The sequence below is a fragment of the Equus quagga genome, chromosome 2 (assembly GCF_021613505.1).
Source record: "Equus quagga isolate Etosha38 chromosome 2, UCLA_HA_Equagga_1.0, whole genome shotgun sequence".
Lineage (NCBI taxonomy): Eukaryota > Metazoa > Chordata > Mammalia > Perissodactyla > Equidae > Equus > Equus quagga.
Genome location: NC_060268.1, coordinates 10,522,561 through 10,593,790, shown reverse-complemented (window position 1 = coordinate 10,593,790; position 71,230 = coordinate 10,522,561). Strand labels below are relative to the sequence as shown.

General features: G+C 38.7%; 1 protein-coding gene across 1 annotated transcript; it reads right to left on the bottom strand.

Moving 5' to 3' along the window:
* Window positions 1–12,574: 12,574 nt before the first annotated feature.
* Window positions 12,575–57,057, bottom strand: FBXO33 (F-box protein 33). Its single transcript, XM_046654734.1, has 4 exons — window positions 55,243–57,057; window positions 17,307–17,417; window positions 16,057–16,742; window positions 12,575–14,613 (listed from the first exon to the last, which is right to left on the bottom strand). Exons 1-4 carry the CDS (start codon window positions 56,655–56,657, stop codon window positions 14,342–14,344), a joined length of 2,484 nt encoding a protein of 827 aa, XP_046510690.1. The 5' UTR covers window positions 56,658–57,057; the 3' UTR covers window positions 12,575–14,341.
* Window positions 57,058–71,230: the final 14,173 nt, after the last annotated feature.

Below are 71,230 nucleotides of genomic sequence, written 5' to 3'. Positions count from 1 at the left end.
TTTGAAGAATTATATATGATCGTGTAATATCTTGGTGTGTAGACTTTTCCCCCTCCTGGATTTAGGATAATTTTTTAGGGATATAGTCATAAAATGTATTCTGGAGCTAGAATTTGGGGCAGGGGAGAGAAGGCTAAGAGAAAGTTAAGATAAAAAATAGGTCACATTTTTTGAACCAGGTTGGTTGAAAAAAGTTTTGTTATTTTTTGAAGCCAGAAGACTTGTAGACATGGTTAGGTACTATAAAATTACTTTGTGAGTATAGTTGGCGATTTTTAGTCTGCTTTTGCAGGTGTGGTTCAGGGTTCACCACGAGTCTGTTTAGATTCTAGCCTTATAACCTTTGCAGACTAAACCTCCTATTTCTTTCAAAGTAGCGGCTACTTTGACAGAATTGGATATGAGTGCTACAAAAGAGATGGGGTGTTTTTTGGTGGAATGTAAGAGCTCTCTGATAGCTGTCTGTAAAGAGCAGTTAAGCTTCCTACATTGTATTTGGTTTCTTGCTTGCAAGACGGAAATGTAGCTCAAAGCAGTTTGAGAAAAATAAATGGAATAATATTGGTTTGTGTAACTGAGAATTTCAACTGTTTCACAGTTATATCCAATGGCTTCAATTGTATCATCCAAACAAGGTCTTTCTCCTAATTTCTCAGCTCTGCTTTTCTCCAGTAGTTCCATTCTCAGGAATGTTCTCTCTCCAAGTAGTTGCAGCATCTCTGGACGCACATGGCATTTGCTGTTTATAATCTCAGGACGGGGGAGAGCCTTTATTTTGCAAGTCCCAGCAAACTTCCTGGGGATGGCTCTTACTCTTTTGGCTTGGGGTAAAGGTGATTTCCAAACCACTCCCCTGTGGCCGGGGCGTGGGATCAGGAGCTCCTCACTGTGCATGGGAACTGTAGTCCCCATCTGAATTACATGAATACATTTCTCATAAGAAGAAGAGCTCTGTTAGAAGAATGGATTGCTGGGCAGCCAGAAACAGTAGGGTCCATCACAAGCAGGGACTACCTTATCTCTCCCTTCCTTTTGTTTTTTTTTTAGGGTTTCCAACTTGCTGTGTGGTACTGACAGGTTTGTGTGAAAAATGTAAAACTTCATGCAGGATAAATATAAAGTATCATTTTTAGATTTTAAAAAATTATTTGTTGTTCCTGTGTCAAAGCTCTATGAGTTTTAAGTGAGTAGAGCATAGTGTGTATGCAGCAGAATAATCTGATGTAGTTGCTAGAAGAGGTTAAGGATTTACATAATAGAACTTCGATATCCAAATGAGAATAAGCAGCAGTTGTTGGATAACTTTGTTCTATTCTGGATGTCATCTGTTAAATGTGTCTGCAGCTTGTGTCAGCTTAGTAAATATTAAATGATTTGAGGGTATGTTGAGATGAGAGAGCTAAGAGTGTAGAGAGGGGAAATATCCCTGGTACCAGAACCAACTGGGGGTCTTCAGACCTGATGGAGACTTGCACTCCTGCAGTGGACCAGTGATGCTTTCGTATCTGAATGGGTATAGAGACTCCAACACAAACCTGGGACTCTTAAAAGAGCACTCAAGGGCTGGCCCGGTGGCACAGCGGTTAAGTTCACATGTTCCACTTCTTGGTGGCCCGGGGTTCGCTGGTTCAGATCCTGGGTGTGGACATGGTACCACTTGGCAAGCCATGCTGTGGTAGGCGTCCCACATATAAAGTAGAGGAAGATGGGCACGGATGTTAGCTCAGGGCCAGTCTTCCTCAGCAAGAAGAGGAGGACTGGCAGTAGTTAGCTCAGGGCTAATCTTCCTCAAAAAAAAGAGCACTCAAAGCTGAATATGAAATCTCTAGAAGACTTGGCAGAAGCTGCACTGTAGTAATCCTTTTACTGCCGTGAATGTGCGTGCCCATCCTTCCTACCAAAATCGAGTTCAAAAAAATATGTGCCACTCAGGGAAACCAGTAGACATTAACAGACGGGAACATTAACAACCCAAGTAATTGCGTTGGAAGAGTAATCTGAATGAGATTATACCATATATTTTAAAAATAATTTGAGAGACAAAAGAAAGAAGAAAGCCACAAAGAAAGAGCAGGACAGTATGAAAAAGGCCAAGGCAGAGTTGTAAAAAATCAAACAATGTTTAGAAATGAAAAAACATTCATTAGAAGAACTCAAGGGATGAGTTAAGCAGCAAACTGGACCCAGCTATGTGAGAACTAAAATACAGATCTGAGGAAATGACCAGGATGTGGTGCAGAGATAAGAGGGTGAAATTATGAAGGAGAGGTGAAAGGACGTGGAGGACAGAATGGAGAGTCCAAGAGGAGCTTTGTGTGAGTTCCAGAGGGAGAGCCTGGAAGAGAGGTAACTTTCAAAGAAATCGCTGAGAATTTCCTTGAGTTGATAAAAGACATAGTTCTTCAGACTGGAGAAGCACCCTGAGTCCAAAGCAGGTTAATGAAAGGATACCCACGTGTAGACGTGCCCTTGGGAACACGTAGAATACTAAGGACATAAAATTCTAAAAGCAACAGTGAGAAGGACAAATAATCTGTCAGACTGAGAATAGCCTTCTTGTCAACAATAGTGTATCTATGGCGTTTATATCTTTTTTTACCTTGTTGAGTTATAACTGACAAAATTGTAATATTTTTAAAGTGTACAGCATGATGATTTGATATACGTATACATTGTGAAAGGATTCCCACTGAGTTAATTAAGACGTCCATTACTTCACCTATTTACCTTCTTTTTTGGGGGGAGAACACAAGTTCTATACTCTCAGCAAATTTCAATGATAAAATACAGTATTATGACCTCTACTCACCATATTGTACATTAGATCCTCAGACCTTATTCATCTTATAACTGAAAGTTTATACCCTTTTAGCAGTCCCTTCCCATTTTCCCCATCCTCTATCCCCTGGCAATGACCATACTACTCTCTATGTTTTCAACTTATTTCACTTAGGATAATGCCTTCTAGATTCATCCATGTTGTTGCAAATGGGAAGATTTCCTTCTTTTTTAAGGCTGAAAAATATTCTGTGTGTGTGTGTATATATATGTATATAAATATGTGCACCATATTTTCTTTATCCATTGACAGATGGGCACTGAGGTTGTTTCCGTGTCTAAGCTATTGTAAATAATGCTGCTATGAACATTGGGGTGCAGATTTCTCTTCAAGTTACTGGTTTCGTTTCCTTTGGGTAAATGCCCTGAAGTGGGATTGCTAGATCATACAGTAGTTCTACTTCTAATTTTTTGAAGAACCTCCACACTGCTTTTCCATAGTGGCTGCACCAGTTTACATTCCCAACAACAGTGCCTAACGTTCCCTTTTCTCCACCGTTTTCACCAGCGTTTGTTCTCTCTTGTCTTTTTGATAATAGATACCCTAACAGGAGTGAAGTAATATTTCACTGTGATTTTAATTTGCATTTCTCTGGTGATTAGTAATGTTGAGCACCTTTTTTTGTACCTCTTGGCCATTTGTATGTCTTCTTTGGAAAAACGTCTGTTCGTATCCTCTGCTTATTTTTTAATTGAGTTATTTGTTGTTTTGCTGTTGAGTTATATGAATTCCTTGTCTATTTTGGATATTAACCCCTTAGCGGATATGTGGTTCACAAATATTTTCTCCCATTCCATAGGTTCCCTTTTCATTTGGTTGATGGTTTCCTTTGCTGTGCAGAAGCATTTTAGTTTGATGTAGTCTCACTTGTTTTTGATTTTTTTTGTCTTTTCTTTTGGTGTCAAATCCAACAAGTCATTGCCAGGACCAAGGTCAAGGAGCTTACCCTCTGTGTTTTCTTCTAGGAGTTTTATGGTTTCACGTCTACGTGAAAGTCTTTAATCCATTTTGAGTTGATTTTTGTGAACGGTGTGAGAGAGGGGTCAAGTTTCATTTGTTTGTATGTGAATAGTTTGACCATTTATTGAAGAGACTGTCCTTTCCTCTTTGTATATTGTTGGCTCCTTTGTTGAAAATTAGTTGACATATATGCATGAGTTTATTTCTGAGCTCTCTATTCTGTTCCGCTGGATGATGTATCTGTTTTTATGCCAATACCATATTGATTTGGTTACTATAGATTTGGTTAATATAGTTTGAAATCTGGAAGTGTGATGCTTCTAGCTTTATTCTTCATTCTCAAGATTGTTTTGGGCATGTGGAGTTTTTTGTGGTTCCATAGAAATTTTAGGATTTCTTTTTCTATTTCTGTGGAAAATGCCATTGGAATTTTGAATAGAACTTGCATCGAATCTGTAGATCATTTTGGGTATTATGGACATTTTAAAAATGTTAATTCTTTCAGTCCATAAACATGGAATATCTTCCCATTTATTTGTGTCTTCAATTTCTTTCATCAATGTCTTACAGTTTTCAGTGTACAGATCTTTCACTTCCTTGTTTAAATTTATTTGTAAGCATTTTATTCTTTTTGATGCCATTGTAAATGGGATTGCTTTCTTAATTTCCTTTTTGGATAGGTTGTTGTTAGTGTTTAGCAATGCAACTGATTTTTGTATATTAATACTGTGTCCTGCAACTTTACTGAATTCATTTAGTTCTAATAGGTTTTTGGTGCAGCCTTTAGGGTTTACTGTGTATAATATCATGTCACATGCAAATAGAATGGTATTCTTCTTCCTTTCTGATTTCAGGATGCCTTTTATTTCTTTTTCTTGGCTAAATGCTCTGGCTCGGACTCCCAATACAATGTTGAATAGGAGTGGTGAGAGTGGGCACCATTGTCATTCCTGATCTTTGGGGAGAAGCTTCCAGTTTTTCACTGTTGGGTTTGATGTTAGCTATGGATTTTCATATATAGCCTTTATAAATATTGAGGTACATTCCCTCTATTTCCACTTTGTTATTTCTAATTTTGGGGACATGTTATTTTATTAAAACCATAATTATATTGACTCTCCTTTATTTAGAAATGATACAAAGTGCTTTAAAATTTTTATTACCATTTCTTTGTTGGAACTTATTTTGAATTATGTTTATTTCAACCAAAGATAATTCATTTTCTCTGAACTTATGTTTAAGTCGTTTTTGACTTTTTTCAAATTCCTAAATATTTATGTTAACTTTATATTTTGAAATAGTTTGCTCTCAGAGTATCTTTTATTTTAGTCTTTAAGTCTATATAAGGAAATCTTAAATTCTCACTTAACTAGTTGATATTTTAATAAATTTATACTTATTAGTGTAATAGGAAGTACTATCAAAGAATCCACTCCTATCAAAAGAGAATTTAATTTCCTTATTTTGGTGAAAGGAGTCAGGTAATTAACTACCTAGGTCTGAAAATTTTGGATCTGTTAATTTAATGACCCCTTGGGATTACAAGGTGCGAAAATACTCTCGATTTTATTAATTTAGTGAAAAACATGATCAAATTAGTCAGCTAATATTATGTTAACAAAACTGTAATTTGATCAGCTAGTTTTTAAAAATTTTCTCCATTTGTTGGGTCTACAAACATAGCTGAAATAATGTTTATAAAGGACCAAGATTATATATATTCCAATCACTTGAAAATCTCTAACAATGTGTCATCCCAGGTAAGTAGAGTTCTTAGCTTCCAGAAACAGTTATGGTTACAAGGTAGTAACTGTTCTGAGTTTACAGTTACCTTGACTGTCTCTCGCCAGTAGGTAGGCTAACCATATACCATACGCCAACTGGATAATTTTTCTCATTAAAAATTAGAATAAAATAAAATTACACACATACAGTAGATTATGTAGTACATTTACATTTTCACCGTGTGTCTCCACACATACACATACACTTTGTGTGTTAGACGCAAATTCATACACCTACGTGATCTTTCTGTGGCTCTAAGATTCAATAGAATTGGTGATATGGGGACACACACACACACACACACACACACACTCTAAAATATGCCAGACAGTTAACACAATTCAAGAAACACAGCAAGAATACTGGTACATGGAGAGTATGGAAATTTAAAGTTTAATATCTGTATATTTGAAAAACTTAGTTGAAAAACGGTATTACTGCCTAGTAATAGTCTAGTTGTAGTATTTAAGAGTGGCAGGCTGCAGGTTGTATAATGTAGGAGTTCTACCATCTTGGTCCAAATCTTGCTCAACCTCTTACTGGTTTTATGACCTTGGACAAGAGTCTCAACTTTTCTGTACATCAGTTTCCTCACATATGAAATGGGGGTGATATGTACCGCAGGGTTGCTGTGAGAATTAAATACTTTCTTGTGAAGTGGTTAAAGTAATGCTTGGCACACAGTAAATATTCAATACATGCCAGTCATATTTCTTAGCTAATTTATCCAGTATTTTCTCAGAAAATTTCACTTAAGTGAATATTTCTTGATTGACTAAAGTCCATTCTTTTACACACAAACTCTTAACTATCTTGTGTGAAAATATTTCTAAAATGTATTAAATGTTCCATTAAGGGGCTGGCCCCGTGGCCGAGTGGTGAAGTTCGTGCTCTCCGCTTTGGTGGCTCAGGGTTTCACTGGTTAAGTTCCTGGGCAGGGACATGGCACCGCTCATCAGGCCATGCTGAGGCAGCGTCCCACATGCCACAACTAGAAGGACCTGCAACTAGAATATACAACTATGTACTGTGGGGCTTTGGGGAGAAGAATGAGGGAAAAAAAAAGAAGATTGGGAACAGTTAGCTCAGGTGCCAAACTTAAAAAAAAAAATTCTATTAACATATTACACAGATATTCTGAAGATAATATACTTTCCTGTTGATTCAGGGTCATTACAGATATTTATCATTGCCATGTATTTCAAGCACGTTACCGGGGCGTGTAAGTCTGACTGAAGTTCGCCCACAAATGGCTTAAGATTAGTCATGCTGTCTTCTCAGGTGTGTAAACATCCATGCCCTCCAGTCATGCCTCCCCTCCACTTCTAATCTACTGTAGATGGAGAAACCAGACGAACAGGCTTCTTAGAATTATGCTGAAAGTAAGAAAAAGTGAGCTAAAGGAAGTGAAAGTGACTCTTCTGAATGCGACACCTTTGAGCGTTACTGCAGGGGATGATGATAAAGTGCAGGCCCCCCGAGTCTTAGATACTTACTTCTGGACCCTTGCCAACACTCCAAATAACCGGGGCTGTTTTATATAACGTCCATATTGAATGAGTATCCCTCTAGTGACAATAGTACTTTAAACTGAGATACAACTGAGTCAGCTACAGTGACATATTAGAAAAAAGTCCATTTGGAACTTTTGTACCTACAACTAAATAGTCTTTAAACTCTCGGTAGCTCTTGGAGCCTCTTTCAGCTGAATGTGACGCACTCGTGCGTGCGTGAGCGGAAGGCAATGCTCCATCCTCCTGTCTTGGCCACATTTTAGACTCAGCCAGGATCATGAAACCAGTCAATCCATAGTCATGCATTTATTGGTAACTCGGATCATACTGACATTTTAAATTACAAATATTTAAAAAGTATGGGAAAGAACAAAATAATATAATGAATACTCCTTTACTTACTAGATAGAACAAATTTAACATTTTGCCATTTTTTTTTTCCAAGAAAAAAATTTATGGAATGCCCTCATGTCCCAGAGGTAAGCACTCTTGTGAAGAGTATGTGAATTTTTTTATTTTTCTAATTAAATGTGTTTATGTACAATATGTAAGTCTATTTTTCCTGCCTTTTAAAAATGTACATCAATAGGAGCCGGCCCAGTGGAACAGCAGTTAAGTGCACACGTTCTGCTTTGGCAGCCTGGGGTTTGCTGTTTCAGATCCCGGGTGCGGACATGGCACCGCTCATCAAGCCATGCTGTGGCAGATGTCCCACATATAAAGTAGAGGAAGATGGGCATGGATGTTAGCTCAGGGCCAGTCTTCCTCAGAAAAAAGAAGAGGATTGGCAGCAGTTAGCTCAGGGCTAATCTTCTGCAAAAAAAAAAAAATGTACATCAATAGTATTATATATATATTTTAGAAGTTGGCTTTTTTCACTTAATGCTGTTTGAGACTCATCCATGTTAATAAACGTAGGTTTAGTTATTTTTGACTGCTGTATAGTATTCCACTGAGGATATGCCACAGTAAATGCATTCTGTTATTGATGGATAGTAAGTTGCTGCTAATTTTTCATTACAAATAATGTGGAAATAAGCATCCTAGTGTTTCTTTGCCACATAAACAGTAGTTCTCTAGAGCTTTCACATTGGGGTATATGCCCTTGGAGTATGCCAAGAATTTCCGAGCAGTATCAGGTATGCTTTTAGGAAAATCCACAGAATTTCACTGTCCATGTGTATTCTTTCCCAAAGCTGTTCTGCCCTAGGATGAACTTATGAGGAAGGTGCAGCTTCTCCTTTCCTACCCTCCCTTTTGCAATTTCCTTTCTCCCATGTTATAAAAGGATGCATACCTTTCACCCGGTCCTAATCTTACCTGGATGCATCATATTAAAGTGTACAAACCTCTGGAGCTCCAAAGAGAAATTTGAAATACTGGTGTTAGTGCTGAGAAAGTGAATAGATTGCTTTCAACCAATTCACTTATCTAAAATAATTTCTGATGAGAGACCAGTGTGTGCTTTTGGTCCTATAAGCTCAGGAGTTCAAAGAACGAGCGACATTGCTATAGTAAAACTCTTTCTCTTCCCATCTACTTATTTACGTGAAAAGTATTTTTTAGCACTTGTGTTTATAAAAATGAAAACTAGGAATAGAATTGATGCTGGATCTGACTCATTCCAGGAATAAGTACTAGTCACCCATGGAGTAGGAACTAATTGGGAAAAAAAGACCCAGTCTCATCCATTGCATTAAGAAATACAGCTCTAATAAGTTTATTCTTTATACTCATTTAAATCAGTATGTGTATATATATAAATTTATATATATGAATAATAATATTTACATTTTTGACCAATTAAGTATTTAAGTGTATAAAAACTAAATCTAGGAGAAAAGATTTTAACATAGTCTTATAAGAAAAAAATTACACTTTTTAAATTATATATATTTTTGTTGCAGAAAATATATAAGTAATCAATGAAAGCCTAACAAACGTATGTTACATTTGGATAAAAAGCTGTGGGATATTTGGGAAAGGGTATTTGCAGCAGCCTGGGGCCTTTGGGAAAGGGTATTTGCAGCATCCTGGGGCAATCAGGAGACAAAGCACACAGTCGTTTAAAGAGGGAGAGTTTAATGTAAAGAATGATTAGCTATGATAAGAGCAATCATGAGGTCAGACAGCTCTCTCTGGCCCCCTTGGGCTGAGGGAGGGCACTCACCGGAGGCCAGGCTGGGAAGGGGGGGTTCTGCGCTCCTTGCAAAGGTGCAGGTCAGCCCCCGGGAGAGCAGGGATGTTTGCTGGCTCCAGAGGCCTGAGCTGGTCTGCAGATGCTGATGCACCATCCAGAGTGCAGGTGGGAGCGGGCGAACAGCAATGAGGGACGTGGGTGTGCAGGGGGAGGCCCGGGGGCTGGAGAAGGGCATGGTCTTGCGGCCAGCGGGTGGGCTGGACAGCGGCAGCCCCACGAGTGACCCTCCGCATCACAGGGCAGCACGCAGGCTGCTCACAGCAGGGCAGGCAGGGGGAGTCCGGGTGCCAGTGCAGGCAGGAGGCCTTCAAAGCTTGTGGGTGGGTTTGTGTGTCAAGAGAGCTGACGGCAGGTCAGGCTGAGGCTGCAAGCTGACAGAGGGACCAGGTCAGGGCCCCGGCTGGGGCAGGCTCCACCGCTGTCTTCACAGCAGGCTGCCAGCCCCGGCTTGCCCGGGAACCACAGGAGGGCCTTTTCCTTCTACCCTGTCCCCGGGGCCCTCGCTGAGAAAATTGAAGCTCATCTGAGTTTAAAGGTGGGCTACTTAAAGGAGTTCCCTGATCAGAGAGCAGACACTGACGGGCGCATTCGGAGCTGGGGCAGTACCTTGATAACTGACACACTATGTGAGCTTAAGGAGGAAACTGAAGGATGTAAAATTTCCAAATGACCAAGAGCTTAATGCATTTTTTAAATGGATGGATGGTATTAGGTACTGAATTACTATGGCATTTAGATCCTGTTAGATACATTTTTAAAAATGATGTTTACAGTTCTCTTTAAATTTTTAATGTTTATATCTGCTAAGATTATGACCAATTTATATGTCTAACTTAAAAATGTGCAAAGGAGTACATGGTTTTTCAAAATTCCTTCAGGATTTTTAGGGACTATGAGCACAAAAAGGACCAAAGATACAGTGTTAGAGAATACGCCTGGAAGGGAAATTGCTGGGTCACAGGGCACAGGCAACTTTACAAGATATTGCAAATTTGCTCTGGAAAGTGGCTATACCTAGTCCAGTTCCAACTGTCATGTTTCCTTCTTCCCTGCCAACACCTGGTATTATCTTGCCCTCATTTAATTTATCTTTCAGAAAAGGATGACAAGTGAAAATTTATTTGCAATAAACTTCCATTTTTTCCCACAGCCAGCACCCCAAGTCAGTCGGTAGACTGTGCTGGAGCGGCACCCTTCCTGGCTACTTGAGTTCTGGGGTGGCTGGGAGCCCCGGCGGGTCGCCTCCTGATGCTGTCACTTTCTCCTCGGAGAGCAGCTAGTGGAGCTAGGCCTGACAGTGTGCCCTGGAGAGCGAGCACACTCAGGCACTCACGACTCCCCTGCCAGGGGCAGAGTGCTCCACCGTCCATCATGGACAAGGGGGCATGTATGAGGCTGTGAGAGAAGTCTGTTCCCAGTGTCCAAAGAACAGGTGGGAAGCCCAGGTGCGAAGCCCAGATGCAGCGGGTTGGGTGTGAGCTGGCTGGGCACGGGAGATGGGGGGGCTCCCTCAGGCTTCCTACTGCCTTCATATAAGTCAGACACTTCTGTGTGTTGGTGGCTGATGTGTGTGCTCAGTGCTGGCTAAACTAGCAAGGGGGCTATGCACGGGAGACCACAAATGAGAGCTTCGGCATTATTTTGAAATACTTGTAATGAATAAAATCACTTGAATTTAAAATTAATTCACATTACAAGAAATCTCAACATCACATTTACCATTACAGCTGTTAGATATTTTAAATATCGTTTCAGCTGCATAAATTTTTGAATGGTTGTGGAAAAGAAAGAGTTTAAAAATTATCACCTATTTGTGGGGTGTTCCTCATTGGTGACAATATAAAAACTTTTAAGAGGTTATCAGTTAAAACATTTGACAAGCTTTTATTTGAAAGTTCTGTATAAATTCAATATTTATTTTCCCAAATCCTTTGCATTTTATTTTTCTCATCAATTATAGAATAAAGAACACAATGATTTTCTTTTCGCTGCTCCAATTCCTTTCAGTCTGCTGTACAATCTTTTCTCTATGTGTGAGGACATGAAAAAGGCTGGGAAGCATCGGTAGAGACAATGTGGTGCGCTCGCTGGGCATGACTCACACCTGCGTGTTACTCTGTTAGCTCCATTTTGCGTTACTGGCTTCATAAAGATCCAGTCTGATTCATCTAAAAGCCCAAAGCAAATTAGTTTCTGAAACTACGTGTTCAACCATAAGCACAATGCCCTTCCCAAGCCTCACCTTACTGACTCCCTAATTTCTCTATTCCTACGGTGGACGGGGAAATGGGGAAGTAATTTTAGATATGTAAATTTCACAGTTTAGTAAGCTATGGTTTGAAAACATTTAATACATTTGTTCAAAGATGATCTTGTATATCTCTATAGGCTGTTAGGCTAACCACAGCTGAAGCTTTCAAAGAAGAGTCAGAATTTTCGATAACCACGCCCAAACCCTCATTTCACAGATGAGGGAATGGGAGCTCCAGGGAGAGTCTGTGCTCCTGCAGCCCTGGAGTCAGAGCTCAGAGCAGCAAACAGCTGTCGGGGCGCCCGGGTTCGTGCTTTACTACGCCACCCTTCACTTGCGTGCTAGTCGTATATATTAATAAGACTTCCTTTTTTCACACTTTTTGGGGGCTATTTTGGTATTTTAAACACATAAGCACATTCTTCATTCAAAGGAGTTAGATGTGTCCAGGAAATAAGGAAGCAGAAGGTGTAATGAGAGGGCTTTGTGACCATCAGACTATTCCAAGATGAGGCATGTCTGGAATGATTACGGAAGGCAAGATGGAAGACAGGAAAGAAGCCATTTTCTTTCTCATAAATGACAGCTGTTTGTCTCGACAACCAAGAATGGATCTTACAAAGCCAAACTAAAGCAATGTAGGGGTTTAAGAACTATTTAATACTGGCATGTTGAAGTATTTTTGCATCCAGTATAGGAATTTTTAAAAATAAGAAGTTCCTATAGTCTCTAACTTAAGTTTCACCGTATCAACAATGTATTCTAAATGCACAATACACCTGGATTTTGTGCTAATCAGTCTATTGCTTGCTTTTAAGCTTGTATTTTGCCAGTGAGTTTCAAAAAAAAAATTTAATACCCTCCAAACTATTCAGCCTAAGACTTTTTATGATATATTCCCAAATTTAAGCTTTGCTGCACCAGACTACAACAGGAGCTAACATGATTCTACACAATAAAAGCACTATTGCAGTTTAACACTAAAAGTTTGCATGCTTCATATACAATCAAATAGATTACAATGATCACTTTTTAATGCTTTATTCATTGATTAAAAGAATACACATTTAACATAAACCATACAACATCAGTCATCAGGTCAAACATTCAGCTGGTTTCCTTACAGTTTCTGTCAGGAGTTATTTTATCTGATCACATTTATAAGATAAAATCTCACCACATCTGGCATTTACACACACTGTGCCAGTGGATTCACACTACTGATGTACATATAAAATCCGCATGGTATGTGCTCACTGGAGACAAAACAGTGCACACCTGTCAAAAGGTCATTTTAATATAAGATGGTAAAACCATTTGTAAAATACGTATAAACTTTTCCATAAATAGAATCATATCTGGACATCTGTTGCATAAATTGTGTTTCCAAAGCTTACAATAGAGCAGCCAGGTCTCAGCACTGCTGGGCACCCACGTTGGCTACTTACTTTATTATTGCAGACTGTCCTTTAACATTAAATGCACAACATTCGTACCACTTAAAACTAGGGTCAGGTGGAAGTCTCACAGAGACCACGTCTGTACCGCGGTTGCCCTGAACAGTTAAATCGGCTTTTAAAGCCTCTCAGATATAACAAGGTTTTAAAACATACTTCATGGAATGTTCTTCATGTATCATAGCAGCTCATACCTGTGATAGAACAAGCTTTCAGTTTCTCCTTTCTTTCCTTTACATTCACTATTCACAGTGAAACAGGTGCATGGTTTTTTTTTCTTTTTTTGTTTTGTTTTTTCAGAGTTCTGAGGTTGCTGACTGAGCCACAGCACAGCTGTGTACCACAGGTCGAAATTCGACCTTAAATATTACAATCTAGCAGTATCTGGCTGGCCAGAGCGGGCCGGCCCCTGCCAGCATGTGGGCACTTCTTCAGTTAAGTCTATTCTTTGGCAGCTGACACGCGCGCTGACAGAGAAAAATCCAGTGACTTGTTGCTAGGGATTTCACGACTAATGTTTGCAAGCATGTGTGTTTACAACTCTGTTTTTTGATTTTCTTTTATAAAGGAGGTTTTACCCTGGAATATAGTTTCTTGCTTCCTCCACTATTTGAAATCTGGGCTAAAAAGCTAACTTGAATGTATAATGTAATTGATGAATAAAATTATGTCAGATATAGTTTAAAAAAATCCAACAATTTGAGTATTCATGTTTATGTAAATGCATTTGGAAAAAAGGATTAAGCAATGCTCTAACGTAGTACTATACAAAATTCAGAATGGTAATTGGTGATATGGACTATTATATATGTAATGATTAAAGTCTTGGCTTTTCTGTTAAAGGTAATTCATTTGGGATCATATTATCCTCCCTTCTTCCATTTCAAATAAAGTTTATTGAAATGCTATCAGAATGCATGAATGCAGTGCATTGCATACAAATTCACCAGGCTACGGATATATATCTATATATGTATAAAAATATTTTGGCTCCTGAGCTCTGAACTCTGACACACAAAGAATAAAAACATCAAAAAGGCAGGGTAACTCAGTGAAAAATAAAGTTAGCCAGCAACCTCAGACAACCTTCGGTTGTATATCCTTAAGGTTTGGTAACAAGTCCATTAACCGTGAAAGCCCTATACATTGTCACTTTGAACTTCTAAACCAATACCCGACTACGTTCTTTGATCAAGAAGTAGAATATACATATATAATCCTATAAAGCTAATACTGATTAAACACAGCACAAAGGGATTAATTCACACTACTGAAAAAAACATAATAGGACCCTACTTGCATATGTAACCACAGGAATTGTACATTTAAAAAAACCTAAATGTCTTCGCTGAAGCTTTGCATCTCTCTGTAAAAATGACGATTTGGTTCAGTGAAGACACTGAGTGATTCGATGTCCATGACCGCATGCCAAGGCTGACCCAGGCCCAGGGATACCTGCTCAATAAGGTTATGCACTGGATCCACGTCCTGGTCGGCCAGTTCACCTTGGTCAAAATCGATGCTTTCTTCGGTGACTTCAAGTACTTTTAGATCAGAGCCACGAAGACGAGCAATGGCAATGAGGTTGTGCGCCCACACTGTGTAACCTTAAAAACAAGCACAAGACAAGCACTGTCATTTCCCTGCATTTTATTTTGTCTATTTGATAAGTTAGTCTTTTCGACAAATTTGCATCTTACTTACCACTTTGGTCCTTTAACTTAAAAAAATATATTGAGATTGGAAAAGGAAGGATGATTGTTAAGCCAAGGGGAAAAAAAGATTAGAAGTTTGATATTGACTCTAAGAACATCACTGTGGGTGGTGAATTGATAGGCGCTGTAATCCTATTCTGATATCACTGCATTTGGTAAAATTGAAGACATTTAAAATTAAAAGTATAATTATATAGTTTTGGGTAGTGATGTATCAAAGAACAAATTTTTATTTCACATATATGTAATCCATTAACAATACACAGTAAACTGGTAATTTTCATTAGTAAAAAATCATCTCCTGGGCCCAGTCTGGTGGCGTAGAGGTTAAGTTGGTTAAGTGCTACTACCTCTGATGTCTGGCCAAATTACAAAGCAAACTTGAAAAGCACACATACTTTCTCACACTCAAATGCAGGCTAAAAGATTAATTTCAAAAATAATGAAACAGAGCTAATAAAGAGAGTTTAAGATGTTCATATAGACTTTCTATTTTGTATTCTGTAAATATAAGTTCCAGAAAAGGAAGTAAAACATTCCTCTAATTTGTCAGAATAGCAACGTTCTCTCAAAATGTGGGTAGTTCGCATTAAGACAAAAGATGCCAATAAGAAAAAAGCATATACTCAATCAATGGAACCATCATTTAAAAAAGGTCATACAAATTAATATGTTGATACCTAGAATCTAGAAGATGAGGCAGCAAGCATGAAAGAAATCATACTTTCTCTTCCTTCTGCATTAGGTTTTTAAGAGATCTTGTGATTGGAAGAAGAAATCTATCTACTGCAGGGGGATATGCATGTTTCTTGGACAGATAAATTATTTTCAAATGCCATGTTTGTGAAATACCATCAATCACATGGTGGAATAAAAAAGTGACACAAAAGCCAGAGCAGAACACTTAGGGTAAAAATAAAACTTTCCACTTGTAAGTGATATATCTTATAAATGTAAAAAGTATAAAAATCTGGGGGCCGGCCCGGTGGTGCAGCAGTTAAGTGTGCACGTTCCACTTTGGCGGCTGGGCGTTCACCGGTTTGGATCCTGGCTGCGGACATGGCACCGCTTGTCAAGCCATGCTGTGGCAGGCATCCCACATATAAAGGAGAGGAAGATGGGCATGGATGTTAGCTCACGGCCAGTCTTCCTCAGCAGAAAGAGGAGGATTGGCAGCAGATGTTAGCTCAGGGCTAATCTTCCTCAAAAAAAAATCTGCACGTCAACTTGTTATAAGATTTCTTGATACTATAAATGTCAGTGCTATCTTTTTTTGGTATAAAATGTTTTAGGTGTAATATCAATATCAAATTGTAGTGGACGAAAATCACCTACCGTGAACTGCCAGAAGAGAGAGCTTTGTGCACCTCCATGCTAACAAAACCAACGGGTCTTCATTTCGGTTGTCACTAAGATCTGGAAAACCAGACATGTCAATCACATCATTCATTAATATAAAATGAGTGAGAAACTTGTCATACTGCCTAGATATAAGATCAACAATAGCCCCTGAAACGCAAGTGATGTAGCTGTCGAAATGAATCCTCTCTAGTGGTATGCTGGGTTTCAGAATCTTTAACATGTCTTCACTCTTGACATCAAAGGCCATTACGTAGACCCGAAGGCTGGTGCTCTTTCGTGACAAGGCTTTCCAGTGCTCGTCATTTGGCATGTTGTCCAGAGACTTGTGCATCACGGAAACATTGTGGACTAGGAGAGACAGTCGCTGCAAAGGCACATGGTTGCTATCGGTTAAGACTCTTGCCATCTCAGCCGTAAAGTCACAGAAATCCAGGGCAAGTGAGCGCAGGTTCACAAATCGCTCCAGTTCGACTGCAGTGATAAGGGTGCTGTTACCAGGAATATTGTTGTCCAGTAAACTCAGGTGCTCCATGGTGTTGGCAATAGAGTTTGAGAGAGATGACAGTGATGTTGGGGTTACTATTTCCAGCATAAACCCACAGGACAGCCATTTCAGTTGCCTACTATTACTCAGTATTTCTTCAAACAGCTGCTGAATTCTGTAAGGAAAACACATACCACAACAATCCTGTTACCAGTTAGCTCTAATCTTAATACTGACTTTTGAAAAAAGGCAATGAAATGCCATGTAATGTTGAGATCCATTTTCTCTCATTAGTTAATTTCTATTTGACCCACAAGTATTATTATCACAAATACCTCTAAAATTCACGTTAAAATAGAATAAGATGTATTAAATATATAGATATATTTAATATACAGATGTATTAAACATATAGCAATATGTTCTTTATCCAAAGAAAGCAGCATTTTACACCAGTAGGGTAGAAAAGATTAATGATATACAATTTATGTTATAACAAAGGAAAGTAGAGAAATAACAGTCTTAGATAGTATAAGCTAGCAAATTCTTTGATTTGCCTTAAAAATTTATGAGATAGAATGGCATATACTGCTACTGTATTTTACAGTTAAGACATTTCCAGGACATACATTCTTTATAGAAAAAATGTCATTACTCTTCTGATCCTATCTTAGAATTTCTCAGACAAAATGAGAATTATTATTAACACAAGCCCCGTTCCATTGACTGTGTAACTCACTGTTTAATTGTTTTGCCGTCAGGGTCCGCCTTGCTGAGGTATGTGTTTGACAAACTTCCTTGCTGTTGTAGAATACTTATGTCTCCAAAAAGGCTAAACTTCTGGAGGTTCCTATAAGAAAAGTAAAATGACTAAGTAATTAATATACAAAAATATAAGTATTAAACATTAAAATATGCAGAAGGGATATTCTAGAAAAGCTTCTACCTTATAACTCAGAATCCAACTAAGTGCTTTCCGATTGCTTTTACACACAGTGTGATACAGGAGGAACAGCACAAGCTTTAAAGCGTGAGCACTGGGATATGATGATTAGTTCAAGAACTCAAAATCTTAACAACCACGGAAAAGTCTTCTTAATGTCCCTGGAACTCAATTCTTTATCAGTGATAATAATACTTACATTAAAAGGCTTAAGGATGAATAATATGACTAATGAAAATATATGAAAGAGGTATATAAGCTCTAAGTTTTATATAGACATTAATTATAATATAAAAATTTCCCAAACCAGTTAACTCAGTCAATGTGTTAAATGCTTGAGGGTGGAGCAATGCCCTAAAGATATCCTCTCAGGAAGAAATATCCTTTGACTAAAATCTAGAGAACTTTCCCCAATTTTATGATCAAATGTATAGTTTAAGACAATTTTATGATCAAATGTATAGTTTAAGACTAAGAGAGTTATGTAAAAAACTATATAAAAATCTTTCAATTCTAGATAATTTTAGCTACAAAACATACTTTTCTAATAGTAAAATTCTAAATAAAGTAGGAGAAAACGAGTAACTGGATAAAGATAAAAACTCGTAAATGCCAGTAATAACCAACTAGAGATTCCATTTATAATACAAAACTTAGGGACAACTTTATCAGTAATAATACTTTAGTAAGAAACTTTAAGAAATGTATAATCCACAAGAGTAATAAAAGAAGATTTAGGTAAATGAAAAATAACATTCCTTGATAGTATGTCACATTTTCCCAAATTAATAACCTTAGTTTCACTAAAAAGTCTGATGATTCTAAAATTTAGCTTGAAGAATAATCATTAACTGTTTTATTTATTCAACACAATATTCCCTGAGGGTCTACCAAGTGCAAGGCACTGTGCGCTCTACTGAAGACGGACAGTGAAGGACGAGCACATGTGCCACATATCACGGCAGTATCTGACACCGTGTGAGTCAGAGAAGGCTGTGCTACATCAATCAATTAAGCCGGGACCTTAAGGATACGTGGGAGTTAACCAGGAGAAGGAGGATGCGCTGAGGGTATCACAGGGAAGAGGAACAGCATGTGCCGAAGCCTAAAGCTGAAGGGAGCAAAGTGAGCTTGAGACCCTGGAAAGAATCCAGAGTACACAGAGAGTGAATATAAAACAAAATGAGGCTGCAGAGGCAGATGGTGTTCTACGTTAAATAAAAACTTATGGTTTTTGCCTTGAAAACAATAAGACGTCAAAAGCTGGTTTTAAGTAGGGAATGACACAGCTAAATTTGTGTCTGGAAAATATTGCTGTAGCATTAGAACAGCCTGGAAGGAGGCAAAATGGGGAGACTAGTTAAGAGAGTATTTTGGTAATAGAGATGAGAGATAATGATAGCGTGAACTGGGCTTTTGGTGACAGAGGTGAAGAAAACAGTCTCAAAGCTATATTTAGGAGTTAAAATGGACAGGAAGGGATGCGGGATTCTGTAAGGGGTGAGGGGAAGGGTATCAAGAATAACGCCTAAATTATCTGGGTTGTGGAAATGCATAGATGGTAGAACTTTTAATTGAGACAGGGATTCTCAGAAATGAACCAGAAATTAATTAGGGTTTTTTCTTGGTGAGGGCATGGAGGTGAGGTGGGAGAATAGTTAGATCATGAGCTCTATTTTGCACATGCTGAGCTTGAGGTGCCTTTAAGATAGTCGAGCTAAGATGTCAAGTAGGTTATTCCAGGTCTGGAGCTGAGTGGTTATCTGGATGATAACTGAAGTCATGGATGGGGGCAATGGGGCTTAGGGAAAGAGCATATATGAGAAGAAAAGCTGGCAAAAAGTTAAGTTGTGAGGAACTCCAGTAAGAGAGGGATGAGGCTCCAAAGGAAAGGTCAGAAGCTGGAGAAAAGCCAGGAGTGTGGAAATCACAGAAACCAAGTGAGGAGTGTTTTACAAAGAATAAAGTGATCAACAGCAGGATCAAATACTGCCATGAGATCTTTAAGGACTAAACACATCCATCAGGCTTAACAACACGGTGATCAGAATGGAAGTCGTTTGTGTGGTGTGAAGAGAAGAGGTCAGATCGGATCAGAGGAAAGAGGAAGAGTGGATACAGACAAATCTTTAACAGAATTTGCTCTGGAAAGGAGGGATAAAAGGGACTTGAGAATACATAAAAGCCTTCAGTTTAGAGGCAGAGATACAGGAGAACAGAAATGGCTGCTGACTAGGAGGATAGCGAAGGATGAAGGACTTTCCAGACAGAGAGCAGAGCACACTGTGCAGCCACAGTATCAAAATCAGTAATGGTATTAGTAGAAAAACAGGAAGACAAGTCAAGGGAATAGAACAGATAGCAAGAAATAGATCCTCTTACATGAAAGAGTTTAATAAATGATGAAGAAGAAGGTATTACAAATCAATAGAGAAGGGAAAGGCATATTTAATGAATGGCATTGGGACAAGTGATTAGCAGTTTCAGAGAAAAATCAAATTAGAGTCAATTCTGACTCAACAGACCAAAATAATCTGCAGAGGTATTATTACATACTAAAAAGTCAAATCAAGGTAAAACTAGTATGAAAGTGCAATGAATTTTTATCTAAATTCTGAGGGATAAGAGTTTAACAGAATAAGTCAGAAAGGAAGAGATAAACTTTTGACTACATAAAAATGAAACACTTGATACTCCATAGCACATCTCACTAAAAAGGGCAAACCAACATAGTGAGAAAAACATTTGTGATCATCATGGCAGCATGAAAGGATCCCTTTGTCTCTCCCCTTCAATCTACAGCAAGTAGAACACCCACGACCCAACAAAGACAACATTGCCCAACACACTAGGATGCTGGAAGGATCCACACATCTGTGCATACGAAGGTGGGTGGACTGGAGTACATTAAGGGAGGCCAACTGGGGGACCAGGAGAAGTGGTGGGCAGGATCCTGGCCTCTTAGCCAGGGCAGCTGAGTCAGCCACCACCAGCCCCAGAGAACCCGGTGGGTCCCATGGGAGGCACAAATGTAATTCTACCTTCCTAGCCACGATGGTACCTGTGCCCGTGGGGAGCAGAGGAGCAGTGGAGGTGGGGCCCCATGATCCTGGGCCCCTGGCTGCAGCTCAGAGCCTGCGAGCAGGAGTGGAGTTGCTCACATGACTCCGACCTCCCAACTGCAGCAGCGTCTTGGGCCACAAGAAAGTGGGCAACAGTGGAGGCAGAGCCCTGCAAATGCAGCTCCCTCCCCATCCTTTCCCTCCCTTTGCCACTGTGGCAGAGTTTCTGACCCACGTGATCCTGGATGGGGCAGAGGAGTCAGCCATCCCTGTGCCCCTGGCAGCGAAGCCAGCTACTGCAGCAACATCAGCAACAGCAAGGCATCAGTGACCCCAGAAGGCGCAGGTGGCAATGATGAGAGTACTGGTGACACCCCTAATAGAGAGGCAGTGGAGGGTGGAATACGCCCATCTTCAAATATAGTCAGAGGCAGCTGGGGTAAGAGAAACCAAAAACTAGTGCTATAGCACCACCTACTGAAAAAGAAAAGAAAGGCCTCTAATTTCCAAATGGTTGAATAGTTAGAATCAAAACAAAGCTATGACTAAATAAGAAAAGTGTTCGCCATGACAAATGCACTGGCAGAGGAATAACTCAGCAAGTACGATGAAAGGTCAGAGTAACACAGTATCACAAAAAGAAAAAATAATAATTCTCCAGAAATCAAACATAAAGTCTGGAAGAGTATATTATAACTGAGAAAGAATTCAAAATAGCTGTCATGAAGAAACTCAGTAAGCTACAAGAAAATTCAGAAAGACACTTAAATGAGCTCAGGAATAAAATCAGTGAAGAGAAGAAATACTTTATCAAAGAGATTAAAACTCAAAAAGAACCAAACAAATTCTGGCACTGCAGAACTCAATAAATGAGATGAAGAATGCATTAGAAAGCATTGGAAATATAACAGACCATCCAAAAGAGGGAATTAGTGAGTTGGAATATAGAAACCTAGAAATGATGGAGGTAGAAGAGAGAACTAAGATTTTAAAAAATGTAGAAGTTCTATGAGAATTATCCAACTACACTAGAAAGGGCAACATAAGGGTAATGGGTATCTCAGAAGGAGAGAGAAGGAAGGGAGCAGAGAGTTTATTTAAAGAAATAATAGCCAAGAACTTCCTATCCTGGGGAAGGAAGTGGATATACAAATCCACAAAGCTAATAGAACACCCAATTATCTCAATACAAAAAGACCTTCTCCAAGACACATGATAATAAAACTATCAAAAGTCAATGACAAAGAAAGTATATTAAAAGCAACTAGAGGGAAAAACCCCCAGTAACCTACAAGGGAACACCCATTAGTATTAGCAGATTTCTCAGCAGAAACTCTACAGGCCAGGAGAATGGAATGATATATTCAAAATTTGAAAGATAAAAACTGTCAAGAACACTAGAGTGTTCAAAAATTTATCCTCCAGAAATTATCCAGCAAAATTATCCTCCAGAAATGAAGGAGAAATAAAGGCTTTCTCAGAAAAACAAAAGCTGAGGGAGGTCATTGCCATTAGACCTGCCTTACAAAAAATGTTGAAAGGAGCACTCCTACCTGAAACAAAAAGGCAGAGGTACACAAATCTTTGAGCAAGATGACAGACAGACAGAATCAGAAAATTACAACTCTCTATCAGAATAGATTAATCAACAGTTTTAACACAAAGGTTAAAGGGAAAGGAAACATTAAAAATAACTACAAACACTTCAGTTAAGAACACACAATATAAAAAGGGATTATTTGTGACAATAACATACAAGGGGAAGAGGAAAAGGATGGAACTTGCATAAGCAAATGAAGAAAAGATGCTATCAGCAGAAAAAGGACTGTCTTATCTGTGAGGCCTTTCATACAAACCTTGTGGTAACCACAAAAGAAAAATTCACAGCAGAGACATGAAACATAAAAAAATAGAAAACTGAGAAAAACATCACAGAAAACCACCAAACTGAAATGGCAGACAGAAACACAAGGAAAAGAAAACCCAACAGGAATATAGAGCAACCAGAAAACAAAAGATAAAATGGTAGTAGTGATTACTCACATGTCAGTGGTCACCGTAAATGTAAACAGCTTGAATTCACCAATCAAAAGACACAGAGTGGCTGGATGGATTAAAAAACAAGACTCAAAAATACGCTGCTTCCAGAAGACCCATCTCAGCTCCAAAGACAAACACAGACTCAAAGTGAAGGGATGGAACATGAGACTCCAAGCAAATGGCAAGTAAAAGAAAGTGGGTGTAGCTTATATCAGACAAAATAGACTTCAAACCAAAAAAGATAATAGGAGACAAAGATGGACATTCTATAATGATAAAGGAGAAAATCAATAAAGATATGTAACATTTATTAATATATATGCACCTTACATAGGAGCACCAAAACATATAAAGCAACTAATAACAGACCTAAAGGGAGAAACTGATAGCAACACAACAATAGTAAGGGACTTTAATACCCCATTTATATCAATGGATAGATCATCCAGACAGAAAGTCAACAAGGAAACATGGCCTTAAAACATTGGACTAGATGGTCTTAATAGATATATATAGAACATTCCATCCAAAAGCATCAGAATACACATTCTTCTCAAGTGCACATGAAACATTCTCAAAGACAGACTATATGCTGGGGAAACAAACCAAATTTCAATAAATTTAAGAAAACTGAAATCATATCAAGCATCTTTTCTGAAGACAACGATATGAAACTAGAATTCAACTATAATGAGAAAGCTAAAAAGTCACAAATATGTGGAGACTAAACACTGGATCAACAAAAAAAAAAATCAAAGGAGATATCAAAAAATACCTGGAGACAAATGAAAATGAAAACACAACATACCAAAATCTACAGGATGCAGTAAATGCAGTACTAAGGGTGAAGTTTATGGCAATATAGGCCTACCTCAAGAAACAAGAAAAATCTCAAATAAACAATCTCACATGATACCTGAAGGAACTAGAAAAAGAAAAAGCCCAAAGTCAGTAGAACAAAGAAAATAATAAAAATCAGAGCAGAAATAAATGAAATAGAGACGAAAAGGACAATAGAAAAGATCAATGAAACTAAGAGCTGGTTCTTTGAAAAGATAAAATGACAAACCTTCAGGTAGACTCACTAAGGAAAAAAGAGGGAAGGCCCAAATAAATAAAATCAGAAGTAAAAGAGGAAAAATTACAATGGACACCACAGAAATACAAAGGACTAGGAGAATACTATGAAAAGCTATACACCGACAAACTGGATAACCTAGAAGAAACAGATATATTCTTAGAATCTGTCAACCTCCCAAAACTGAATCAAGAAGTAGTAGAGAATTGGAATGGATTGGCACTAGTAAGAAAATTCAAACAGTAATCAAAAACCTCCCCCAAAACAAAAGTCCAGGACCAGACAGTTTCTCTGGCGAATTCTACCAAATATTCAAAGATTTAATACCATCCTTCTCAAACTCTTACAAAAAACTGAAGAGAAGCGAACATTTCCTAACTCATTTTATGAGACCAACATTACCCTTATACCAAAACCAGACAAGGAAAACACAAAAAAGGAAAATTAAGGCCATTACTGCTGATGAACATAGGTGCAAAAATCCTCAACAAAATATTAGCAAACTGAACATAACAACACATTTAAAAGATCATACACCACCATTAAGTGAGATTTATTCCATGGATGCAAGGATGGTTCAACATGTGAAAATCAATCAACATGATCCATCACATTCACAAAATGAAGAATAAAAATCATATGATCATCTCAATGGATGCAGAGAAAATATACGACAAGACTCAGCATTCATTTATGATAAAAACTCTGAGTAAGATGGGTATAGAAGGAAAGTAGCTCAATACAACAAAGGCCATGTTAGAAGACAAGAAACAACAGTGTTGGAGAGGATGTGAAGAAAAGGGGACTCTCGTACACTGCTGGTAGGAATGTAAATTGGTACAGTGACTATGGAAAACAGTATGGAGATTCCTCAAAAATTAAAAATAGAACTACCATATGATCCAGTAATTCCACTTCTGGATATTTAACCAAAGAACACAAAAACAGCAATTTTAAAAGATATATGTACCCCAATGTTCATCGTAGCATTATTCACAATAGCCAAGATTTGGAAACAACCTAAGTACCCTTCAACAGATGAATGGATAAAGAAGATGTGGTATATATATACAATGGCATACTACTCAGCCATAAAAAATGATGAAATCTTGCCATCTGTGACAACATGGATGAATCTTGAGAGTATTATGCTAAGCAAAATAAGTCAGACAGAGAAAGGCAAATACCACATGATTTCACTCACGTAGAAGATAGCAACAACAACAAACAAACAAATAGATACAGAGAACAGACTAGTGGTTGCCAGAGGTGGAGGCGAGTAGGGGAGGGCAAAAGGGGTAAAGGAGGACCATTAGTACACTGATCTACGGAAACCAGACTTCTGGTTGATGAAAACAATGCATTGAATACAGAAGTCAAAATATAATAATGTACACCTGAAATTTATATAATGCCATAAACCAATGTTACCTCAATTAAAAAGAAGAAAAACATTTCTAACAAATACTACAGTTATTTTTTACATATAAAAAGAACCCCACATAAGGGCCGGCCCTGTGGCCTAGTGGTTGGGTTCAGCGCATTCCACTTTGGAGGCCCAGGTTTGCAGGTTTGGATCCTGGGCATGGACCTACACCACTCATCAGCCATGCTGTGGCAGCGTCCCACATATAAAGTGGAGGAAGTCTGGCACAGATGTTAGCTCAGAGCTAATCTTCCTCAGCAAAAAATAAAAAATTAAAAAGAATTCCACATAAATCAAGAATAAAAACATTAAGAATCCAATGATAGTGGGAAAAGCTTATAAAATAGCCAAAATACAACATGTCAAGGAAAATATTAGAAAGATTATTAATGGAAATAATCTAATACCTTTTATTGACATCTAATAATTTTTAGTTACTCTAGTGAATCTAATCAACTTTCCATGTGACTGCCAGAAAAATTGTATTCTTAAAAACATTTCAAAGAAGACATCAACTAAAATAAACAAAACAAACAAACATTTTCCCCATTTAAAATAAAGGATGCTGGGGCTGGCCCCGTGGCCGAGTGGTTAAGTTCGCGCGCTCTGCTACAGGCGGCCCAGTGTTTCGTCGGTTCGAATCCTGGGCGCGGACATGGCACTGCTCGTCAGACCACGCTGAGGCAGCGTCCCACATGCCACAACTAGAGGAACCCACAACGAAGAATACACAACTATGTACCGGGGGGCTTTGGGGAGAAAAAGGAAAAAATAAAATCTTTAATAAAAAAAAAAAAAAATAAATAAAATAAAGGATGTAAAACTGTTCTTGAGAGGAAGGCTACCATATCAGACTCCAAGGACACATTACTATAATATATAACTACAATTGCTTTTAAAGTATTTTCCCTTTTACTGCTTCTTTACTCTAAAGTTGCCACCGCATCCATGAATTATAAAGAAGTTAATTTGCTTCTCATGCCTTCTTCTGGAAATAAAAACATTTAAAGACTTCTAAAAGAATGAATATTTATTTTTAGAGAATGAGTTTTTACAAAAGTAGAAAAAAGATATCACATTCAATTGCTAGTAGTATACAGAGAGGCGAGTCCTATACAAGTCATACAATCTCAATATTTGTCTCCCTTTCAGCCAGCTTCCATTAATTACTACTGTATATCCATAACACTGTACTTGTGGTATCAAAACTATTATGTGAGAAACTTTTACTTCCTCTACAAACGATTAAACAACCAGGAAAACTACACTCTTACCGTAAACCAGAAAACTGCACAGAACATAGGAAACAACTGTTTTTAGACACTGGACACTAAACCATATAGGACTCTGATCCCTGAAAATGGAAAAAAATGAGATGAGCACTATGATTGCCTCAGATAATGAGTGACCTGGAGAGACTTTCCAGGCTGAGACACAGGGTGGGGGAACTGAAACGGAGGCCAGCGGTCACCCTGAGTTTAGGAGATAGAGATTTTGGGGAGCCCAAAGTGGCCAGAGTTTGCAGGGCAGAGTAGCACAGACAAGGGGGCTGCAGAGAGAGCCCACAGATTTGTAGAGGGGTTGGCAAAGACATTCCCTGGGTCTTTGTCTGAGTACTGATCTGCACATGTGTGCGGTACAAGTGCCACTGCCAAGAAGCAGGGCACACACGGTGGTGGGAAGGTTCACGTTCCCAGCAGCCGGAGTGACGTGAACTTGTAACACAGGGGCACTGGGTAGACTTCTCCGCAAAGCCACGCCTTAGCAGTGGAGATTCATTAGCCCGGGGTAAAGGGTGTTTAGAATCTAACAAAGCTTAAAATCAAAGTTCAAAAGGATCAAACTGATTTCACATAAATTAACTATGTGTCAGATCCAAGTCCAACACTCTTTAAAGGAATAAAACCAAACCAAACCAAACCGGGACTCAACAGTGTAAAAATAACAATGTCGGGCATCCAATCAAAATTATCAGCCATGAAGAAAAAGGAAAAATGCTCACAACTAGGAGAAAAATAAATCACCAGAAATGACAGATGAACTAATTAGCAAACAAGAAACTTAAGCCAACTATTAAAAATACACTCCACAATATAGTCCATCAATAAAAAGGCATATGGATTGGAAAGGAAAAAGTAAAACTCTTTATTTGCCAATTATATGATTATTCACATAAATTAATACTAAGGAATCTTAAAAAGATTACTAGAACCAGTAAGGGAGTTTATTAGTAAGGTCACAAGATATACAGTCAATATATAAAAATCAACTGTATTTCTATACACTAGCAGTGACCATTTGGAAATTGAAATAAAAAAGTAATATTTACAGTGGCATAAAAAACATGAAATAGGAATAAATCTAACGGAAGTATAGGTCCCATACACCGAAAACTATAAAATATTGTTGAGAGAAATCGAAGAAGACCTAAATAAACGGAGAAATATACTATGTTTGTTTATTGGAAGACTGAATATTATTAACATGTCACTTCTGAAATTGATCAACAGATTCGACACAATCCCTCTCACAACCCATCAGACTGTTTCTAAAATGTATGAGAAAAAGCAAATGAATTAGAATAGCCAAAACAATTTTGAAAAGAACAAAGTTGGATAACTCAGACTATCTGACTTCAGGACTTACTATAAAGCCACAGATTATAGACAGGGTGGTATTGGCTTAAGCACAGACACAGAGATCAATGGAACTGAACACAGAATCCAGACTAGACCGATGCATATATGGTTGTTGTATCCACATAACGTTTTTGTATAAGATAATAAATGAAATGAAAATCAGAATTTTTAACAAAGTTAGACAGTTAATTTCATGGAAAAAGGACAGTCTTTAAAAAAATGGTGCTAGGACAACTGGATCCTTAGCTCACTGTGCATAGAAAAATCAACCTGAAATGGATCATTCAGCTTAACCTAATAGCTAAAACTATAATAATGCTTAAGAAAATACAAGATAAAAATCTTTGTGACTTTGGGTTAGGCAAATATTTTTTAGATGATACACAAAAAGCATCAACCATTAAAGAAAAAAAATGATAAACTGGTTTTCATCAAAATTAAAACCTTTTGCTTTTCAAAAGATAGTTAAGAAAATGAAAAGGCAAGAAACAGACTAGAGAAAATATTTGTAGGACATATATTTAATTTAAAAAACCTGTACTCAAAATATATAATAAACTCCAACAACTTAGTAAGACAAAGCAGCCAGTGAAAATATGGACAAAAGATCTGAAAAGACACTATATAGAGGAAGATATACAAAAGGCAAATTACACATGAAAAGCAGCTCATCCTGATTATTCATTAGGGAAATGCAAACTAAAAGCTCAATGAGACACCATTCACACATACCAGAATGTCTAAATTAGAAAGTCTGATAATATTTGGTGTTGTAAAGGATGTGGAACAATTAGAACTCTCATACACATTGCTGGGAATGCAAAATAGTAAAGACACTTTGAAACCAGTTTGGGAATTTTTAAAATAAGTAAAGATACATTTATGATATGATCCAGCCATCCCAATTCTAGGTATTTACCCAAGAGAAATGAAAGCGTATATCCACATAAACACCTTTATGCAAAAGTTTTATTCATAAGAGAAAAAAACTGGAAACAGTCCAAATATTCATCAATTGGCAACCAAACAAATCACAGTATATCTGTACAATGAAACACTGTTCAGCAATTAAAAAGAATGGACTACTTACACATGCTATAATATGGATTGATAGCAAAAGCATTACGCCAATCATACCTATTGTATGATTCCATTTATACGAAATTCTAGAAAAAATAAAACCACAGTGATAGAAAAGAGACCAGTAGTTCCCCAGGACCAGGCAAAGAAGAGAGGACTGATTAGAAAGGGGGAGGAAACTTTGTGAAGTGATGAAAAATGTTCTATATTTTGAATGGAGTGGTAGTTATACAACTGAATTCATTTGTGAAAACTCCTTGAAATGCACTCTTAAAAATGGGTGAATTCTATTGTGTGTAAATTGTAACAGAGAAAAGCATCAATTACCAGAAAAAAAAAGCAAAAATTACCCTTTATCAGTGTTATACTTTCTATTTTTTCCAGCTTTATTGAGATATAATTGACAAAAACTGTATAAAGTGTACAACATAATGATTTGATATATCTACACATTGTGAAACGATTACCATAATCAAGTTTATTAATTCCTTTACTACCTCACATAGTTGCCACTTTTTTCTGGTGTGTTGAGAACACAAGATCTATTCTCTTAGCAAATTGCAACTATACAATACAGTATTATTAATTATATTCACCATGTTACACATTAGATTCCCCAAACTTATTCATCTTATAACTCTAAGTTTGTGCCATTTGACCAACACCTCCCCATTTAGCTGCCCCCGCTGCCCCAGCAATCACTGTTCTCCTCTCTCTGAGTTTGACATTTTCAGATTCCACATATAAGTGAGATAACACAGTATTTGTCTTTGTGGCCTACTTCACTTAACATAAGGTCCATCCATGTTGTCACATAGGGTAGAATTTCCTTCTCTTTCAGGCTGAATAATATTTCATTGTGCTCATACACCACATTTTCTCTATACACTCATTCGTCAACGGACACTTAAGATTGTTTCTATATCTTGGCTACTGTGAATAATCTGCAATACACATGGGAGTGCAGATATCTCTTCAAGATGGTGATTTCACTTCCTTTGGGTACATACCCAGAAATGAGATTGCTGGATCATGTGGTAGTTCTGATATTAATGTTTTGAAGAACCTCCATATTTACCAAGCTGCAGCAACTTACATTCCTGCCAACAGTGTATCAGGGTTCCTTTTTCTTCACACCTTCAACATTCGTCATTTCTTGTCTTTTTGAAAATAGCCTCCTAAAAGTTATCTCACTGTTGTTTTGATGTACATTTCCCTGACATCTAGTCAGTACCTTTTCATGTACCTGTTGGCCATCTGTATGTCTTCTTTGGAAAATTGTCCATACAGGACATGTGCCCATTTTTTAATTGGGTTATTTGTATTTTGCTTTTGAATTCACAGAACTACTTATATATTCTGGATATTAAGTCCTTATCAGACACAGTTATGCATCACTCAACGATGTGGATACACTCTGAGAAATGCACTGTTAGGCAACTTTGTCATTGTGTGAACATCATAGAGTGTATTTATACAAACCCACACACCTAGGCTATAGGGTACTAACCTATGGGACCACCATCTCATATGTGGTCCATCGTCGACTGAAACACTGTTAGGGAGCACATGACTGTATGTGTTTTATAAACACTCTCTCCTTATTTTGTAGGTTGCCTTTCCATTTTGTTGATTGTTTCTTCTGCTGGGCAGAAGTATTTTAGTTTGATATAGTCCCATTTGTTTATTTTTGCTTTTGTTGCCTGAGCTTTTGGTGTCAAATCCAAAAAATCACTGCCAAGACCACTGTCAAGGAATTTTTCCCTATGTTTTCTTCTAGGAATTTTTCAGTTTCAGGTCTTATTTATAGGACTTTAATCTATTTGAGCCAATTTTTGTAAATGCTGTAAGAAAGGGTCCAGTTTCATTCTAGCGCACGTGGATATCCAGTTTTCCCAACATTTACTGAATAGGCAATCCTTTCCCCGTCGTGTATTCTTGGTGCCCTTCTCAAAACTTAGTTGACCACATAAAGCTTGGTTTTATTTCTGGGCTCTTTATTCTGTTCCATTGGACTATGTGTCTGTTTTTATGCCAGTACCATACTGTTTTGATTACTACAGTTTTTAATATAGTTTAAAATCAGGAAGTGTGATGCCTCTAGCTTTGTTCTTTCTCAATATTGCTGTGGCTATTTGGAGTCGTTTGTGGTTCCATAGATATTTTAGGATTTTTTTCTATTTCTGTGAAACATGCCATTGGAATTTTGAAGAGGAATTGCATTGAGTCTGTAGATCACTTTCGGTATTATGGACATTTTAACAATATTAATTCCTCCAACCCATGAACATGGGATATCTTTCCAACTATTTCTGTCTTCTTCAATACCTTAGATCAGTGTTTTATAGGTTTCAGTGTACAGATATTTCACCTCCTTGGGTAAATTTATTCCTAGATATTTTAATTTTTTTGACCCATTGTAAATGGGATTGCTTTCTTAATTTCCTTTTCTGATAGGTCTTTGTTAGTATATACAAATACAATTGATTTTTGTATGTTGACTTTGTATCCTGCAACTTTACTGAATTTGTTAATCAGTTCTAACAGTTTTTGGTGAAATCTTTAGGATTTACAATATCCATAATATCATGTCACCTGTAAACAGAGTATTTTTCTCCCTCCTTTCTGATTTGGATGCCTTTTATATCTTTTTCATGCCTAACTGCTCTGGCTAGGACTTTTAGTACTATACTGAATAGAAATGGTGAGAGTGGGCACCAACATTGTGTTCCTAATTTTAGAACCAAAGCTTTCAGCATCTCCCTGTTGATTATGATGCTAGCTGTGGGCATGTCATATATGGTGTTTAGTACATTCCTTCTATACCTAATTCGTTGAGGTTTTTTTTTTTTTTTTTTAACACGAAAGGATGCTGAATATTGTCAAATGCTTTTTCTGTATCTGTTAGGATTACATGGTTTTTATCTTCACTTTGTTAATGTGGTGTACCAAGTTTACTGATTCGTATATGTTGACTCATCCTTGAATCTCAGGGATAAATCCCAATTGGTCATGGTGTATGGTCCGTTTAATGTGCTGTTGAATTCTGTTTCTTAGTATTTGGTTGAGGATTTTTGAATCTATATTCATCAGGGATATTGGCTTATAGTTTCTTTTCCTGAGGTGTCCTTATTGGCTTTGGTACGAGGGTAACGCTGGTCTATTAAATGAGTTTGGAAGTGTTCTCTCCCATTTTTTGTAAGAATTTGAGAAGGACTGGCATTGGCTCTCCTTTAAATATTTGGTAGAAAACACCTGTGAAGCCATCTGGTCCTAATTGCTGGGAGGTTTTTGATTACTACTTCACTCTCTTTACTCATTATTAGTCTATTCAGATTTTCTCTCGCTCATGATTCACACTTGGTAGGTTGTATATTTCTAAGAATTTGTCCATTTCTTCTAGGTTATCCAACTTGTTGGCATAAAATTGTTCACAGTGGTTTCTTATGATCCTTTGTATTTCTGTGGCATCAATATAAATCTTTCCTTTATAATTTTGAGTCCTCTCTCCTTTTTCTTGGTTAAAGGTTTGTCAATTTTGTTTATATTTTCAAAAAACCAACTTTTATGAGTTCTGCTGACCTTTTCTATTGTCTTTCTAGTCTCTATTTCATTTATTTCTGCTCTAATATTTATTATTTCCTTCCTTTGCTAACCTTGAGCTGCTTGTTCTTCTTTTTCTAGTTCCTTGAGGTATCAAGTTAGGTTATTTGAGATTTTTTTTTTTTTTTAATCATGCACTATTCTTTTTTCTCCCCAGAGCCCCAGTAGATAGTTGTAGGTCCTTCTAGTTCTTCTATGTGGGACGCCACCTCAGCATGGCTTGATGAGTGGTGTGTAGGTCCGTGCCAGGATCTGAACTGGCAAATCCTGGGCCTCTGAAATGGAGCATATGAACTTAACCACTATACCACCAGGCCAGCCCTTTCTTTTCTCTTTTAATGTATATATTTATTGCTATAAACTTCCCTCTTAGACCTGCTTTTGCTGCATTCCATGAGTTTGGTATACTGTATTTACATTTTCACTTGTTTCAAGCTAGTTTTTTGATTTCCCTTTTAATTTCTTCTTTAACCTACTGGTTTTTCAGGAGTGTGTTGTTTAATTTCCACATATTTGTGAATTTCCCATTTTCCTCCTGTTACTAATTTCTTGAGTCATGCCACTATGGTTGGAAAAGATACTTGATATGATTTTAATCTTCTTAAATTTGTTAAAACTTGTTTTGTGGCCCAATATATGATCTATCCTGGAGAATGTTCTGTGTGTGCTGGAGAAGAACATGTATTCTGCCATTGGATGGAATGTTCTGCATGTGTCTGTTAGTTCCATTTGGTCTAAAGTGTAGTTTAAGTTCAATATTTCCTTATTGGTTTTTCTGTCTGTATGATCTATTCATTGTTGACAGCAGGGTACTGAAGCACCCTACTATTATTTTGCTGCTGTCTATTGCTGCCTTTAGACATGTTAATATTTGCTTAACATATTTACTAAGATGCTCTGATGTTGGGTCCATATATATTTGCAACTGTCACATCCTCTCGATGAATTGACACCTTTATGACTAGATAGTGACCTTGTCTCTTGTGACAGAATTTGACCGAAAGTCTATTTTATGTGTAAGTCTAGCCACCTCTGCTTTCTTCTGTTTTCCATTTGCACAGAATATCTTTTTCCATCCCTTCACTTTCAGCCTATGTGTGTCCTTAATGCCAAAGTGAGCCTCTTGTAGGCGGCATATTATTGGATCTTTTTAAAAATATCTATTCAGCCACTCTGTTTCTTTTTATTGGAGAATGCATTTATTTAAAGCAATTATTGATTGGTAAGGACTTCCTATTGCCATTTTGTTCATCATTTCCTGACAGTTTTGCACTTTTTTTGTTCCTTTCTTCCTCTCTTGATGTCTTTCTTTGTGATTTGTTGATTTATTTAGTGTTATGATTTAATTCCTTTCTTTTTATCTTTTGTGTATCTACTATTTTTTTTTCCGTGTAGTTACTATGAGGCTTGCATAAAACATCATATAATTACAATGGTTTATTTTAGGCTGATAACAACTTAACTTCAATTGCATACAAAAACTATGATTTTACTCTCCCTTCCCCCAACCATTTTAGGGTACTGATGTCACGCTTTACATCATTTTATATTGTATATTCACTAACCAATTATTATAGGTATAGTTACTTTTAATACTTTATCTTTTAACTTTTATACTAGAGTCAAAAAGTTATTTATGTACCACATTACATTATTAGAATACTCTGAATATGACTACATATTTACCTTTACCAGTGAGCTTTATACTTTCATATATTTTCATGTTGATATATAGAGTCCTTTTGTTTGAACTTGAAGAACTCCTTTTAGCAATTTTTGTAAGGCAGGTCTAGTGGTGATGAACTCCCTCAACTTTTGTTTGGGAATGTCTTTATCTCTCTTTCCTCTTTGAAGGGCAGTGTTGCCAGGAACAGTATTCTTGGTCAGCAGGGTTTTTTTTCCTTTCAGTACTTTGAATATATCATCCTACTCCCTCTGGCCTACAAGGTTTCTGCTGAGAAAACCACTGATAGTCTCATGACAGGTCCCTTGAATGTGATGAGTTGCTTTTCTCTTGCTGCTTTCAAAATTCTGTCTTTGAGTTTTGACAATTTGTTTATAACGTGTCTTGGGGTAATCTTCTTTCAGTTGATCTTGCTTGGGGTCCTCTGAAGCTTCATGTATCTAGATGTCCACATCTGTTCCAAGATTTGGGAAATTTTCAGCCATTATTTCTTGGAATAAATTTTCTGACCCTTTCTCTCTCTTTGCCTTCTGAGAAGATACATAATATAATGCATAAATTCATTCTCTTGATGATGTTACATAGGTCCCATATGCTTTCTCCACTTTTTCATTGTTTTTTTTTTCGTCTTTTCTTCCTTTAACTGGCTAATCTCAAATGATCTTTCTTTGATTTTCCTGCTTCTTCCTCATGATTGAGTCGGCTTTTTAAGTTCTTACTGAATTTTTCAGTTCTGTTGTATTCTTCAACTCCAGGATTTCTGTTTGGTTCTTTTTTATGGTTTCTATTTCTTTATTAAACTTCTCATGGTGTTCAAGCATTGTTTTCCTAATTTTATTTAGTTGTCTATCTGTGTTCTCTTGCATCCAACTGATCTTCTTTCATACGATTATTGTGAATTCTTTGTCAGGCAATTCATAGATCTCTATTTCCTTGGGGCTGGTTACTCAAGCTTTATTACTTTCCTTTGATGTTTCCACATTTGCCTGATCTTTTCAGGATGTATATAGCCTTGTGTTTGATGACTGTGCATTTTAGGGAGCAAACACCTCTTCTGGTCTTTACAGACTGGTTTCAGCAGGTAAAGATCTTCTGTCAGGTTCCCAGGCTCATGAGACTGCCTCTAAGACCACAGTCAGGATGGGCTGAAGCCAGGTTACGTGGCTGTTGCTGGATCTTCATTGGGGTCCACAGTTTGTGGGCCTGTTACCAGACACTTGGGAAGGTGTGGATCTTGTCTGGTCCCTTGGTAGACAGCACTGCTTCTAGGTCCTTGGTCAATAGGTCTAGTGCAGGAACAAAGGTCTGCTTTTGGGTCCACAGAGAGTGGGCCTGCTACCAGATGCATGGGCAGGTGTGGTTTCTGCTGGGTCCCTGGGAAGGTTCCCACTGTGCCACTGGCTGGGTTCCTGAGAAGGCAGGAGTGTCCAAGATTGCAGCTGAGGGGGGCTGGAACTGAGTCCCAGGGTTGCTTCAGGGTCCACAGCCTGAAGGTCTTCAGGCCTGCCTCCAGGGGCACTGATGGGTGTGCCTCTTGCAGGGTTTCTAGGTGTGAAGAAGTGCCCTGAGACCATGGCTGAATGGGGATAAAAGTGGGTCACAGGGCTGCTTCAGGATCTGCAGTTGGACCAATCTTGGCAGGCTTACCTCAGGGCACAGATGGGCATGTCTCTCAACAGGTCACTGGGAAAGTGGGACTGCTCCTGGACCATATCACAGCTGGACATAAACGTGAATTTTGTACTGCCTTGATTAAAAATCCCTAAGGGATCGCACCCTTACTGGCTACAAGAAAAAGACTCAAATGGCTAGCTTGGTACAATGAGATCCTTCAAAATGTGGTTCTAAAGAGCTGTGCTAGGATACTTACTAGTCTTTAAATGTAATATTATTTCCTCCCTTGGTCTGCCTGGTAAACTTCTACTCACCTTCAATACTTGAATGTCACCGACTCTATTAAAGCCTTTCCCAAGGCCACCCTCTCAGCCTATGTAGAGTTAGCCATTCCACGAGACTTTGTAAAATGCCTTTATTAAATCATCTGCTTTACTGTGATTAGCTTACTCTCTCATGAGCGGGATAAACTCCTGTCTCTTATCAGTACATAGCAATAATTTCTGGCATAATATTGGCGTTCAATGAGTATTTGTTAAACAAATGACTACTTTGGAAAGGTAAGTTCAAGAGTTACCTAAATAGAAAGTAATTAAGATCATAATATAAATGAGAACAATGATAAATAAATACATAAGGGGAGGTGGGTGTGGGGCAGACTTTGGAAAGATAATCACATATGAATGGTTTCATATGGAGGATTATTTTAAGAGTAATGTTTTCAATTAATTTTTAAAAAAATAAATGACAAACTTCCTTCTGGACAGATCTTCTATGTAAAGGGAAATAAAGATTAGTTTATGAGCATTGACAGCTATTCCAAATAATTATATCCTCCATTACTTTGATTGTTTTTCCCATCAGGAGTTCTTTCAGGCTTAGAAATGATTCTTCATCTATTCCTATGAGTATAGCAAGGTCACAATGCCAGGTGAGTAGAAAATATTTCATTACATTTACTACCAAGATGCCCCCACAATATGTGTTTGAATTTCTTTATTATTTATAAAAAGAGATACTGATAAAAAATCTTCTCAGAAATAAGTTAAAAGACTTTTTGAGGGCCCTATGATAGATGGGAACCAACCTGAATTATTATTATCATACTAATGATACTCTGCCTATCATATTCTAATCAGCACTGTGCAGTATGTGGCATATAGCTATGGAATACTTAAAATGAGGCTAGTCAGAATTGAGATGTGCTCTAAGTATAAAATATATTGAATTAGAAGACTTAGTACAAAAATATAAAATCTCATTAAAGTTTTTATACTGATCATATATTGAAAAGATAATATTGGATATATTGGGTTAAAAATATTAAAATCAGATTTGCCTTTAAAAAATTTTTTTTTGTGGCTACTAAAAAATTTTAAATTACATATGTGGCCCCTATTATATTTTTATTGGACAGTGCTGCTCTAAAGGATACTGTAATATACATATCCTAGTTTTCTGGTTAGCTTCATTTAAAAATATATTGTCATCAGCGGAAATGCAACTAAAGGCATATGGCTAAGACTACTAGTCTTATGGTTAAAATATTCAGCAGAAGGTCCACATCATTTTTCAGCTTTCTTTCTCACTATATGTAGCAATATAAACTTTGGGACCAACGACTAGTTTTTCATTATAAAAAAGTAGGAGTTGACTTGAGAAAATATTATTTATAATTAAAAAAAAAAGGTCCTACAATCCAAAATACATTTTGACTATACCGCTACTGTATGCTGCAGATATCAGAAAGTACGTATAAAAAAACACACCGTCGTTCCCCCATCTCTCCCATTAACTCAAACACAACCCAAATCCATCAACATGAAAAAAAGTACAAAAGCTCAAAAAGACAACGATCCTGCATAAATGGAGCAAATGAATGAGCTCACCTTTCTTCACCTGTGATGTCATTTCTGACTTTCCATTGACTGTAACTCATTTATCTTGAAGACATCATATTTAATCTCCACTGCTGTCTCTACCTCAGACCTGAAAAAAATGCAGCCTGCCAGCTATCAGTGATTCAAAAGCAAGTCCTGCCACTGGAGGGAGGAATCCTCATTTTCTGATTCTCTTGAGAGAAATAGGAATGGAAAGATACGTAGGCAGGGGAAATGAAATTTAAGCATGCATTATATTTCTCCTCACAACAGCAAGTTTTCTCCACTTATTTTCTATAATTAGGCCCAAAGAATTTAAGATGATTGTGCTGGTGTTTATTGTTTTAGTGTTCCCAATCATTTCACTCTATATCACTGGCATCAAAGTTTGAGTACACCTTCTTTTTTCCTCCCCCTCCACTGGGCTATTTACCCTACAGTGTAGATAGAGATCATCCACATTCCCCAAGATATCTATCTTCTCTTCTGCTCTGCTCCAATTTGTCCTTTTTATACTATTTCAATCCATTTAGTCCAAAAATTTCCTTAATTAATAATATCAGAGATTCCTACTCATCAAGGTCCCATAAGTAGAATTGGAGGCTCATTTAATGTATTCTGGTTTTATTTATAATACTAGATTTATAATATATATATTATCTATATATAAGATATATTTCCTAAATTTTACTAGTAAGCAGCACTGAATTTCCTCAGCTACTCAACAACATACATTCCTTATCATTCAGACCACAACTCTGTGCTTCTGCATGTACTCAAATAATCTAGACAGTATTACCCAAAAAGGAATTTCACAATCCCCAGTACCAGAAAATTGTATATGAAAGATTTTGTCCATTCATTTTAATTCGCACATCAAACTTATTTATCCCTCCCCAGTCCAACAGCTTTCACTAGCTGGAATCTATTTACCAAGTAAAGCTAATCATTAGGCTCAAAGTATAAGTCAATTTTTGGTGACAAAATCAGTAATAATATTAAAAATATTAAATATTACATTTGCTTGGCACAAATAAATCATTTAAGTATTTATAATTGTTTTTTTTTTTATATACTGACCACACTGGCCTTAAGGAAGAACTTAGTGTCGCTTACTGAGACAATCAACATAAACCACATTATAACCAGCAATAATGATGTTAACCACACTTTTAAAAGGGTAGCCCAGGAGAAATAAAGGTAGTGTTGAAAGAGCACTGAATGGGAAATCAGGTGTTTGAAAAGCAAAAATTCTCTAAATTGCAGTTTTCTTATTTGCAGAATAAGATAATTTCTAAGTTACAGGCATACCTCAGAGATACTGTGGGTTCGGTTCTGAACCACAACAATAAAGCAAATATTGTAATAAAGTGAGTCACATGAATTTCTGGGTTTCTCAGTGCATATAAAAGTTATGTTTACACTTTACTATAGTCTATTAAGTGTATAATAGCATTATGTCTAAAAAAGTAATGCATATACCTTAATTTAAAAATACTTTATTGCTAAAAAATGGTAGCCATCATCTAAGCATTCAGCAAGTAATAATCTTTTTGCTGGTGGAGGGTCTTGCCTTGATATTGACAGCTGCTGACTGATTAGGGTGGTGGCTGTGGCAAATTCTTAGAATTAGACAACAATCAAGTTTGCTGCACCGACTGACTCTTCCTTTCATGACTGATTGCTCTATAGCATTCAATGCTGTTTGATAGCATTTTACCCACAGCAGAACATCTTTCACAATTGGAGTCAATCCTCTCAAACCCTGCCGCTGCTTTATCAGCTAAGGTTATGTAATATTCTAAATCTTTTTCTGTGATTTCAACAATCTTCACACCATCTTTACCAAGAGAAGATTCCATTGACTGATTTACATTAAAGTTGGGATTAGGATAGAAAAGCAATGAATGAAAAGTAACTTAGGTACTGAGGGTAATATATATATATTATATACATATATATGGTGTCTATTTTCTGAGGAACATTATCTATGTACCAATTTTTAAAATTTTAGTGTGTACACAACATCATGTATTGTTATGAATCGGTAAAATTAAAAAATAAGACCTAAGTTACAAGGAATTCCCCAGTCTCTGGTGAAAATAAACATGCTTTACTTTGGAAATTCTTAAAGGACTTTGTCTCATATATAGTGTTTAACTATCCTCAAAAAATTCTAGCCCAACCTTTTCTCCAAAAAAGTATTGGATTGTCTACTGTCTCTTCAACTAATCCCTCAAAGAAAATAAAGCATCTGAAGTTTGGCACTTGAGGCAGGTGTTTTTTTTTTGGTAGCTCCCAGAGTCATTCAACTTAGGGTTTTTAAAAGACAATTTACTTTTATATTTATAGGCTATATTTTTCTGTAAAACTTACATAAATACCTAGTAAAAATCTAATCAAATGGGCAAATCTCATTTACTATGTTGGGTTCTTTCACAGATAATTTGGTATGTAAAGATTAATTTAATAATGGAAGTTTTAAGTATTTCCTATTTTTAATGAAGAGGCTTCTTTGCTTCTGAGTTAGGAGCCCTTTGCTTATGAAAATATTTATAAACAAAAAGTACAGCTGAAGTTGAGAGTTATCTGTTTCAGATTCAAGTTGGGAAATGGGTGAAAAGCATGTGGAATTTACAAGTTTTTTTTTTTTTGTCTTTTAAGAATACATGTTTAGTTAAATCCTGGCATTTTAAAATCAGATTTTTCCTTTGAGTAAAGCAAGATAACTAATTCTCATGTCATGGACTCAGACACAAAGTTGACGACAATATAAACAATTTCAGGGCTAATCATCCTTTGGGTTATGTAGTTTATTTCTCTGAAAACAAATTGTCAGAAGATGCTTTATTGATTTAATCATTGTTAGAGCAGAATTTTAAATATATATACATATCTTTTTTTATTTTTAGAACAATTTTAGATTCATAGCAAAATCGAAAGAACTAAGTAGATTTCTGATATATCCCCTACTCCCATACATGCATAAACCCCCTCATTATTAACATCCTCCACTAGAGTGGTATGTTTATTATAACTGATGAATTTACAGTGACACATCAATATCATTCAAAGTCCATAGTTTACATTAAGGTTTACTCTTTGTGCTATACATTCTATGGGTTTGGACAAATGCACAATGACATGTATCCACCATTACAGTATCATACAGAATAGTTTTCACTACCCTAAAAAATCCTCTGTGATCCACATATTCATCCTTCCTTCCCATCTAACCCTTGGCAACCACTGATGTTTTCACTTTCTCCATAGTTTTGCCTTTTCCAGAATGTGATATAGTTGGAATCATTCAGTATATAGCTTTTTCAGACTGGCTTCTTTCACTTAGTAATATGCATTTAAGTTTTCTGTCTTTTCAGGGCTTGATAGCTCATTTTTTCCTGGTGCTGAATAATGTTCCATTGTCTGGACGTACCACAGATTATTCATTGACCTACTAAAGAACATCTTGGATGTGTCAAAGTTTTGGCAATTATGAATAAAGCTACTATAAACATCTGTGTGTAGGGTTTTGTGTGGACAAAAAAAGTTTTCAACTCCTTTGGGAAAATACCAAGAAGCCTGATTTTTGGGTCATATGGTACTAGTAGGTTTAGTTTTGTAAAAAACTGCCAGATTGTCTTTCAAAGTGGCTGGACCATTTTGCATTCCCACCAGCAATGAATGAGAGTTCCTGTTCTTCCACATCTTCACCAGCATTTGGCGTTGTTAGTGTTGTGGATTTTGGCCATTCTGAAGGTGTGCAGTGGTGTCTCATTGTGGTTTTAATTTGCATTTCTCTAATGACATATGATGTGGAGCATCTTTTCATATGCATATTTCTCATCTATATCTCTTCTTCGATGAAGTGTCTGTTAAGGTCTTTGACCTACTTTTTAATATAGTTGTTTGCTTTCTTATTGTTCAATTTTAAGAGTTCTTTGTATATTCTGAATAACAGTTCTTTATCATATATATCTTTTGCAAATATTTTCTCCCAGTCTGTGGCTTCTCTTTTTATTCTCTTGACAGTATCGTTCATAGAGCTGAAGTTTTAAATTTTAATGAAGTCCAGCTTATCACTACTTCTTTTCATCCATTATGTTTTTGGTGTTATATCTAAAAAGTCATCACCAAACCTTTGATCATCTAGATTTTCTCCTATGGTATCTTTTAGGAGTTTTATAGTTTTGTGTTTTACATTCAGTTCTGTGATCCAATTTGCGTTAATTTTTGTGAAGGGTGTAAGATCTGTCTCTAGATTCATTTCTTTTCCCAAGTGGATGTTCAGTCGTTCCAACACTATTTGCTGAAAAAGACTATCATTTCTCCATTGTATTGCCTTTGTTCCTTCGTCAAAGATCAGCAGATTGTATTTATGTGGGTCTATTTCTGGGCTGTCTGTTCTGTTCCACCCACTTGTTATTCTTTCACCAATATCACACTGTCTTGATTACTGTAGCTTTACTGTAAGTCTTGAAGTCAAGGTAGTGTTAGTCCTCTGACTTTGTTGTTCTCCTTCAGTATTGTGTTGGCTACTCTGGGTCTTTTGTTTCTCCTTAGAAACTTTAGAAGCAACTGTGATATATACACATATATGTATGTATACAGTGTATATACACATATCCTTTAAAAAACTATCCTTTACTGTGTTTACATGCACAACCTATTTCTATCAGTAACATTTCTCTTTACAAATGATTTTCAGCAGAAGTTGGGGGCGGCGGGGAAGATGTGCTTCTCAATTGACATTTACTGCCTTAGAGGGACCATAGAAAGGAAACACTTAATGCACTGGGTTTAAGATGAGGGGGAGTTAATTAGACTTTATTGTGGTGATTATTTCACAATGTATGTAATTCTCAAATCATTATGTAGTACATCTGAAACTAATATAATGTTGTATGTCAATTATACCTCAATAAAAACACACACACTTGAAAACAACAAAAACAACAATAAAAGAGATGGGGAACTGATAGATTATTTATGCAAATTCCATGTGTAGTTACCCTTGATGGCAATGATATTTTAAAAAATAAGTAAATTACGTATAATATGATTGGGTTTGTAGGAAATTTAAAATGTTTAATATAACTGGATGTCTAAAAAAGAGTGTAAAAAAATCAACATTAACTTTAAATACTGTATAGCCAATATATGTTATCATGACAGAATTTTTAAAAAGACTTTTTTTTAGAGCAGTTTTAGGTTTAGAACAAAATTGAAAGGAAGGTACAGAGATTTCCCATATATTCTCTACCCCTACACATGCATAACCTCCCCCATTAACAACATCACTCACCACAATGTCATACTTTTTACCAAAGATGATCCTACAGTGACACATCATAATCACCCAAAGTCCAGAGTTTACCTTATGGTTCACTCTTAGAGTTGTACGTTCTGCGGGTTCAGACCAATGTATAATGACATATATCCATCACTATAATATCATACAGACTTTTTCACTGCCCTAAAAATCCTCTGTGCTCTGCCTATTCATCTCTCTCCCCTCCCCACCACTGGAAGTCACTGATCTTTTCATTATCTCCATAGCTTCTCTTTTCCAGAATGTGTAGCCTTTTCAGATTGGCTTCTTTCACTCAGTAATAAGCATTTAAGGTCTCTCCGTGTCTTTTCATGGCTTGATAGCTCATTTCTTTTTAGTGCTGAATAAGAATTCCACTGCCTGGATGTACCAAAGTTTATTTATCCATTCACCTACTGAAGGACATCCTGGTTGTTTCCAAGTTTTGGTAATTATGAATAAAGCTGCGATAAAAGTCTGTGTGCAGGTTTTTGTGTGAACACGTGTTTTCAACTTCTTTGGATAGATACCAAGGAGCACGATGGCTGGATCACATGGTAAAAGTATGTTTAGTTTTGGAAGAAACTGCCAAATTATCTTCCATAGTGGCTGCATCATTTTGCATTCCCTACAGAAATGAACGCAAGTTTCTGTGGCTTCACATCTTTGGCAGCATTTGGTGTTACCAGGGTTCTGGATTTTGATCCTTCTAATAGATGTGTAGTGCATGATAGGATTTTTGATGATGTGAAAAAATGCACAAAACATTAAAGGAAAAAGGTACAAAATCACACACAGATTATTATTCCAATTTTGCAAAAGGATGCATCACATTTTACCAGTAATGATCTCTGGTGAATTTTTTATTTTATTTTTTCTGTATTTTTCAAATATTCTATTTTTACAAATGTGTATTACTAGGGAATTTAGAAAAGAAATTTAAATTAGCTTTACATAGCTTTCACCTTTATAAAAACTTAATTGATGTTAAAATCATTTAAAAAATTAACAACCTGCATGTTGCTAAAATTCAACAAATTAATATAAGGAGATTCATGGGAAAATTTCTGTTTTAGTTGTAGCTATAAAATATTTTTAAATCTCTCATCAATGTTAGAAACATGCCACTCAAGGGCAATTTAACAAAAATCCTTTATATTTGTAGCAATGAAATGGTAATCATCTTGTTACAGTGGAATCAATAACACATGCACAAACTTTCCTTTCAGATGTAATCACTGACACATTTTGAAGCTGGAAAAGATATGTGGGATCATCCAATTCAATCATCCCTCTCTACAGATGAGGCAACTGAAGTAACTTATCTAAGACAGCAATACTAGTTAGGGCACAGCTAGAGTCAAACCCAGGTTCTGACTCCTACTTAGTTCATGTTGTTTCTTACAATTAAACCATGTCCTTGAGTACTGTGGTCTTATGGAAAGTTAAAAAAAATTATAAATGATGTATTTTAAGAGTAGTATATGATGGACATTTGTGCAAAAAAGTTTTTAGGTACTTATTTTTCCCATTCAAAATGAAAATTTTTTATTAAGTGATATAGAAAACAATAATTCACTTTAAAATTTAGAAAAACAGAAAAAAACACTGGCAACTCAAGGGCAGCTTTCAAATATATCACGTTGAAATTAGATTACAGATCATATGGTGAAGCCATGGAAACTGCGTATAGCCTCCAGGTGGCTCATTACTGTTTCAGATGGTAAAAAAGGGACTGAAAAGAACATCTGGGCAGCAACATTAGAGTGAAACCTACCGAACCATGGCAATAAATAGACGCCTTATTTTGAGGCCAGAAGACTATACTAGAACAAGGGAATTGGGCCACATAATCCTTTTAGTTAAATATGAAATCTGTGACCTGAGTTTTATTTACTTAGTTTATTTATTCATTTATTTATTGTTAAATTAGCAAGTGAACTAAAGCAGGTCAAACAGGATTCTTTCCTGCACAAAGTCTACAACACACAATTGCTCAAAGGGCATGTAACAAAAACATACTGGGAAAATATTTCAGTTGGTTAGAAAGTTTTTCTTTCATCTTAATTCTTCAAATTAATTTAGCTCTGTTCCTATGGTAATATTAATAGGATACAACCTACTTACTAGTCCCTTTGTAAATCCTAAGATGTGTTGTGAAAGATCACAAAATTATAAATAGTGTTTGATAATCAATCTTTCTAAAATATGCAAAAAGGCCATAATGCTGCCAAAAGAGAATGAATTTTCAACTTAACTGCATTCTTCTTTAATCCTATTTTAAAAAGTCATCAGTTCCAGATCCAAAGCTAAATCAGATCATTGAGTACTTACAACCTAGAAACTTAGTCTACAGACTGCTCCTGTACTTTTGCTCATTCAATTATTAAAATATATATTGCCTGCCAATGATGTGAAAAATTACGGCAGTTAGGTTTCCAGTGTCCATGAGTTTATTTAGACTCTTGAATGAAAAGAGAGGTTTTAAAAAGACTCATTTTTTAAAAAATCAAGTGAGACTAAGGAATTATTGATCACTTTGTTAAGTGTATTAATGGCACCGTGATTATATATAAAAATGTCCATAATTTTCAGAACTTTACAGAGAAGTGTATAGTGTAAAATGACATCAATATCTTGGATTTGCTTTAAAATACTCAGTAAAGATAAAAAAACAAACGTGGCAAAATCCTTAACTTACTGATTCTGGGTGATAGGTTCATTGGGTCTAGTTTTTGTGTGTGCTTGAAAATTTCACTAAAAAAATTAGAAAACAAGGCAGTCATTTCTCTAATTGTGTAATTGGAAGTTCACTTAACTACTCTGTGCCTCAGTTTCACCATCTGTAAAACAGGGATAATAATGGTGCCTACCTCATATGGTTGCTGAATGCTGCTGTCTCTCTGGGAAAACTAGTTTAGGATATTAAGGGCTTTCAAGAAAACATGTCTCCTCTGCTCTCTGCAGTGCTGGCAGTACGACTGGGCCTTACCCAGCCCCAGGACCCTGGCGGTGACTCTAACAGAGCTTTTACATGGAGAGGGGTGTGGCTTGAGAAGGTAGGTCTAAGATACAGACATCACAGTCTCTTGCCTCAGGTGACTACCTTTCTTCTTTGCCTTGAAGCAAAACTGTCCTTTTGAGGTTTAGTCTAAGAGTGAGATTCTTTTTTAAAGTTAGTAGTAACCTCCTGAATAACAAACCAGGTTAAAAGTCAGCTTGACTCTGGCCCCCATTTCCTCCCTTTTCCCTGTCCACTTAAGAGATGTAACAGAAGAAGAGTACATGTGACGAGTGGGTAGAAAAACAGATTTACCTGTGCCTAGTGTTACAGGGGGTGAGAAGAGTGATTCGGGGGCTCAGGGAAGGAAGACTCCTTATGCAGAGTAGCACCTGCTTCTTCCTTTCCACTTAGTCCTACCTAACACCTTGAACTTAGAGCTCATGAGGACCAGACTTAGGCAAATTCCAAGGGGCAACGGGTTTACACGAAGCAGGAAGGTGAGGGAGGAGAGAAGAGGGAAAGGAAAATTCCAAGGGACTGCAATCAGACAGAGCAGGACGCTCCTGGGGCAGTCCAGCAGACTGATTCAGATTTACGTAAGGCCTAAACGAACAGGGCACTGCTTGAAAGGACTTGCTGGTACAGGAACTGAATACCAAAGATAAGCGATATTATAAGAAAACAAACTGTGTCCAAACCCCAGGTACTTTTTTTTTTTAAAGAGAGTGCAAATTATTAACACAAAAGGAAAACAAAATGAATAAAAACAGCCAAAGGAAAAGTATTTTTAGACATATTTAGGGAGTAGTAATTAAAAGGGCATTGCAAGGTGAGCTGAACAATTATATGTAAATTTTTATACTTACATTTCACTTCTAGAAGGCCTCCAGATAAAAATAAATAGACTGAGACTACTCATCACTTCCACTGCTCCCACCCTGGTCCACGCCACCATCATCTCTTGCCTAGACTACTGCAACAGCCTCCTAACCCAGCCCGTTGCTTCTACCTTTGTCCTGTCACAAACTATCCCCAAAACAGCAGCTAGAATATTCCTTTTGAAATATTAGATCATGTCACTCCTCAGCTCAAAATCCTTTCATGGCTCTGCATGTCATTCACAGTGAAAGTCAAGGTCCTTACAAGAGCCTAGGAAGGGCCTACTGAGCCCACGTCAGCTTCCCCCTTACCTGGCTGACCTCTTGTACATCTCACTGCTTTCCTGTGCTGTCTGTCTTAAGATCGCCAGTCAGAGTCCCACTGCAGAGCCACTCGTCCACTTACTCCTACTTCCCCCAGCAATCACCTCCCAGAGAGAACCACAGGGCTTGCTCCCTCCCTGCCTTCACATACTACTTCAGCACTTGAGACCTTCTTAAATTCCCTGTTCTCCACAGCAACACTCCTTCCCACCTCCGCCATTCCCAGCTCTCTTCACTGCTTCATTTTGCTTCATGCATGTATCACACACTGTGACACTACATATTTTACTTACTTCTTTTTGGTTTTCTTGTCCCACTAGAATAAGCTCTATGATGGCAGGGCTACTGTTTTTTAAAATTATTTTATTGAGGTAATATTGGCTTATAACAACTGTGCAAATTTCAGGTGTACATCATCATATTTCAGTTTCTGTGGAGACTGCATCATGTTCACCACTAGTAGTCTAGTTTTTGTCCATCACCATACACGTGTGCTCCTGTACCCCTTCTGCCTTCCTCCCAGTCCCCTTCCCCTCTGGTAACCACCAATCCGTTCTCCTTATCCATGTGTTTATTATCTTCTTCATATGAGTGAAATCATACGGTATTTATCTTTCTCTGTCTGACTTCTTTCATGTAGCTAATACCCTCAAAACTGTGCCATTTGCAAAACAATACGGAAGAGCAGGTTTTTTTTTTTTTTCCCGGTGAGGAAGATTGTCCCTGAGCTAACATCTGTGCCAATCTTCCTCTATTTTATATGTAGGAGGCCGCCACAGCATGATTTGATGAGTGGTGTGTAGGTCTGCATCTGGGACCTGAACCTGCAAACCCTGGGGCACCAAAGTGGAGCATGCTAACTTAACCACCACGCCGGCCCCTGGCAGGGCTTTTCTTTCTTTTTTTTTTTTTTAAAGATTTTATTTTATTTTCCTTTTTCTCCCCAAAGCCCCCCGGTACATAGTTGTATCTTCTTAGTTGTCGGTCCTTCTAGTTGTGGCATGTGGGACGCTGCCTCAGCGTGGTTTGATGAGCAGTGCCATGTCCGCGCCCAGGATTCGAACCAACGAAACACTGGGCCGCCTGCAGCGGAGCGCGCAAACTTAACCACTCGGCCACAGGGCCAGCCCCAGGGCTTTTCTTTTTTAAAAAAATTTTTTTTTATTGAGGTTATGATACTTTACAACACTGAGAAATTTCAGTTGTACATTATTATTTGTCAGTCATCTTATAGGTGCACCCCTTCACCCTCTGTGCCCACACCCCACCTCCCTTTCCCCTAGTAACCACTAAATAGTTTTCTTTGTCCAAGTGTTTTTTTTATTTTCTACATATGAGCAATACCATACAGTGTTTGTCTTTCTCTATCTGGCTTATTTCGCTTAACATAATACCCTCAAGGTCCATCCATGTTGTTGTGAATGGCACGATTTTGTCATTTTTTATGGCTGAGTAGTATTCCCTGGCACGGCTTTCTGATTACTACTCTATTCCCAGTCACTAGAACAGGCCCTGGCATTCAATAAATATTTGTTGAATAGTATATTTACCTTAGTTCACGGCAAAAACTGTACAGTCTATTTCGCTACATTTCACACATCACAAATTTAGGGTGTAGATCAGTTTTCTGGTATATTATACACTAGGAATACCTCCAAAATAACATTTTTGCTCAGAAAAGTGCAAATTCTTTTCTAACAACCTGTGATTTGCACTTATCTTTTCACCCATGGTTTCAATACACATATTTACGTTGTATGAAAAACATACATCTTAAATACATATAATTAAAGTTGCACTGAAAAAAGATATCTTGTTTTCTGCTTAGCATAAAAATTGCCCTATGAACTAAACATCACAATTTTTGATAGCCTTTTAAAAATACCTACACACACTGATTCAGTGGGTTTGGGCAATTCTTTGAAAACAACATCAACCACCTATGAGCCTAAGACATATTCCTCAAGTCTACCTGCAGAAGGCTGAAAACCCCTCCCACTTTGCTGGGATTTTTGTTGGACTATCCAGAACAACTAAGACCCAAGGCTTCTGATCTCTTGGTCATGATGACCTTGTTTTCTCTTCTGTGGTTCAGAATTGGGGAACTTTGCAGCAGTAACTTCAGTATGTTTCATTTCAGAGGATCCTAAGTTATTCTTTAATGTACTAAGTAGTATCAGTGGAAAAATGCAAAACGCAGCCACCTTAAATACAGTTAAGTTTAATTAACTACAGAAAAAGGGAATACATAAGAACTTGATACTTTAAAAAGATGCTCTTAGAAAGGTTAAAGCCTTTCCTAATGCTGTAAAGGAGCTCACAAAAAGCAACTTTTTCCTTTTCTAAACTGATAACAGCTAAAATAATCTATGTCATTGCATGAAATTCTTTGAGGTCAATTCTATTCTTTTTAGTCTATGTTCAGTATCAAGTGTGTTTACATCCACATAACACTTTTTGATAACATGTTTCTTACTCTCACAAATGCTAATGAATGACCACAGCAAATCAAACAAACACACACTTTAGAGAAATGTTGTCCAATAGAACTTTCTGCCATGATGGAAATGCTCTGTTCTATGCTGCACAATATGGGAGTCCCAGCCACATACGGCTATGGAGCACCTGAAATATGGCTAGTGCGACTAACTGAATCTTTAATTTTATTTAATTAAAATTTATACAGCTATATGTGGCTAGTGGCTGCCATGCTGGACAGCACAGCGTTAGAGACCAGAAGTAAGTCACAGTCCTATAATAGTATTCCTTATTAGCTTTATTAGGATCCTTTAACTAAAAGCAATTTCCCAGAATTTGCTTTACAAATTCACTTAATTACCATCTAAGAATGACCATCATCCTCAAATTCCAGAGGTTACACAAAAAAGTCTTATTTACGTAAGATTGCTATTTAAAATTGCTATTTAACATGCTCTTAAAAGATAATTTTAACACTATTAAGAACAAGAAAACTGAGTGAGTCCTATAGAAAAATGATGAAAAACATTTGATTATTCCTTTTCTCTATCTACATCCAAGCAGCAAGTTCTCTTGGCTCTACTTCCAAAATGCATTGCAAATCTATCTACTTTTCCTCATCTCTGCTGTCTCCACTATACTCCAAGATACCATCATCTCTTGCCTAGGTTATTGCCAACAGCTTCCCAAGCAGTCTCCCTGCTTCCTCTCTTGATCCTTCTCATAATTCATTCACTACACAACAACCAGAGAGATTGTCTTAAAATGCAAATTAGATCACATTACTATTGTCCTTAAAAATTTTTCAATGACTTCTTTTACTCTTAGAATATAGTCCATGGGGCTGGCCCCGTGGCTGAGTGGTTAAGTTTGCGTGCTCCGCTGCAGGCGGCCCAGTGTTTCGTCTGTTCGGATCCTGGACGTGGACATGGCACTGCTCAACAAACCACGCTGAGGCAGCGTCCCACATGCCACAACTGGAAGGACCCACAACTAAGAAAGTACAACTATGTACGGGGGGGCTTCGGGGAGAAAAAAAAAAAAGAATATAGTCCAAACCGCATTCCACAAGCCCACAGAACCAACCCCTTTCCTTCCTCCCTCTGCATCTCAGAGCTCATCATGACACCACTCTCACTTTCAATCCCATGGTCCTGCCATACTTTCCTTCCTACTGCTCCAAAAGGCCCCAAATTTGTCTGGCCTGAGGCCTTCGTGCTTACTGTTTTTTCTGCTTGTTATGCTATTTGCTCAGATCTTCAGAAGGGTCACTCGTGTCATTCATGTTGCAGCTCAAATGTCCTTTTCAGAAGGTTTTCCCTCATTATTCTACCTAATGTTGTCACCTAGCCACTGTTACATAGTCTTCTTTTATTTTCACAACTGAAATAATCTTTCTTTCACTTGTTTACTTGTTTCTGTCAGCCTTTCCCCTCTAGAATGCTGACTCCATGGGAACGAGCTTGTCTTCACTGCTTGGCACACAGCAGGCTCTCAATATTTGGAGGGAAAAAACTAGATTTTTAATAACTATCATCTTACGTCCTATATAAATTGATCAAGCTGGGTGAACTCTTCCAAGGCTGCCTCAGAGATAACACATTAAAACAGAAATAATTTAATTACCTCATTCAAAAGCTGCCTGATAGCTTCATTTAACACAGAAAAAATAATATTTTACTTCGACAATCTTTTGTTGAGTTTTCCGTCCTATCCTCCACCTACCAGTTCTCAATCACTGTAAGAACGCGCCGGTGGCCCTGATTCCTCTCAGCAGCCCTCCCGGACGTTAGTTTCTTTAGCAGGTTCCACTCTCCTCCCTCTCACTGACCCTGAGGATATCCTCACAGAACCACTTAAATCTGTCAGTTTTAAGGTAAGGAGTCTGCTGGGTATGCGTCTTTCATCCCTCATCTCTATGGGCAACTACCTCTTGGGTCCTGTAGACTGGTCAGAGTTCCAATGTATTTTAATATATTTATTCTGTAAATGAGCTTCTTCAAGCAAACAAGAAAAGTAAGTAAGCTCTCAAAAGTGACATGCTGTTATGACATGTATTTATAACAGTATAATGGGGAAAAACGTTTCAAGGAAAATAAGGCTGAGGGTTGTTGGAGATAACACCTTCAAGGCATTTCCTACCATCTTAGTAATATGAAAATGTTCAAAGAATTTTTAACCTATTAAAATGTATTTTTAAATAGCCTTATCAGTTATTGGGTCTTGGCAGACTGATGTTGAGAGAACAATACAAAGGTAAGACTCTCCTTCACTGTGCATGCCAAATCAGCAAGACCAACTCTAAGAATTATTAATACAACTTCTACTACTAACAGGGCATATAAGCAGGCACAGCCATGAAATGGTCAATCTACATACATGTAGTTAGAGCTGTAACTCAGAATTTTAACAAGAAAATCACGCACACAAAATCTCCCTGGCCTGTTGCAGTATTCATCTTTTAAAAGAGCACGGTCCCCAATTTAGCATTTCATCCAAACAAAGCTTACAGAAAATATTTATATCGTCTAGAAAAGTATACAACCAGATGAAGACAATGTAACTACGCCTCCTGTTTAAAAATAAATATTTTTAGTAACTGATTCTATTAGCTTTTATAAATCTTATTGTCCATAAACTCTCATTTTTCCTAAGGATCTAAAATACAAAGTTTCAATAGGCAGTATTAGACCTGACTACCAGATTAAATCTTAAAAAAAGCATATCTAAATTTTTCTTTTGAATTTCTAGTACAATTTCTTGAAGAACAACTGCAGAAGAAATTCAGCCTGTTTAACCTCTAATACAGCTGACTGAGCACTTACTGTATTTCTGTTCTTACTGTTCAGCAAGAAGGCAGGTGTGCTGGCCGCCTGGAGAGAAGGCAGCTCTGAAACTTGGAGGACTGTGTGAGGCGTTTCCGCACCTCCTCGATCCCCATCCGTTGTTCCTAACACCTAAGATCTCAGCGAGGGGGCTAAAGTCACTCTGAGAGTACTCTGTGAAACCCAGGAAACAGGCAAAACAAAATGCCAATTATCCTCTCAGAAGAGTACCCTAGAAAAGTTCCCACTATTCAGGGTTATAGTTTTAGTTCCTTCCCTGAGGAACATGAAAATAACTGGAACATAACAAAATAACAGCCTGAATTGCATAAATTATATAAAGGATTTCAGCATAAAGCCTGGAAGCACAGAGCTTGTGACCTACGAGGTCTTATAGCCTTCCTTTTCTACTTACAAAACCGCAGAAATCATGAAGCACATCCACTGTAAATTTAACTTGGAAATGTAAAGAACAATGTCAAATATTCATTCTTCTCATTAGTTGTTAAATTTTACGGTTTTAGAAAACAAAAAAACCCCCACTAAATGAAGTTGTTTGGGGTCCTCATTGAACCTGAGTCGGTAGTTTAAGCGATTACGGAAGGAAATAAGAATAGGCTTTGCCGGGTAAACAACTTGGCTTAAAACACTTTCAAATTTGTTATGATTTAAAGAAAACTAGTCCCGTTTACGTTTTTAACATTCACATTACTGCTTCTAATATTACTAGAGCATCTCAAGATGTTTTAAAAAATAAGAGTGAGATTAATTTATTTCCAAACATGTATTTTAAAAAACCCTTTGAAATGTCATTAGTACAAATAATACATGTAAAGACACCACACTTTAATTTCAGACACACACTATGACTAAGCCACCGAAGCAGCACAACATGCAGCACCACCCCTACAGGAAACGACAAGGAAATCTTAAAATCAGGGACGACTGTGATGTATTTGGAGAGAAGTGATAGCTGACCCAGAAGGGCAGACACAGGGTGGCCTTACAGAAAGGTAACTGGGATGCTAATAAAAGTAGGAGATCCACTTTATTTGTCATTTTTCCTCAAAAAACCTGAAGAAAAAAAAAAACAGTGGTAGGGGTGAGGAAGGGAGGGAGAAAAGAATCAAACAACAACAAAGATGTGCTATATCACTATTTTGCCTATGTAACATCATCCATCCAACCAACCAGTTATTAAATCACTTGAAAGGAATTAGGCACTGTGCAAGGTTTGTTCCTACTTGGACCAAAGGCACATGTTTTTTGTATGGTTGCTCAGAAGTGCCATCTGATCTCAGAACAGACAAACCTAATTGGTACTCTCTGAATTCACCCTCACTCTTGGTCTCATCAGCAGTACGTGCTCACTGACACTGAGTCTTTTCAACTTCTGGGTCAGCTGGTCCTCTAGCCATATATTCAACCCTGACAGAGTCTCCAACCTGATCAAGACCAATTTATAGCCTCAAACAGCCTCTGTTACCACATAAAATCAAAGTACAGAAATGGACTGGCTTGGTCTGGGGAAATATACAGGCCAGATACTACTTGGAGCTATATGCTTATCTCCTGCCCTTTTGATTCAGACACAGAATTAAGGATATATATATATGGCCTGGCATTAAACCAGGACCTTTTTTCAACCCTGTTCTACATAATGCATGATGTTCAACATGATATATTTACTGCAAAAGGAGAACACTGTTGTTAGGAAAAAAAAAGGTGCTGTATGACAATGTGCGCATCATTTGACCCTGTTAAGCATTTGTTTCCTTTCTATAAAATAGGGCTAATAATAGCTGTCTTGCCTAACTCACAGGATCATTGAAAGGATCAAACAAGATAGTGAACGTGAAAGTACCTGTAAACAGCTAAATGATTATTACTATATAAGTTGTTCCTTTCTTGAACTTTCTTCCAACTCATAGTTCAATTTGTAAGGTTAGTTAGAATATCCAGACACAGAAAATCTAAATTAAAAGGATTATGGAGACAGTGATAGAGAAATAGAGGAAGATACTGATCAGCATAAGGAATCAGAACATAGGAAGTTAGTCCGAGAATTACAATAAAGTCCTGATGCAAAACCAGGACAGTTACATGCTTGCCCTCTGCAGACAACGGCCAGTTCCCCCAACACACACACACCAAGCTGCACCGTGCTACTTCTAGGTGAATCACTGGGGACGAGCTGAGCCTGGAGGGGCAAGGAGAGGGACTTCCAACCCTGACGGTCAGGCTCGTCCCCAGTCCCTTTCACAAACCCTCCTCCTACTCATTGTGCCTGGCCCAGTTAACCAAAACTCTTCCCGGTAAGAAAATGGCTGTCAAAGATTTCTTTTAGGGGCAGTCTTGTAACTACGAGACAGCAGGGGCAGACCGACTCCTTCCCCCACCACGAACGATCTATTTTGAATGGACAGGTGCCGAGTCAGAAAAATCTGGTTAAGTTTTGTTTCTCCCAAGACGCCCTCGCAGGCCTCCTCCTGCAAGCTTCAGCTCTCCCATCTGCAAAATGCAGAGCGACGGCGCCTGTCAGCTCCATCCCACGGCCACCGAGAGCACGACTGAGCGGTGCCTGCAAGGAGCAGGCGCGGCGTCCCACCAACACCAAGTACCTCACTGTTCATAAAGTATGATGACGAGTCCCGCTATGCCCTCCCGGCCTCCAGGAAATCGCCAGCTTAGAAGCGACACCGCCAGCCCTCGAAGACAGCGACGCCGACGCGGCCGGGTGCGCCCGCACGGGAGCTATTTCTGGGGGAGGGCGCGGGGAGGCACTGGGGGTCCCGGGCGAGCCTACCTGTTGTTCCGGATGCTGACCAGCACGCACAGCACCAGCTCCAAGTAGGTGCGCAGCACTTCCAGCCACCGGGTCGACAGCTGCAGGGCCTCGACGTCCTCCCCGCCAGGGCCACCGTCCGCGTCGCCGGCGTCGCCGGGGCCGCCGCCGCCGCCGCCGCCGCCGCCGCTCAGGTAGTTCTCGGCGGCGAACTCAACGCGCAGCTCCCGCACGAACCAGCCGCACTTGCGCATGAGGAACTCGAGCCGGGGCTGCTCGGCGGGCGAGACGCGCAGGCAGATGCGCAGCTGGGGCCACAGCGCCGGGTAGAAGAGGCACTCGCGCCAGTGCGAGCAGGAGGCCGAGGCCCGCAGGCGGTCGGGCGCGGGCAGGAAGGAGAAGATGTGCACGATCAGCTCGCTGGGCAGCGACGCGGCGCCCGCCGCCTGCCCGCACAGAGCCATCCGGCCCCGCCGCCGGCCGCCGGCCCCCGGCCGCCCCCGCAGCCCCCGGAGCAGCCCCCGCAGCCGTCGCAGCTGCTGCAGCCGGAGCCGCTGCCGCCGCCACCGCGCCACCCGGGCGGCCCCGGCTCGGGTTCGAGCTCCCGGCGGTCGGGGCTGCGGCGCTGACAAGAACAACAACATCAATGACAAGGAAGACGGGGGCGGAACCGTCGTGGGTCTCGGCGGAACCAAGTGCCGCCCGAGGTGCGGAGAGGGGGAAAGGCCTCTGCGGGGGCGGCCTCCGGAGAGCCGGCCTCTGGCCTCCCCAGCTCGGCTCGGGCGCGGCCGAGGCCCGCACGCCCCGGAACTCCGACAGTCTCGCCGGTGCCGTCGAGGGGCCCGGAAGCGGCCGGACGGACTGTCCGGAGCCCGCAGCCCTCCCCGCGCCTGGAGGCGGAGGCAGGGCAGTGGTAGGAGCTGAGCTTGACGTCGCCGGCGGTGGGAGGAGCCCGGCGCGACGGGCGCGACTTCCGGAAGAGGGGAGCGCCCGGTTGCCGGTAGGGAAGGGCGCCGCGGCACGTGACCCGTGACGCAGGTCGGGAGGCCGGCGGGGCGGGGCGGGGCGGGGCGCGCGGGCTTTCCGCGCAGGGCGGCCCCTCCCGTCTCCCCGCGGCCGCCGGGCCTGCGGGTTTGAAGTCGGTTAAGTCGGGCGCTCAGGCGGCGGAGGTGGCGGGACTCGGGGTAGTGCGAGGATCGTGACGCTGGTCCTCGGGCGTCTCTCAGGTGTCGTCTGAGGACTCGGGGCCGAGTGCCCGCACGCAGGGTCCCTCTCGGTGGCCCAGCTGCCCCGGGGGTTGCTAAGCGTTTCTGAGAGGGCGGCCCGGACTGCGGGGCGGGGCGGGGCGGGGCGGCCGAGAAGCGACAGGGGCGGCGAGGGGAGCTCCCCCGTCGGAACACGCGGATGGACCTCGGCGCACCCGTGGTGTGGGACATTGGGAGGACAGCGCCACCCCCTGGAGGAGAGGGAGAGGGGCAGGAAGGCGATCGCGTGCGCCCTGCCGGCCGGCGCGCCGCCTGTCTCCGGGCGCGGAGGCTCAGGCCCTGGTTGAGGAGCTGGTGGCCGCGGTGTGGCTTCCTTTAGCTTGGCGTCGTGACTTGAGAGAGGGGATTTCGAGACCGTGTCCCCCAGCTGGATCCCAGCCTGGGAAGTAGTTAGGTGGTTGCAAGGGGCGGTGAAGTCAGAAAAGAGGAGGTTTTATGTAATAATCGAGGACCGCTGTGGTGAGGCCGCCGCTTGGGAGCCCGCGCGGCGCTCCTGGGCGGCCAGGTCCCCGCGGTGCACGCCGGGAGCCGTCCTCCCCGAGGCCCGAGCTCGGCCTGCGCGTTCCCGGGCGGCGGGCGGCCCCCGCGGCGGTGTCCAGCGCAGGGCCTGGGAGAGCCAGCGTCCATCGTAGGTCCCGCCTCTGCACCCCTGCCCTGCAAGACTTCGTCTGTGTTTAATGGTTATTTTATCTTATGAATAAATTAGCGTTTATGGACACGGCAGTAAATTGGGAAGTTGGGCTTTGGATGTTAATTCTTTGCGTCTGAAACTCATTGAAACGTTTTGACGTGAACCATCGACATCTAGATCTTCCGCTTCTAAGTTTCCCAGGATGCGTCTGTATGAAAGCATATTATTATATTAAAAAATAGTACTATCGCGCTTAAGTAACTTTTTGATGCTATCGAATATTCTGTCTTTAAATTTATCCAGTTACATATCTCCCGAATGTCCCTTACAGCTGTTTTGTCCAAACCAGGATCCAATTGGGGACCACGCTTGTTTTTATGTATTTCAAGTCTCTCTCAATCTAGAAGCGTCACCCCCTAAAATAGTCACATTTTTTCCCTCTCTGATTAAAGAGAGGACGCTTGTTGTCCTGTAGAATGTCTTCCCTTCAGCAGTTATTTTCTCTTGGTGTTTAGCTTACTCCTCTAGTCCCTGGGTTTCTAATAACCCTGAATGATAACGCTAAAGGTTGGTTAGGTTGATGACATCTTGATTTTCGTCCGCGTAAACTTGTGTGTTTTGTTGTTTTTCTCCTTAAAAACAAAGTCATCTGTGAGGTGTTATTTTGGTTTCCTACAAATGTCCAACTCCTCCATTCACTTAATGGCCTTAACCATAGTTGATGAGCCTTGCTTGAATCATAATTTTATTAGGGGTTGCAAAATAATTTCTAACTCTTTCATTCCGTCTACATTTATTAATTTGCATTCTTCTGTAGAGTGGAAGCTTCCTTTCATAAACTCGTGACATTTATTAACCCGAAATACAGCTCATAATGGAAAGGCAGAAAAAAGTGCTTAGTTCTTTTTCTTTTATTAGCTATTTTGGAAGTAAGTTATATGGCCTCAAAGAGTGACACCTGAGTTTTTCTAGCTTTTATTTTTTCTGGATATCCTTATGTACTCATGGATTTTTGGTACTTTTTAATCGTTCTTTTTGATTCTCAAATTTTGTTGCTTCTAGAACACCTTTCAAAGGATTCTATGTAATTATTATAATTTTAAAAAATTCCTTGAGCATTTTTGTAGATGTAACATTGAGACTGGATTTTGATCTTTTTTGTTTTTGCCATGATCTAGCTGGGCGACATTTAAACAAGCTGCTTAACCTTTCTGGGCCTCACTTTCTTCATCTGTAAAAGTACACAGTTTTGGCAAGGTTCCCTGCAGCTCTAAGGTTCTCTGACTTAAAACGTTTTATTGAGATATATTTTGAATATCATAAAATTCACCCATTTCAAGTATACAAGTCAATGATTTTCAGTAATTTTACCAAATGGTATAGCCATCACTGTATATCAGTTTTAGAATATTTTCATCTCTTTAATAAGATTCCACATACCCTTTTACAGCTAATCCTCACTCCTGCCCTTCGGCAATCACAAATGTACTCTCTGTCTCTATAAAATTTGTCTTTTTCGTGGGGCCGGCCGGGTGGCGCAGTGAAGTCCGCACATTCTGCTTCTCAGTGGCCCCGGGTTCACCGGCCCTGATCCCGGGTGCAGACGAGACCGCTTGACAAGCCATGCTGTGGTAGGCATCCCACGTATAAAGTGGAGGAAGATGGGCCTGGATGTTAGCTCAGGGCCAGTCTTCCTCAGCTAAAAGAGGAAGATTGGCAGCAGATGTTAGTTCAGGGCTAATCTTACTAAAAAAAAAAAATTGTCTTTTTGAACATTTCATATAAATGGAGTCATACCATATGTTGTCTCTTGTGGCTGGCTTTTCACTTAGCATAATGTTTTTGAGGTTCATCCATGATGTAGCAAGTGTCATTAATCCATTCCTTTTTATTGCTGAATAGTACTCCATTTTGTGGGTTTTTGTTGTTGTAGTTCACCTGTTGATGGGCATCTAGTTTTCCAGTTTTTGGCTATAATGAAGAATGTTTCTCTGAACATTCATGAGTAAGTCTTTTGTGGACATATGTTTTCATTTCACTTAGGTAGATACCTAAGCATGAAAGTGATCGATTCTATGGTAGTTTTATGTATAACTTTTTGAGAACTGCCAAAATGTTTTCCAAAGTGGTTATATATTTTCCATTCCCACCAGCAATGTAAGAAGGTTCTCAGGTCTCTGACTTTTTGATAATCTGAAGATATTCTCTGATTGATTTGAGATTAATAGTTTTTCTTATTCTTAGCGTTTTACTAGCAGCAAACTCTCTTCTCCTTAGATGGCGTTAATAGTCTTGTTATTAATTTAGTTCCTGAAGGAAATAAAAATATATCAATCTGCTGTGAAACAAAATTCAGCTTCTTAGTGTTGTTTTTGAACTTTTCACTTTTATATTAAATGAAGGATGGTAGGAATACTATTATTAATGACAATGAGCTAAGACATGAAATAATAAGATATGATCTTGCCCAGTTACAATAATAAAACAATTTCCAGTGATGGCATACGATTTATTTTATTAAGCCAACATCTTTAATATTAATTAAATATTTATTGAATATATATATTGTTAATGAGTTAGATTGTTTCTCTTGACATTTATGTATTATACTCGATAAAGTATAAACTCTTTTTGAGAAAATAAAATAGACTTCTAAGGGACGGAATGAAATTACTCTTTATAAAGTTATAATGTCTGAACTATGAGTCAAAGTGTGGGAGGAAGTACTGACGTTATGAAGCTCATAAGTACTCAGTAGTACTAAGCTCCTTGTTCCAAAAGTGGCGTATTGTCACTATAGCAACTACCCATGCTTATTTGGATTTGAAACCCAGGCAACGAATGGTGGATAAGCCTATAACATTAGATTTGTGCTCTGGTGGGTTGGTATGTGTGCCTATTCATGGCCAAGGGTTTGTTTCGTTTTCCTTGTTATGTATTGTGACTGATTCTTTTATAGGTATGTTTTAATTCTTGTTAATGTATTTTTCTGGAGAGAAATTAAACATTCAGTGTTCTTATATTCTTCCTTTTCTAACGTTCTAAGCTCAGTGCTTTTTCCAGTTAGGTTATTAGGATATTAAATGTATTTTTATTGTAGCTTTCTCTTCATTATTGTTTGGCAAGTTCAGTTATAAAAATAAAACTTTTATTATGCTGAATCACTTAGAATTTTATAACAGGAAAAAAACTCATGATGAATTTAATGTTAGCTACATCCTGAAAAGATGTTCAAGGCTACCAATAAACAAGCACATTGCCTAACTTCATACATTTCTTGAGCAAATGTTTTTTCTCTGAGCAAGATGTGGGTTTCAGACACTGTTGGCAGGAAGAGATGACATAACTTCCTTCCAGTTATCTGTTAGCATGCATCCATAAATTTACCTAGAGGCACAGGAACCTCCTAGAAGAAGAGAACTGGGAACCTGCTTCCGTTCTGTCCATCCTTGTCTGATGGATTGGAATAGTTCCTAGTGAAGTCGAAGTCGTATTACAGAAAAAGAAATGAAGGATTGAAGGGAATTTGTCTTTAGGGTAGGGAGAGTCTGCACTGGTGAGCTGGATGCAGGGCAAAAGACCAAGTCATGGTTTCTTCTTCACCATATTGCTGATACCAGAACTGATCCTAACCAAGCCACTCATAAGTTAGTTGCGCAAGTGTGTGTATTGGAAGATCTTTATCAGTAAAGCAGGGATTGATAGCTTATATCCTAAAGGATACAGGAGCGATGAGAGAATTGGGTCCTAAGCAGTGTGGTAGGGAGTGGGAGGACTGTGGCTTATCAGAGGATGCTTTCCTTAATGGGAAAGTGGGCTCTGTGTTTCCAGATTTCATAGTTTTTCAAGAGAAACTAAAATACTAATTTTTTTCAAGATGAAATATCCTGATTACCGGCTCATTCACATTAGGAATTTTCTGTGGGCTAAATGAAGCCAGATTTTGTCTGCAGGACACCGGTTACAACTTCTTTACAAAGAGCTCTCCTACATGTGGGCTGGAGCTTCTTTGTGTTCTGGTAGGGAGGCCTGCTAGCTAATTCCATTTCAAGTCCACTCCCAGAGCTATTTTTTTCATCCATCTCTTTCAAGAGTTGAAAGAAAAAAGAAATAGGAAAAAAAGGTTTACCTTGAATGTCTATTTATAGCATTACTGATTTCTTGCCTTTTATTCAAGAGGATGGATGTTTTTAGAGGTACCTTTTGTTGCTAAAAATCTATTAAAAAGTACGTATTGCTATTTTTAGTGCACTTGAGTCAACCAATAGGATTCCTTGAATTCTAGTTAAAGTCAGTAATTGGCTGATTTTAATTATCTTGGAGTTGCACAGCTTACATTATAGGCAGTATCCCACAATGGGGCTGACAGAATTATTACTCAAGGGGCACTATCTCAAAGTAGTCATTTTAATTGGGTTCCTTTGGTTGCTCAACTAACTTGAGTAATGAGGGGATTTTTTTTCTTTTTCTTTTTTTATAGATACTATAGGGAGTTTTGAGGACATTCATACATGTGCATCAGAGCATACCTGACCCTCACAGGGACTGGAATGGGGAACTAAAAATAGGAACTAAGGTTACTCTCTTCATCTCTCAGAGTTTTCTCAGAGGGCTTCCTCTGCTTTTTCATTTTGAGTAGGGCCTCATACTGCTGGCCCTTGCTTGTCTACATGATCTTCTAGCTCAAATATCCACTTTCATCTGCAAATTTGTTCTTTGTTTCCTGTTGAAATTCTTTCTTTGTTTCTTGTTTTTTTTATTTTATTGAGGTCACATTGGTTTGTAACATTATGTAAATTCCAAGTGTACATTATAATTCGACTTCTGTAGAGACTATGTCGTGTTCCTCATCAAAAGTCTAGTTGCCCCCTGTCACCATACATATGTGCCTCTTTACCCCTTCACCTTCCCACTACCACCTTCCTCATATCTGTTCTCCACATCTATTTGTTTGTTCATCTTCTACATATGAGTGAAGTCTTAGTGTAATAGTCTTTCTCCATCTGACTTATTTTGCTTAGCATGATACCCTCAAGGTCCATCCATGCTGTCGCAAATGGCACGGTTTTATCTTTCTTATGGTTGAGTAGTATTCTATTGTATATATGTATATGCCACATCCTCTTTATCCATTCATCTGTTGATGGGCACTTAGGTTGCTTCCAAGTCTTGGCTATTGTGAATATTGCTGCAGTGAACATAGGGGTGCATATATCTTTACAAATTAGTGTTTTTCATGTTCTTTGGATAAATACCCAGCAGTGGAATAACTGTATCATATAGTAGATCTATTCTTAATTTTCTGAGGAATCTCCATACTGTTTTCCGTAGTGGCTGCACCAGTTTGAATTCCCACCAGCAGTGTATGAGGGTTCCCTTTTCTCCACGTCTTCTCCAACACTTATTATTTCTTGTCCTTTTAATAATAGCCATTCTGACGAGTGAGAGGTGATATCTCATTGTAGCTTTGATTTGCATTTTGCTAATAATTAATGATGTAGAACATCTTTTCATGTGCCGTTGGCCATCTGTGTATCTTTTTTGCAAAAATGTCTGTTCATGTTCTCTGCCCATTTTTTCATCGGGTTGTTCATTTTTTGTTGTTGAGTTGTATGAGTTCTTTAAATATTTTGGATATTAACCCCTTATTGGATGTATGATTTGCAAATATTTTCCCCCAGTTGATGGGTTGTCTTTCTGTTTTGTTGATGTTTTTCTTTGCCTTGCAGAGGCTTTTTCAGTTTGATGTGGTCCTATTTGTTTATTTTTTCTTTAGTTTTTCTTGCCTGAGGAAACATGATATTCCAAAAGGTACTGCTAAGACCTATGTCAAAGAGTGTACTGCCTATGTTTTCTTCTAGGAGTTGTATGGTTTCAGGTCTTGCATTCAAGTCTTTAATCCATTTGGAGTTAATTTTTGTGTATGGTATAAGATAGAGGTCTACTTTCATTCTTTTGCATGTGGCTGTCCGGTTTTCCCAACACTTAAGGAAGATGCATTTACTCTCTGTCGTGGGCGGAGCACTTCTCTCGGTTCTGAAGGATATGTAAACAGGTGTACTATGTAATCCCTGCAAGTGAAGAAGCCCCACCCACTCTGTTCCAGCTTGATACCACTATTGGCTTACCTTTCTAGAACACTGATTCTGTCATGGTTCCTTAGAAACTTCTGATCCTTTTTCTTTGCTCATCTTTCCCTGTGTAAACTCTGCCTGGCTTTCAGTTCCCTGCCCATCAGTACTTGCCCCTTTGGTGAGAGCTGTTTGGTTGATTGTGTCATCAGCATGCCATGTTCGTTCTCATCTTTGTGCATTTGTACGTGTGGTCGCTACTCTCTCGAGTTGTTATCCTTTCATGTCTGAGTCCTTCTTAAATACAAGTACTAAATTCAGATTTCACTTTTCTTTTCAAGTGGCCTGTCCTCACTACTCCACACTTCAGTGATCGTTTTCCTCTGATCAACAATAAGCTTATTTATCCATATTATGTATTGTTGATTCACACTTTTTAGTGTTCTTTCCTGCAAAATATAGACTCCTTAAAAAGAGAAGCCTCTACTGTGTACCTCTTTGTTTACCCTGCAGTGTCTAGCAGAGTGCAGAGTTCATGCTAAGTATGTAATAAATATTCATTGACCGAAGCCCTGAATTCTGTAGATCTGTGCTGCTCAAAGTGCAGTCTGCAGACTGATGCCAGGGTGCAAACTGTTACTATTGTGCTGGAATGTAAATACAGAAATTGAGAGTAAGCTTTAGAAATTTTTATAGAAATTTGACAGTAATTTTATGTCTGTTGAATTTATAATAAAAAAATTTGATTTCTATTTTGGGTGTTTAAAAAACATTCTGATAATTCATTTAAATTTAATTTCATAAAAGTATCAGTCCACAATGGATTAGAAAATTTTAAAAATGGCATCCCACCACAGACAGTTCAAGAAGCACTAGTTTAGACTACAAAGAATATGAGAATTTAGTGATGAAGAGGTCGGTGTCTTTTGCACTAGTAGAAGATTGCATGAAAGAGATGAGACCTCTTCTTGAAGGGTGAACAGGATTTGGATGGTTGTAAAGCTCTGGAGTGTTTCCAGCAGGGATAACTAGGTTTTGGACTACAAATGGAGGAGAGGTGTGGTATATATGTTCTCTGGTGACCAGGGAGAGGAGTCCTGATAGAGTTAAATACCAATCCAGAGAGGGCTGACCAGATATGAGATAACAGGAGCATTTCCTGTTTATTTGGTTGCTGCTTGAGCTATTGCATGATGAAGACCTTGCATTCCCATATGTCTGTTGCTGGTTTTCCATGAGACTAGTAGTAATGAGTACATTTTAAATTTTGTCTATTTGAAACACTTCTTTTTAATTTAGTCTTTAAAAAATTAGGTGGTTGGCTTATTGATATGTTGTTGCTAAATTTATTCTAGCTTTAATATAAAGCTAAATAAGTAAACTATGATAAAGAATAATTGATAAAAATTATTTCAAATTAAAAACTTGCTTTCATCATATCCTCTATTTTCCTTTATCAGTTTCATCTTGAATCAGTTTTTCCTCCTCATTACTGAATTACCATCATATAAATTCAGGGACCTGGGATTAAAAAGACTATTGATATAACCATTACATCTAGAGAATTAACATTTAGCTTATAGCACGAAATATGAGCTGAACTATTTTTTTATTGTGGTAAAATAAACATTAACATAAAATTTACCATTTTAAGCTTACAGTTCAGTGGCATTCACTACGTTCACATTGTTGTGCAACTGTCACCACCATCTGTCTCCAGAACTTTTTCATCTTTCCAAACGGAAACTTTATACCTGTTAAACAATAACTCCCCATTTCCCCTCTCTCTCCTGAACTAATTATTTTAAATTTACCTGCTTTGTGTTTTCTTACTGGTCCTATTTGCTATCATTATATAAGAATATGTATTGACTACTCCTTATATGTATGGAACCAGGCCAAATGCTGAGCAGGGTTGAATTACCTTTATTAAGAAGGCTGAGCAATTTGCCTTGATATTAGGTGGTTTCCTGGGTGACAGAGTCTTGTATCATATTCTTTCTCTTAGATCCACACTCCAATCCGTTAAATGTGCAAAAGTACACAAGCTGTATTTTTGTTTCAGAGGTTACCAGGAAAGTATCTAATTACACCAGTCTGACAATTCTAATTCAGGATTGAACTGAAATACTGCTTTGATTTCATCTGAGATTTTGAGTACCTAAATGAACGTATTTGCAAAATTATTAAATATGAAAGTGGATGGTAGCTTGGTGACTTTTCTAAAGCCTGGATAACTCTATTATAGACGTATAGATATTTTGAGGTGTCCTGGTTTCATCTCTTCCTCTCTGACTTCTTTTTCTGTCATGTTCTCTTGAACCTCTTCCTTCCTCTGCCCTGTACATTGACCTGTTTCCCATGGCTTTTGCCTTTAGTCTTTTGCTTAGAAATCTCGCCTTTTGCAGTTCACTTATCTCTCTATGGGAAAATAACTGCTAAGTCTATATTTCTTAACCTCGAGTCACAGTTCTGAATCTAGAACTGTGTCCAGAAATTTTCTCCTATGATCTGTTAGTACCTCAAACAAGACATGTCTATTGTTGGACTTATTTTTCCATCCACTTTAAACCTCCTCCTCTTTTTTTTTTTTCTTGTTTTTTAGATGGCACTACCATTCTCGTCATTACCTAAGCTTGACACTTAGTGGTCTTTGGTCTTTCCTTCCCTATTCAACTAGTCATCAGCTCCTCCTAGCTATTTCTGTCCATTATTATGATCATCATGACATCTGACTCTTTCCCTTTTTATTGCAGTCTATCCAGTACAGCACCCAATCACCTGACGCCTAGGTTACTGCAGTAGTCCCCTACCAATAGGATCTTTTCTCAAGTCCTTATACCACTTTCTTTGTAACTCTCCCATGAAAGTTGTGAACATCTATTTTGGATTATAGTTAATTGTGTCTCTCTCTCACCATTGTCTTTTTCATCTTTGTATTCCCCAGAAACCTTGCATCATAGTTGGTACTCCCCAAATGTTTTTGAGAACATGGTATTCTAACTATAATTTCTTCTTTTGCTAATGCATTTTATACAGCACTGCCATGTTCTTTCATTCATTTAACAAATACTTATTGAATGCTTATTATGTGCCGAGGACTCTTTTAGGTGCTAACGCTATAGTAATCAACAAACAAAACCTTAGGGCTTCTGGTGGTTTATATCCTAGTGAGGTAGAGGAATGACAAATTAGCAAAATATATAGTGTTAGATGGTGATAACTGAAAGGAGAAAAAATAAATGGAGGCCGGCCTGGTGGCATAGAGGTTAAGTCCGGCACACTCTGCTTCAGCAGCCTGGGGTTCACAGGTTCAGATCCCAGGTGTGGACCTACGCCACTCCTCAAAGGCATGCTCTGGTGGCAACTCACACACAAAGTAGAGGAAGATTGGCACAGATGTTAGCTCAGGGCCAATCTTCCTTGGCAAAAAAAAAAAAAAAAAAAAAGGGAGACAGGGAGTGTCAAGAGTAAAAGGCTGACATTTTGGATAGGGTGGCCAGAAAGGCCCTTCTGTAAAGGTGGCATTTGAGTAAAGATTGGAGGAAGTGAGTAGGGAAGGCAGTGAATATCTGGAGGAAGAAGATTCCAGGCAAAGGGAACAGCAGGTTCAAAGAACCTCAGGTGCCCGTGTGCCTGTCATGTTTGGATATTGGGGAGCAGCAGAGTGAGTTGGAAGATGAGTAGTAGTAAGAAGGGTCGGGTGTGTGTTGGGGGGAGAGGTATTGAATGGGAAGATACAGACTAAGCAGGGCCTTGAGGTCACAATTAGGAGTGTGGTTCTACCCTGAATGAAATGTCTAGCCTTCGGAGGGTTTGAACATCCAAGTGTCGTGATGTGACCTACATGTTAGCAGCATCGTTCTGGCAGCTATGTTAAGATGGGGGAGGCAGGGAGATCAGTTAGGAGGCTTGACACAAGTCTGGGTCAGAGGTGATGGTGGCTGTGACGTCAGCAATAGCAGTGGAGTAGTAGGAGGTATTCTGGTTTGGGATATATTTGATGTAGAGCCAACAGCATTTTCTCATGGATTGGATGTGAGCTGTGAGGGGAGAAGAGGAGGCAGCGATTATTTGAAGGTTCGGCCTGAGCGGCTGAGGGATGGAGTGCCGTTAACTGACATGGGGGTGGCTCTGAGAGGAGCAGGCCTGGCGGGGGCTTTTCAGGAGTGAAGCTTTGGACGTGCTGTTTGTGATGCCTGCTTGACATGCAGGCGGCGCGAGGCTGTCTAGGTTCACGTGGGTGTTCTAGACTGAAGTTCAGGAAGGACGTCTGGGCATCCTCAGTGTGGAGAGAATGTTTGAAACTGTGAGACCGATTGAGTCATCTAGAGAATAAGTGTAGAAAGAGAAGAGAGTAAACTTTTTGAGGTACTTACTCCTTCCTCTCTCTGCTTAGTGCACACCCCTAAAGGCCCTGGGTTCTCTAGGCCTTTCACAGTGTGGTTTCATAGACATCCCTCACTCAGTCAAACTGGAGTTCTTCTGTTGCCTAAGCTCTCCTTTGTATTGCTGCCTTCCTCTTTTTGCCCATTCTATTCCTTTTACTTAGAATGCTGTTTTACTCTTTCTACCCACCTTAAATCCAGTTTTCTCTAAGCATCTTTATCTTGTTACCGCAGAATGATCTGTTTCTTTTTCAAACACCAGTTGTTCTATTTCATTTTGCAAAATGCTTCGTCTTTATTCTACACTCCCTCTTACCTTGCCTGTATTGTAAAGGTCATCTTGTTTTTATATTTGTCCTTTTTCCTAATGAGCTAATGAGATCTGTGGCAGAGACCATGATTTTTGTTGTTGTTGTTCCCCATTCCCACATCCCTTGGGAGGGTGGGAGAAGTATTCTTCTTTTTTGTCTTTGTTGAGGAAGATTGGCCCTGAGCTAACATCCATGGCCAGTCCTCCTCTTTTTGCTCGAGGAAGATTATTGCTGAGCTGACATCAGTGGCAGTCCTCCTCTATTTTATGTGGGATGCCACCACAGTGTGGCTTGACGAGTGGTGCTGCGTCTGCGCTCCGGATCTGAACCTGCGAACCCCAGGCCACTGAAGCCAGGCAGGCGAACTTAACAACTTGACCACCAGGCCAGCCCCAAAAGGGGCCATGGTTTTTAATGTTTTCCACAGTGCTTAGAAGCCCAATTCTATTCCTCACAGGCGATCTCTGGAGAAACAGTCTTTCTAAACACTAGACACCTGGAGGAAGCAAGGCTGTTCAGGAACATCTGGGCTTTGATTCTGCCTTCTCTCCTTAGATAAAGTTGTGGCCTTATTGGCACTGGGTTTGTCTCAAGAACCAGCAGGAACGCAGATGTTTTTAATTTCTCCCCATTAAAGGGCATAGCTTGTTAGGGCTTGTTCTTCCCAAAGTGGTGATGTAAGCCCTGAGCGTAACAGAGAAGTGGAACCATCACAATTGAGCTTGTCAGATATTGCAAGACCCTACGTTGTCCTCTTGCTGATATTGCATGACTTTAGAGGCGAATGGAAGCTGCTGAGATATACTGCATCTGTTCCTGCCCTGAGTGACTGCCTCACTGCTGGTAAGATTTTGGATCCTTGGCTAAGTCAGTCAGGAACTAAATGTAAACTCTGTGTGTGTGTGTGTGTTTTCTTCCTTCTAATTCATAGCTGATAGCTAATGTTTATTTAGGGCTTACTATGGACCAGTTCTAATGTTCCACATCTGTTAACTCTTAATCCTCATAACACCCATGTGAATTAGCCCTTTTAAGCAAATAGCCATTTTCAGATAAGGAGATTGAGGAAGAGAAGATCAAGTAACTTTCTTTAATAGTGCTATTAATACTAAATGGAGGAATGGGGTTTGATCCCAGGAAGTTGTGATTCAGAGTGATTTTTTTTTTTGGGTGAGGAAGATTGGCCCTGAGCAAATATCTGTTGCCACTCTTCCTCTGTTTTTTGTGTGAGGAAGATTGGCTCTGAGCTAACATCTGTTGCCAAGCATCCTCTTTTTGCTTGAGCAAGATTGTCGCTGAACTAACATGTTACCAGTCTTCCTCTATTTTATGAGGGATGCTGCCGCAGCATGGCTTGACAAGCGGTGCTAGGTCCGTGACTGGGATCCAAACCTGTGAACCCGGGCCACAAAGTGGAGCGTGGGAACTTAACCACTGTGCCACCAGGTTGGCCCCCAATCTTCCTCTTTTTGCTTAAGGAAGATTGTTGCAGAGCTAACATCTGTGCTGATCTTCCTCTATTTTATGTGGGATGCTGCCACAGCGTGGCTTGACAATCAGTGCTAGGTCTGTGCCTGGCATCTGAATCTGTGAACCCCAGGCTGCTGAAGTGGAACGCACAAACTTCACCACTTTGTGACTGGGCCAGCCCCTGGAGCTTATATTTTTAATTGCTGTACTATACTAGTCTATCTGAAATGCTGCAAGCCAATTTTAATTATTTCTTTGTCTTCTAATGGGTACCTTTATAATTTTAAATAATGTACTTATTTGATTCATTAACTAAGGCAATAGCTATTGATGACCTTCTATTAAAGAGGAGGATTTAGTTCATTTACACTACTCTTGTGCTACTCTACCTTCCTTCACATTTTATATAGTTGTATATTATTGATGTTATATACCCTGTCTTTGCAACTCCAATACACCTAAACCTCAGTTTCGTGTTCTTTTAACTTTTCGCCGGTATCTTATCTTTTCTAAAGTGAGGATGTTATCACGCATGCCCTTTACTTCAACTCTTTTACCTCCTTTCTGCTTTTTAACTTCTGTCAAATATCTATTTACTTTAAAATTATCAAAGTTGATAATATTTGTGTTCTATTGAAAGAAAGCAGTATCACATTGTGGTTAAGAATGCAGACATTGGAACCAGGCTGCCTGGGTTCAAATCTACACTCTACCACATCCTAGTGCTGTGTACTTGGCAAGTTACTTAATCTCTCTGTGCCTCACTTTCTTCAACTGTAAAATGAGGATAATAATGGTACTTACTCCACAGGATTATAATGATGATTAAGTAACTCAATATATGTAAAGCGTTTAAAACAGGGCCTGGTGTATAATACGCAGTACATGAATGGTTGCTGTTAGTGTTGTCATAATTATTCTGTAATCATAATTAATTCTTCTATGCTTTCAATTTATTCTGAAAGTTAAAACCAATAAACAACACAATGCTGAACCAAATAGTACGCTGTGATTACATTTCTTTGTCTCTGGGTCCAAAGTCGTGACCTTAGCAGTAAGGTTTTTAAGGTCAAGGTCAAATGGGTTATCTTTCCTTCTATTCCATATTTTTTCAAAATTGTATGTTTTAATTTGATTTATAATTGAACAATGACTTTCTTGTAACCACCCCCTCGCCCCCGAGTTTGGAATTACTTTTTTTCTTATTGACAAAAATAAGGTACTTTCATTATATTCTCAAAATTATCTGGCTTCTCTGTTATACTTGGTTATAAGAACTCACTTTCTTCTTGGAGACAGTCCTTTTACAATCTGTGAAAGAAAAATAAGTTGGACTTTATCAAAATCAAAAACTTTTACTCTACAAAAGATACTGTTAAGACAATGAAAAGACAGTTTATACCTGGGAGAAATGTCTGCAAATCACATCTCTGATAATGTCTATTCAGAATATATAATGAATTTTTAGAGCTCAACAAGAAGAAAACAACCAACCAATTTAAAAATTGGATGAAAGATCTGAATAGACACTTCAAAGAAAATTTACAGATGGCAAATAACCATATGAAAGGATACTCAATATTATTTGTTATTAGGGAAATGAAAATTAAAACAGTGAGAAGCGACTATACACCTTTTGGAATGGTTAAGATTAAAAAAACTGACAATTCCAAAAGCTAGTGAGCTCATACTTGCTGGTGGGAATGCAAAATGGCGTAGCCACTTTTTAAGACAGTTTAGCAGTTTTCTTTTAAACACAGACTTTACATGGTCATAAACATGATCCAGTAGTTGCTCTCCTAGGTATTTACCAAATTGATTTGAAATGTTCACACAAAAACCTACATATGCTTTAGTCACATTCGCCAGCTTT

Excerpts from the sequence above, each read along its gene's own strand:
- FBXO33 (XM_046654734.1), bottom strand. The coding sequence starts at position 56,657 with ATGTCCCACACCACGGGTGCGCCGAGGTCCATCCGCGTGTTCCGACGG. Across the intron at positions 17,418-55,242 it reads GTCAGCATCCGGAACAACAG|GAACCTCCAGAAGTTTAGCC; the intron begins GTAGGCTCGCCC and ends CTTTTCTTATAG. Across the intron at positions 16,743-17,306 it reads GACGGCAAAACAATTAAACA|AATTCAGCAGCTGTTTGAAG; the intron begins GTGAGTTACACA and ends TTTTCCTTACAG.